The following is a 64945-nucleotide window of genomic DNA, read 5'->3' on the forward strand; positions in this document are numbered from 1 at the left end:
CCACACCACCTCCACACCACAGAGACGCTTTTATCTAGATAGGGAGTGGCTACACTCCATGTTGCACCGCCATGTTTCTTCTACAGTAGCCCATAATAGACAAACCGAAAGAGAGGCTCGAGAGAGGGCCTTTTTGGGTTTTTGCGATTGACCGCGGTCTGTTAAAAATGAAAAAAAAAAAAAAAAACGCTAGCTAACACTCGCTCGTGGCGCCATTTTGTGATGCGACATAGAAACTACATTGGAAGACTTGAACATGCGCCACGTTCAATTTCACTCGCCAATTTCACAGTTCAAGATTCACACCTTTATTGTCAAACTTCAAAGCATGTAGGTGTTACACATTTGGATGATGATGGTTCATTTTAATGTGGCTGGACGGAGGAGACAAAAACAGTGATAAGAAGATGAATATTTATTAGGTGCTCACGTTTTAAGAGCATGGACCATGGGTCTGCTCCATAAATGAGCGAAAGAAGAGAGAGAAGGAAGAAAGGGGTCTTCTCTGGGAGAGAGGGAGAGTGATCACGATGGAGAGAGGGGAGAGATAGGGGAGAGAGAGATAGGGAGGGGAAGGGGAGAGCGAGAAAAAGAGCGCGATCTCTGGGGGCCGGCTGGTGATATGGTCTCTATGGTGACCTCCACCGGCGGATGTCACAAAAGGTGGAAAAGCTAAACGTTGCTTTGTGGCACAAGTTTGATATTTCAACAAAGATACTATGAGACTAAATAAGATGACCCCCCTATATGCTCACATGGAAAGTGAAAAGAAATGGGGGTAAGTGTGGTGACCCATCATTATCAGCAAAAAAATGCATCATTTCACATAAATACGAGGCAGTAATATTCTGGCAAAGGTACTGTGATACGTTACAGAAAATAAATTGGAAATGCAATGCCAGTGCTATAAAGATACTATAATGGTACCACAAACCCCAATTCCAATGAAGTTGGGACGTTGTGTAAAACGTAAATAAAAAACAGAATACAATGATTTGCAAATCCTTTTCAACCTATATTCAATTGAATACACTACAAAGACAAGATGTTTAATGTTCAAACTGATAAACTTTGTTTTTTTTTGCAAATATTCATTAATTTTGAATTTGATGCCTGCAACACATTCCAAAAACGTTGGGACAGGGGCAACAAAAGACTGGGATGGCTGAGGAATGCTTAAAAAAAACACCAGTTTGGAACATTCCACAGGTGAGCGGGATAATTGGAAACAGGTGAGTGTCATGACTGCGTATAAAAGGAGCATCCCCGAAAGAAGAATGTTTCTCAACGTACAACTGCAAGGAATCTAGGGATTTCATCATGTACAGTCCATAATTACATTTAGTCATTTAGCAGACGCTTTTATCCAAAGCGACTTACAAGGGAGAATAACATTCAAGCTACATTGCGACAGAGATTAGTGTAACAACAACATTAGTGTAACAATAAATACTGCAAGGTGGTGCTAAGTAATTGTAGGTTAGGAGAGGAGGTACTCACTGAAGAGCTGGGTCTTCAAGTGCTTCTTAAAGACAGAGAGGGAGGTCCCCGCTCTGGTCATTTTTGGCAGCTCGTTCCACCAACGTGGAACTACAAATGAGAATAGCCTGGATTGCCGTGGCTGTATGGCCGGCAGAGCCAGGCGACGCTCATTTGACGAGCGCAGCATCCGGGGGGCAACATGTGCTCTTACAAGAGCATTTAAGTAGGCGGGAGCATTCCCAGCAATCACTCTGTAGGCCAGCACAAGAGACTTGAACTTGAATATCATCAAAAGATTCAGAGAATCTGGAGAAATCTCTGCATGTAAGCAGCAAGGCCGAAAACCAACACTGAATGCCTGTGTCCTTCGATCCCTCAGGCGGCACTGCATTAAAACCGACATCATTCTGTAGAGGATATTACCACGTGGGCTCAGGAACACTTCGGAAAATCATTGTCAGTTGACACAGTTCGTCGCTACATCTACAAGTGCAAGTTCAAATTCTGCTATGCAAAAGAAAGCCATTCTATATCAGCAACACCCAGAAACGCCGCTGGCTTCTCTGGGCCCGAGCTCATCTGAGATGTACTGACGCAGAGTGGAAAAATGTGCTGTGGTCTGACGAGTCCACATTTCAAAATAGATTTTGGAAATCACGGACGTGCTGTCCTCCGGGCCAAAGAGGAAAAAGGACCGTCCAGATTGTTATCAGCGCAAAGTTCAAAAGCCAGCGTCTGTGATGGTATGGGGGTGTGTTAGTGCCCATGGCATGGGTAACTTGCACATCTGTGACTGCAGCATTAATGCTGAAAGGGACAAACAGGTTTAGGAGAGACATATGCTGCCATCCAAGCAACGTCTTTTTCAGGGACGTCCCTGCTCATTTCAGCAAGACGATGCCAAGCCACATTCTGCATGTGTTACAACAGCGTGGCTTCGTGGTAAAAGAGTGCGGGTACTAGACCGGCCGGCCTGCAGTCCAGACCTGTCTCCTGTTGAAAATGTGTGGCGCATTGTAGAGCGCAAAATAAGGAGACCCTGGACTGTTGAGCAACTGAAGTCGTACATCAAGCAAGAACGGGAAACAATTCCACCTACAAAATTAGTGTCCTCAGTTCCCAAACGCTTATTGAGTGTTGTTAAAGGGGAAGGTGATGTAACACAGTGGTCAACGTGCCCCTGTCCCAGCTTTTTTGGAACGTGTTGCAGGCATCAAATTCAAAATGAGTGAATATTTGCAAAAAACATGAAAGTTTATCAGTTTGAACATTAAATATCTTGTCTTTGTAGTGTATTCAATTGAATATAGGTTGAAAAGGATTTGCAAATCATTGTGTCCTGTTTTTATCTACATTTTACACAATGTCCCAACTTCATTGGAATTGGGTTTTGAAAATATAATGAATATAACACTATGGTACTGCATTATGACTATAGTTATAAATGCATATTGATTACAATGTTTATTATTGATAAAGCAGATTAGAACGCATGAGTTGCATTTCTAATTATCCATGTTGTTGATCACATAAAAGGGATTTATCCCTAATTTTATATTTTTAGTGTTCATGAAAAAAAACTCATGATGCATGATTAATATTCATTAAAAGTTTGTGCTGATTTGATTGTGTGGTCCTCATACTGAAAAGCTCCTTAATGCCTGATTTCCACTGATGTGCATTTGTATTGTTGTTGGAAGAAGAATCTTTATTCGTCACATGACACACCGCACTACAACAACACATGCATATACACACGCACACATGCTTTTTGGATGGTGCCCGGTGAAATGTGGCCTCTGCACTTTTGTCTTTCCTCAGGGGGGGCAGCCAGGAGCAGTGGGCAGCATTCGTCGACGCGCCCCGGGACCAGGTGTCCATCGCTGGTCAGACGATGATGTGTGCATGTTTTTGGTGGGGGTCCTTACTGACGTGAGGTGGAGGAAACCCCATGTGAGCACGGGGAGAACATGCAAACTCCACACAGAAAGGCTCCTATTTGGGAGATAACCCGCCCGGAGCACGGTGCCAACAGCGCCCCAGGCGGGAATGGAACCCGGGACCTTCTTGCTGTGAGGCAGCAGTGCAATGCCACTTGTGTACAAGTGTGCCATTGAAGCTGCCTCAATGTATTACAGTATTAATAGTCTGTCAGGACAGGTGCCTCACAGACACAGACCCGCCAGTGTCCTGCACCAGTGTCCTGCACCAGTGTCCTGCACCAGTGTCCTGCACCAGTGTCCTGCACCAGTGTCCTGCACCAGTGTCCTGCACCAGTGTCCTGCACCAGTGTCCTGCACCAGTGTCCTGCACCAGTGTCCTGCACCAGTGTCCTGCACTGGTGCTTTCAATCAGGAAGCAGCCACTCTCTCTCTCTATATATATAAAATACAAACATATAATTCTGACAAGCAAAAGTTACAAAATGAGGACATAATAATAGTATTCCTGAACAAAATAGTAGTATAGAATAAAAACAGGGCAAAGTATTATATATGTATTGCTTTATGATTAGAATTAATATTGAAAATGTCATGTGAAAACAGAGGCAGGAAACAAACGCAAGTGAAAATACCAAATATACATAAAATATGGATCAAATAAATGAAAAAGCGCATCGGTTCTAACCGACACCGCTGGGCGCGACTTGGACACATCATCGGTGCCGTAACAAAGGGGATAAGACAATATTTACATACAAGCACACGCAAGGCATTCACGTTGTGACAAGATAAGGAATAACGCAAGTCTGCATGAATATACATCTAATATACTGTGTGGAACAGGCAGGAAAAGAAAATGGTTATAAAATATACAAATATACAAATATACTATATATATATATATATATATATATATATATATATATATATATATATATATATATATATGTGTGTGTGTGTGTGTGTGTGTATAGCGCGGTATAACAAGTGCTATGTCCCATCTTGACAGCTGAAGAGTTTTCCTGACGGCGAACAAACAGCCGCCCTCTGCGCCGGCGCGCCCGCCCGTTTTGAACCGGGTGACGCGAGCGCGTCGACGTCGCACGTCGCCGGCGCCGGCGCGGATTGGCTGCGCCGGGCGAAGGGCCGGCGCCACCGCTTCCTGCCCGCGCCACAACTTCCCCGTGCGCGCCGCGAGTCGGGGACAGCGAAACGCACCCACCGGTGAGTGGCGGGTCGCCCTGCGAGGTCGGAAGCCGTGTGCGTGTGCGTGTGACAACCGCTTCTCGGGGGGAGGCGACGCGGCGGCGGCGGCGGCGGGGGCGGCGGCGGGGGGGGGGGGGGGAGACGGTTTGAAAGAGGCGGACTCCGCGCAGGCTCGTCTTGCGGGGCGTCCTCGTGCCGATCCAATCAGAGGGGGCTCGGTTCGTCGCCCCTCGACGTCCGCGGTCACGGCCCGGCCCTCGCGGGACACCGTGCGCTCGAACTTAGCGCCCCGACGGAGTCAGCTCGCCCGGCGGCCGAGCTGCGTCTGTGTTGAGTCGCTCGGGCGGGTTGGACCCGGCGTCGGCGCCTCCCGTGTCCCAACGTGCGGACATCTCGACGTGGACGTGCTTGGTGTGGGCCGTGGACGCCAGGTGACGTTTGACGGCGGAGATTTACTGTTCGACGTGTTTAACGGATGGGGGGGGGCGCTGGGCCCGGGGGGGGGGGCGGGGCCTCGCACCTTCCTGGGGGCGGGGTCAAGACAGTAGTATTTGCCGTTAAACCCCAAAAAGTGAAGTGAAGGGGTATTTATTTCTCAAGTCATGCGTTAAATATATATATATATAAACAACTGGTTGTCTTTTTGCTTCACAAAAGTGTTTGTGGGTTCTTTTTGATGTTGTTTAGTCTGGTCGACTTGGGTGGGGGCCGGAGTACTAATATACACTAGAGTATGCCGTACTAATACTCTGTATATTCTGCATATTTGACGTATTTCATCATTGGATTTTTTTTTTCTGCTATCGTGTAAATTTCGCAATTTTACAGTATTTGTACTTGTTATCTTATAAGTCTGTAGACGCGCAGCAATAATCACCAGGATCAATTCCGAGTACGTGCAAATGTAAATGCGCCTGGTGGAATAAAGTCAGTCTGATTCAGATTCATTGATTCCGATAACATAATATGCATCGGGGAAAAAAACACTAGAAGAAATATAAGCAAAAAAATGTAAATGCGTTGCGGGAAAAAAAAAAAGTCTAGCAGCAGTAATGAATACAGAACACTGGGAAAAAACCAAACCCCATCCTGCGCCGCAGCAGCAGCCAGGGGAATGTTGTGGTGGGGAAGAAATGAGTCAGTCAGGAAAATGGCTCATGCCTGTTTGGCTCTGAAGAAATGTTTCTGGTGCCCCCTTTGTGCTTCCGCTCTGCCAAGACCACTCCCATGCATGTTCTTTTTCACGGGTTGGCTCTATCTTTTGTTGTCGTCTTCTCTGGAGACACTTTTGTTTTCCCGAAGACCTCTGTACCTCGACCCATTGGTTCCCACGCATCTGAAATTCGCTTTGTTATCCGCGCATCACTCTCAGGCGACGCCGGAGTGAGCAGCCCACTCAGCGTTTGACTACTGTTAACAGGCTTCTTACAAGGTCCTCGATGTGTTTGAAGTTGTTGAATTCCGTTCTCAGCAATTCAAGTTCTGGAATACCTTGAAAATAGACCCTTTTGCGCTGAAGTGCTTGAAAAGTCTGAAAAATGTGATGTTACCCCGGGTTTTGTTTTTCAAATAGATACAGAATAAAATGTTGCCAGAATATTTTTATTTATTTATTTATTTATTTTTAAACAACAGATTATATCAGGGAAATGTACATTTAAATCAAGCGTGGTGGCAAATAGACACTTATAGTGTAGGATGATGTTGTTGTTTTGCGTGAAGTCCTTGAAAATCAGACTACTTCAAAAATGACTCCTTGAAGTCCTTGAATTTCAATTTGTAATGTCAGAAACTGAAATCCACCGTGTGTGTGTGTGTGTGTGTGTGTGTGTGTGTGTGTGTGTGTGTGTGTGTGTGTGTAATATTGTTACTGTATTGCTTGGCCGTACTGTATATCTCTACACACACACACACACATATATATATATATATATATATATATATATATATATATATATATATATATATATATATATATATATGTATATGTGTGTGTCTAGGAATTAATCTGCTTCGTGGTGTACGTTAGCAGTCTGCGTCCGGGATAAGGTCTTGAAATGAAACGTAACCTTTGACCCCACCCCCTGTCCCTCCAATGCGACAGGTCTCATGACCCAGCAAGAGCAGCTTGAGTTCCAGGAGAGCCTGGCGGCCGCCCTGGCCTGGGTGCAGGCCGTCCAAGAGAGGCTGCGGGCCAATGACAACACCCAGGGCCCACGGAATGCGCTGGAGGCCAGGCTCAGGGAGACGGAGGTAAGGACTGCCCCGACACACACACACACACACACACACACACACACACACACACACACACACACACACACACACACACACACACACACACACACACACAGTGCTACTCCCCTTTACCACCCTAAACGTCTCAGGACGTCTAACCTATACTGATTCATATACACTCAACCTGTTGAGTGTGAGGTGAATGGAGTGGAATGAGTAAACTAAATGAGGTTGTTAAACCTCAGGGGCAGTCCTTAAAAAAACACAACCGTGAAACACCCAGCAAGTAAGATTTAAGTTACTTTCGTTAAAAAAAAACGTAATATCAGTCGTAATACTATTAACAATACATGAAGCCATATGTTATTATAAAAACATTTCCATTGACAGTAAAAGTTGACTTTTGCCTCCTACCTCTAGGGCTTTTAGGAAACTTCTTCCAAGTTGTTAACTTCTAAGCTATGTAGTCGGCCTTCTTCATTCACTTTAATCTTCTAAGGTGTTAGGTTTTGCTGTTTTGATTGATTGATCGTGAAGCCCAAAAGGCTCAAAAGGAAAAGATGACTGCGTAGGCAAACAGCACGATCCCACAGTTGGATGACAAATGACACCTTGCCCCAGCAGTCGGTTGAGGAGGGGTCAGTTTGGTTCACGCAGCAATCTCTAGCAGTTTTGTTTTGTTTTGTTATGATTTTAAAAGGGGTGATGGCCTGGCCGAGCTCAAACATTGTAATTTCCCCTGCTGTATTTTGAAGGGGAAGTGGTGAAATGAGATGAGAGCGAGCCTTTCTAATATTCTCCTTCCCGGAGTGTTCTCTGAGAAATAGAGATGTGATACTAGGCCTCCATATGTGTGAATAATGCTGTATGTGTGTATTAGAGACTGGAGTTCCCCATTTCATAAAAATAGTAAGTGTTCCAATACAGCAATCATTTGCATTCATTTAGTATGCCGATTTTACTTTTTTTTTTTACGTTATTAGATATACTTTTTTAAAATTAGAGCATGTAAAACATTTTGATCATTCTAACAAAGACTACTTAGGGCCAACACAGGCCATGTAAATACAATTAATCAAAAACACAATAAATACAACTCAAATGTAAGCAAATACAATGTAGATGTAGATTCAGGATAACCTTTGGCGATAATATTTTTATATTGATCAAGTAAAAATTCCATTGAGTTATTTAAGTTTCAACCTTAAATGCTTTGATAGTTTGTATATGGACCCAGAACGACGCAGATTTCTGGGTGTGTAATTGATATTGTGAAATGAAAATAAATATTTAACAAATCACAATATATAAATTATAATATCACAATAATCATAAAATCATTCATCATAATAAGTCATTATAGCGTGTGTGTGTGTGTGTGTGTGTGTGTGTGTGTGTGTGTGTGTGTGTGTGTGTGTGTGTGTGTGTGTGTGTGTGTGTGTGTGTGTGTGTGTGTGTGTGTGTGTGTGTGTGTGTGTGTTTATATGTAGGTATACTAGGTATGTAGGTTTGCTCTTTCCCGTAGAAATAAGCCTTGTTAATACCAACAAACATAAAAAACTTGACTGCCATGCTTACGGCCGTCCAGAAAATCCACGCGTCGGAGCACGAGGGCCGCGTGCTGATGGACAAGGTTCTGGTGGCGGCGGAGGTCCTCCTGCAGGGCAGCGACGAAGAGCAGAGGAGCCAAACTCACGCCGAGCTCAAGGTCCTCAAGGGCCAATGGGAGGAGACCTGCACCTACATCATCCACTGCCACAGGTGCCATTTTATATTCACCTTAAAGGAATTATAACCTCTGTTTGTATACTTAGGTTCGCCCTCTACATTTGTGTAGTATGTCGTTCGAAGGTGTTTTTTGCGAGGTCGGCTGGGCGGGAAAACAAAAACAGGAACTTTCTAAGGAACTAAGAAAGAGTTAAGGAATTCTGGTGTTCTTTACTTGCTATCTTTACCCATGAATAGCTTATCCAGGTGGCATATTAGACAATCTGTTTAATAAATAAGCACAATGATAATCTCAATGTCGGGTTTCTGGTCTTTACTTTACTCTTGACCTTGAAGCAAAGCACCGTGACCTAAAACCAATGCCAACCGAATTTGACGTCTCTGGTCAAAGCGAGATCATGTTCTTTTAAACTCGGTGACAGCTTTAGTCGAATTAATGACAACAACAACACTTTTGTCTTCATCTGTCCAGAGCAACATACATGATAATGTTTGAGTGTAAGGCTGTGGCCACACCAGGAATGGGCTGTGTAATATTTGGTACTGCTGCTAAAGCTATACAGTCGGTTAGCAAGCTAGCTAGCTTGTTTGCAATGAAGAGGAAAAACGCAGATGTTGTGAGATGTAATTACAGCCTCCAGACTAACTGAAGTGCCACAGCCATCGCATTTAAAGAGGGATGATTTGACTACGTTAAAATTATCTCCCTCCAAAGGACAGGTCAACAGAGCCAAAGCCGCTTTTCTATTTATCAACGTTGTGTACTAAGGTTGACAAACAAATAATTGAAGGCAAACACTTCACGCGACCACTTTACTCCTCTGGTGGGAGCGAATCTACCGATTAAGACTATTGTGTTTAATTTGATTTTGTGTGAAACATCATTGTCATAAACACTGGTGTGGCTGGGGTGGTAATGCTGATCTCGGAAAAAATATACCCCCTGCTAGGTAAAGTGCAAATGAATGGCCATTGAAGTCAGAATTGCAAGTCAGAATTTTGGGACAGATCTCTTGCTGCTGTGTTTGCCGAGATAACAGACCTGCCGTCACGGCAACATGCCGGCTCACATTTAGTCGCGAAGCGGGAACTACCGACCCCTGGCTTCCACTGGAATGAAGTATACATTTATAACGTCGCCGCCCCGTGTCGCCCCCCTCCCAGCCGCATTGAGTGGGTGTGGCTGCACTGGAGCGAGTACCTGAAGGCCCACGAGGAGTTTGAGCTGTGGCTGGTCCGGCTGCGCTGCCAGCTGGACGCCGGCGTGGAGCAGCAGCTGGGCGCCCGCGAGAAGCTGTGGCAGGTGGACCACCAGCGCGTGGCGGTGAGCGACGTGCACGGCCAGGCGGCGCTGCTGGAGCGGCTGCTGGACGAGGCCGCCGCCCTGCACAGCCGCACTCAGGACCCCAGCGTGGCGCCGCCCGCCCAGGAGGCGCTGCGGGAAGCCTACAGCCACACCCGGGACCGGGCGGAGGTAAGAGGAGCGCAAATGAGTGCAACGCTGATCCAATGAGGGGATGAAATAAGGGCTCCAGGTTCAGAAAGTAATATTCCCCTCCGGGATTTCTGGGTCAACCGTGTTGATTTACTAATTGGCATAAATTCTGCGGTCCAACTAAAGAGCAAAAACCCGGCAGGACTTTTACTTTCTGAACTGATTCAAACAATGTCTCAAAAAAAAGTGCAATATACAGTATACACCATGTGCAGTCATATTTTCTTCATTGTAGTTTTGTAGACATCAAAACTATGAAATAACACGTACCATTGGGTGGCTCCTTTGAAGAATCTCAAATCTATATTTTGATTTGTTTCACACTTTTTTGGTTACTACATCATTCCATATGTGTTATTTCATAGTTTTGATGTCTTCACTGTTGTTCTACAATGTAGAAAATAGTAAAAAAAACAAAACAACAACAACCCTTGAATTCATAGGTGTGTCCAAACTTTTGACTGATGCTGTGTATCTATATTTTTAGAAATTCAAACAATCAATGTTAATTTGTACAAATATACAGTATATGTGTTGTAATAGGTAATGGTGGATTGAGGGATCTCAAGGTAGGGTTGAATAATGAATCAATTCTATATCACAATTTGCGACGTGTTTTTTCATGATATTGTTGCCTGGCTCATGTAGCAGAGTTTCGGCCCGTTTTGTAAGATGGATGCTCATTGTAGCGCAGAAATCTCCGCCCACCTGATGAACTCTCAATGAGAGAGTATCCAGGCAAACTTTGTTGGTAGATGAAGCGATTTTCCACCGGCGAAGAATCTAACGACTATTTTCGCCTTTCTGGAATCTTTTTTTTATATATATATATATATATATATATATATATACACTTTAGGGCGACCATGAATGTTATGGTTGGACGTGCACGGGATGCGCTGAAGCCTTTCTTTCCATACAGCCGAGCAGGGGAACCTGACACAGAGAGCTACTGATGTCCCAATTTGTTTTGGCAGTGGTTTACAAAAACAGTACTCCAAATAGTTTATGATAGCCCAAAGACCTTTACATGCATGAAACATGTTGTGGTTTTGTGCTCAGACACCACCGTCGTGCTATCCTTTGGTTGACATTGAGAGAGCATTACTGATCGTGGGTGTGTGTGGGTTTCCATATCTGCACTGTGTGCTCGCTGTTGTGCTTGTTACAACTGAATCAGTACGATTTGCATAGCGATTTAATTTATTATTATAATTTTCTCCTTCAGCTGTGTTTTTGAATTAATGCATTGCCTTTGAAAGGGCTTAGGGGTCATTCGGGTCGCAATTTGCATTTTAACCGGAGGTCATTCTGAATTTAAAGCTGTTGTGGAGAGCTTGCGCAACTCCTCTTTCCATTTCCTATTGTGTTTGGATCTGGAATGAATTTGATCGAGCTAATTAGATGAGGCTCTTTTGAAGCGCATACCTTGGCTGTGGGATTCCAGGGTTTCCACTGGTCCTTAAAAAGTCCAAAAATCCAATAATCTGAATTATTATTTTTGGATTGGATTATGAAGTTTAGGGATGCAAACAGCTCGCTTTTCGGCGAATGTCACTTTATTTAAGTTTGTTCTCTGGTATTACTCTAGAAAACTCTGACGTGCCTCTCTGGTTAAAAGCGCTCCAGAGCAGGAAGTGATGCTGCGTTTGCGGGAACTCTGAAAACTGTAATTTGTGTCACATTGGCCAACGTGACACAAATTACTGGAAACAGAATGGGCGAGGCAAATAGTCAGAGAGGGTTAATCGGCGCCTGCCGGCATGAGTGTTTGTTAAGATAGAAAAGGCTCGCGGGCCAAACGCGGAACATCAAATGTAAACAGTCTGACGCCTCCTCAGTCTCTCTCTCTCTCTCTCTTTCTCTCTTTCTCTCCCTCGCTCCCTCTCTCCCCCCTGCTCATGCGTCTCAGGACTCCCGTACACTCCCCTTAGTGAAAGAAACCACACCCCTTGGCCTTAAAGTGGACCTATTATGCTCCTTTTAAGTTGCACTAAGTTAATATATCTATTTTTCAACTTTTGCTGAAAATACACACACGCACACGGAGAAACACGACACATTGTTCAGAGGACCGCGAGACACAGCGGGGTTTAGGGCTGTTTTTCTTTCATTCAATTATGAAAATGTCGCAAAATAAAATAAAATAAATACATCTACATTTTGGTTTGGATCCGCAGTGCGGATCACGCGCCGCAGCCAACAGCACAGTAGGGGATACACAGAAAGAAGAAAAGAGCAGAATATATTTTTATATTACATTTCCCTTGTCTGCAGTTCTGTCAAGGACAGTTGGTATTAAATCGTCTTTCTTTTTAAATATTTGCGGTGGTTTGTAAGCCAACAGAGCACTTCCCATGCTTAGCTCTTAGCTTTGATGCTAGCGGGTCCTGTCCGATCCAGGCATGGGTGGGGTTACTTGGATGGGGTGAGGTTTTCATTGTAATGTGTCCCACCAGAGACCCAAATGTATGTGCACAAGCACTGAAAAAGTGAGTTTTGCATAATAGGTTTCCTTTAAATTGAACTCTTTGAACCCTGCAGAAACTATGTAACATAGTACAATGTGTATTTCGAGATTCAAGAGTTTTATTTATCACATACACACACATACATACTTTCATCCATATATGCAGTGAAAATGTCTTAGCAACGTACCCGGAGATTATGCACAATAGTTTCTAAACCGAACATAATAGCTTACCTAAGGAGCACCTAAGTTTGATAACTGCCTCAACGCTGTGGAGAACCCAAGAAAGATCTGCCTATTCTGAGCTTTCCTATAACACACACAAAATTCAGTGAATGTGGATGCTCTTGAATAAAAACACTTTTGACAGGAGTGTGGAGTGTGAAGCAACCATTACTGAATCGGAAACGTTAACTGCAACTCTTTTTGATTGATTGGTTGATTGGATGGTCTGTTATTGGGGTGACCTTTATTACCTAAAGATACTTTTTTGGAGGGGGGGGTGGGGGTTCTTTTTATAATGCTAATGAAATGAATCAAAGGTTAATGTTGTATTCTACAACGGAATGGTTGCTTAATCTCGCCACCTTTAAAGGTGCATTGCGTACAATATAGTGGCATCTAGCGGTGAGGTTGCAGATTGCAACAAACTCACATTTTCAATTGGAGAATGTTCATAAAGATTAATGATTATTAAAAAAATAAAACTATATATATATATATAAAATTGTGGCAGTTTCTCCTACTACAGCCAAGTGGTAGGAGAAACTGGTTTTAGGCCCCTCCCGCACAAAGACACAGAAGAAGGGGCGTTGTTAACAGTTTATTGTAGAGAGTGGGCCGCTTGGAATTAGCCAGGAGTGTGTGTGGGGATGGGGGTTTCAACCTGTTGCCTGTTAGACCAACCGACGAGCAGCAGGTATGCAGCCACTCTGATCCCAATCTAGATCCAGGTCAGGTGTGGCTGCAACCAAACATACCATCCACACCCCACAATAATCTTTTTGTCATAGCCAGGGGGCCACAGGGGAGGGGTGAAAGGCCTGTGCACGGAGCTGTGGGTTGCCGACACCTGGTCTATCAGGATATAAAGTCTCATTTTATGGGCAAAATAATAATAAAAATAATTATAATAACCACTCAGGTACAAGCATATTATTGTCTTGCAAAACCTGTAATTCTGTTCTGCAGGAAAGTGAACTTTCCTTGCTTCAGTATTCATTTTAACATTTCATTGTTTTATTGTTGCACCCACTAATGACTATGGAGGAAAACTCTGAAGCATCTTTATGAGCTTTCAAGCTCATGGTCTTGGAATTTTGACTGTGGAAAGAATTTCATTTTAAAATTGTGGGGCAACTAATACAGTGGTAGCTCGACTTACGACTATCTACTTACGACTTATCCAAGATAGGAGTAGCGATAGTGGCGAAAATTTGTTTGGACTTGTGACCGACTGCTCCAAGATACCACCGTGGAAATTTGTAGTTGGCGCGTCGACGGCCAGTCAGCAGCCAGTCAGCAGCCAGTCAGCAGCCAGTCAGGCGCCAGTCAGCGGTGACCTACATGGTGTGTGCACGTAGTTCGTGGCTTATTAATATTTTTTTCATATTTTCTGTGTTTGTGTGTTTTCACTCTTCATGATTTTATAATTCATATGGGAAAAATTGCTTCGACATACGACTGTTTTAACATACGACCGTTCTTAAAGAACGAATTAAAGTCGTAAGTCGAGGTACCACTGTATCAGGTTCTAGCACACTTATCCTCCTCCTTCCTACTTGACTTCTATCAACCTTCTGTACCTCTACGCCTGCCTGACTCAATGGACAACGCAATGCTCTCAAGTAGTGATGAAAAGTTTGACACTTTGTGGCGATTCGGCTCTTTACGAGTGACTCAATAAAAAACTTGTTAAATTTTCAGACTATTTGTTCGATTCATTTGGTGTAACGAGTCAGAAGTGTGGGTTCAGAGCTGAGTTGTGAATAACTCACAATTCACGAGTCATTTCAAAGAATCGTTAGCGACTAACTAATCATTTGCGAATATTGCGTCACTTCTCTCAAGTTACTCTATGACTTTCTTCCGCCAGGAACGCCTGTCACTGCTGCAGAAGATTGCCGAGGAGCACCAGGCATATCAGGGTTGCGTACAGAGGTTCCAGTCGTGGCTCCTGTCCAAAACCAAGGAGCTGACCGACCTGCTGGAGCGGAAGGACACGGCCCAGAACCGCCTCAAAGCCTTGCAAGTGAGCGAAAGTCACTCTGAATTCAGACTGGGCTGACAGATGTTTCCATTAGCGCCGCCGATAGGCTTGGCCCTTGAGGGGTGGGAGGAATGAAAGTAAAAAATCTATCTCGGGTCTCAAGTTTTGAAACAGGTCTGGGGCTTTTGTGGTGCAAATTGTTTCCAAAATGTCAAGGGTCCGCATCAGTGGGAATTAGGATGCTGATCACTGGAAGGCTCTAGGCAGGTAGCTGCCGCGCTGGGATCTTTTGACATTAAATCTGTGGGCTCATTAACCTGGGACAATAGTCCCATAATACAATCAGTCCATCATCGCCCCCGTTTCACCTTGTGCCGGCGTCCGTGAAATCACTTTCATTTGGCTTTAAAACTCGTTAACACAACCAGAGACTGTTCTATGTATATATATAAAAAAAAATGACTTGGCACTTTGGTGGAGGTTAAGCGCTGCTGTATGACGACGCTATTAAATTACTTTTTCTTTATGACCACTGATTACAAAGAAGCACTAATTGGTTTCTATGGGACTTCACTTTGATTTTTGATTTTCTTTTCTACTGACTTAACTGCAAAAATAGGGGAATGGCAAAGTCATTTTTCAATAACCCAGCTTTCCTTTTTAAAGCCTTCATGCTTCGTGCCTCATGCTTTTAAAACGTGAAAAGACAAAATGTCCAAATTGCTGAAATTAGAGAGTTGTTAATCTCGACATGCTGGGAAATTGGAATTATTGATTGGTACACTGACTTGTAATATGGAGAATGGGACCTCTTTCATTCCCACCCATCCCCCGAACATCTGTTTTTGCATTATGTAACTTCTGTGTTCAGGTACGAAACCGCAGAAAAAGTGCATTACGCTTCACGGCACTACATCCCTTCCAAAAAAAATTTCTTTTTAATTATAAATTATACATTTGTCGCCAAAATGTCTGGTAATAATGCTCATAAAAAACGTAGCCGCTCCACCTCCCCGACAGTGCGATTGAGTCGGGCCATCTGGTACCTAAACCGGTAGCAGGGGTCCCGTCCCAGCCTGCGCTGGCTCCGGGGAGGCTGTGGACTGGGTGCTCGCTGAAACGGCGAGGTCTGTGTTTGCGAGATACACTGTTATTGAAACGTGACCCATAAGGTTCAAATTTCTCCGGTAAAACAAATGATTTTCTAACACCGGACCGAGTTTTACGATAGTAGTGTGAAACTCCAATTGCACTCAGAAACTGTAGGGAGGCCAAATCCCAAGTTCCAAAAGTTGAATGTGACACACCGCAGCAAAACCCGCATTGTCGCTCATTTCTAAAATCGCCAGGAGCAGCCAAATAAGTTGAAAAAAAACCTTTCTAGAAGGAAAATTTGATTTTTCCAGATTCGGGTTCCTTTGTGTTTTGTTTTATCTCTCAACGTATTTTCAAAACCACGTTTGATTTATAAAAAGTAGAAAAATGTTAAGTTAAATATTCCTGTTAGATTACATGTGGAAACACAGTTCACGTACCGAGACGCTGAGTAGCGCTGAACTACGCCGATCGATCGTTTCCTTTAAAGCGACCGTCCAGGTGAAAATCATTCCTCCATATTCCATTTGACGTGAAGTCACAATGTGAAACCATTTTGATAGAGTTCAACCTTTAAATCATACGACTTTTACACACACATGGACACATCATTGTGGAGGGGGCGTGAACCACCGAAGAAGTCACGCTGACGTAACTTCCATAAATAAGACGAGGCTCCTTAGGTTTCACATGTAACTGTGAAAACTTTCGTCTCTGTGTTGTTATGGATAACGACAAGCGGGTGGCGGAAGATCTAAATCATATCACAGACCTTAATCTGACCAGTGCGATAGATCCAAGTCAGTGTAAGCGGCGTGCACTGGACTTCATTTTCGGCGATGATAGTCAGTACTCTGACAGCGACACTGAATCTGATACCGGCGTTATCCCGGACTTGAAGAACATTTCAAACAGCGGATTTCAACCTGAATGTGACGACGAAACTGAGTCTGTTGAGGTTGGAGATGCAGATTATGAACAAGCAGCAATGGACAAGATTCTCAAGTTTACCTGCAAACGCAGCCAGGGGCGAAAATAAAATGAAAACAGGCCCCAAACAGGCTCTCAGCGTGTAGCTGGGGTAGGGTTAGGGTCAGCCCACATAATAACTCCAACAACTTTGGAGATATTGGATATATTGGAGATAACAAGATATTTGGCATACACACATTTATATATTAAATGACACACCGAGGCTGATATACAGAGACTCATATTATTGATAGACTCTACATTTTGTTGTGTTGTCCACATTTTTAAACTCCTAAATAATTCCACTTTTATAAAACATGTATATTCTTACTGTTAAATAAAAGCCTTTTTAAAAACAAAAGATGTGTGTCGATGACGCTGTTCAACATTCCCTCAAAACACAAGAAGGGTGCAGAGATTGCCCCATTCAGCAGGGTGTCACGTCCCCATTCAGCAGTGTGCAATGTGACAAGTAGATTGGCTGAGATGGTCCTCCACCCATCTGCATTCTGCGAGCTGGCTGAATGAAGCCAAGTGTGAGGTGGCCAGTTTGCCACACCCTTGTCATTAGCAAGTCATAGCTTTAAAAATATTTGCTTGATTTGCACAAGTGACACCTTGTTTGGAATCTCAGATTCTTCACTTTCAAATGATGCAAAAAAAGTCAAAAGCCACCAAATTTACCTGAAGTATGCGGTGGGTCACATATAGTGCGGCTTTAAGGTTTATTGTTTGTTGTTCATTTGTTGATTTATTGCATGTGGCCGATTTTTTTAATATTGGCTTTATTGTACTGTATATTGCTAAATTATTCTTTTTTTTTTTTATGTTTATTGTTTATCTTTTAGGTTTATTTTAATGTTTATTGTTTATCTTTTAGGTTTGTGTATTGCCAATTGGTCTACTGTATTTCTTTGCTAATTTGCATATTGCCAACTTTATTATTATCATTGTTATTATTTCAATATTGCATCGATTCATGATCTTCTTCCCAATGCCCATCCCTACTTTAAAAATATTTTTGGGAGGCAGAGTAACCCCCCCCCCCCCCCCCCCCACACACCCAAATTCTTCCCCCTTTCTCATATTTATTATACTGTTCTTCTTTATTTATTGTTTTATATATTTTATTCATAACTGTCTGCATAACAAAACACTCCTCGTCTCCTCCGAGGCTCTGGACGACAGCGTGGCGGGCGAGGAGCGCACCCTGCAGCACATCGAGGGCGTAGCGGAAGCGGTGCGCAGCAACACATCGCCGGCCGGTGCCGAGCTGGTGGTGGAGGAGGCAGAGGAGTTGCGTCTGGGCTGGCAGCGGCTGCGGCAGGGCCTGTGCGAGGCGGGCGAGGGCCTGCGCGCCAGCCTCGATGCCCGCGGGCAGTACTTGGGCCGCCGCCGCCGCCTGGGGGAGGACATCGGACGCCTGCGGACGCTGCTGCAGGAGTTGGGTCGAGAGCTGGAGGAGGGCCGTGAGGCCGGAGACCGGGCTGACCGCACCGAGGAGCAGCTTCTGGGCCAGTGGAAGACATACACGGTGGGTTGATCTTATGGTTGTTAAGTCAAAATGCTTTGAATTTATTATTCACATACTATGTTATTATGTGTTATGTGTATGGAGTGTTTCTCAGACAGGGTTTAATCTAAATCAGGACTAATCTACTTAATGAAACCATAATTTTGGATTCCAGACATTGCATCATTTTAGATGATTTAGTTCTAGCTCTCGCTCCAGTTTTGACTAGGAAGGGCTAGACTAAGGTCATGAAGGACTAGTCGACTCCTTCTGTCTGGTCTTGATTCTGGTCTCAGTCCAGATAATCCATGTTCTCTATTGTCAAGGTCGACCTGCTGACCTGAGAAAGGCCATTTCAGTTAGTCCAGACTTAAAGTATGATTGAGTGTAAAACTAGGCCGAATATGTATCCACGAAGCCGACCCCTGTCTATTCCGGTCTCTAGTTGTTACTGACTTTGTTTGGAAGTCTTTTTCTCTCTTTTCTCTGTTCCTCCTTCATTCTCTTTCAAATTCCTGTCCCACTTGAACACCTCCAGACGCATCAAGGCTCCCTTCCAGACATAGACATTCACGTCCTCATTCCTCGCATACCTCCTATCTCTGCCTCCACCTGCCTCACATATCTGTTTGAAGGAAATCTCCGTAAGATGACAGTCACTCACCTCGGCAGTAAATAATAAAAATAAACTTGACTCGGCCATAACTTTCTCGCTCCCCTATGATTTACACCAGCAAAGTATAGGTGTAAGCAGCATAAATAGGCGTGGCGAAATGTGGCCTCCCAGGCGCCGGGGCGTGGCGGGGCCCCGACAACAACCTCACCGCGACAGTGGAGAGGGTGGTCGCTCGGGAAGAACGCGGCAGCAAACATGTGGGCGTGTTGAGCTGAAGTGAACGGGGGCTCAGACCCGTCACCTCCCTCAGCCTCCGCCCAAACCAGAGGGGCTGTCGCCACGACAATAAAATAAACAATATTCCACAGACATTCAGGATGTACTTGTTTGTCGTCACACTGCCCAGATGTTACCCGTTTTGTTTTTCCACCCTGCTACGCAATGTCTTCTATCTAGCCATTTGGCGTGGCGAGCAAATGTGGCCAGCATCCCGCGTCTCACTCCTTCACTTCACGCGGTTACATGACCATAGAAACATCTCTTTTGTGTTTTCTGCTTGCGTTTTGTGCTTTTTGTGCAGTTATTTTGCCAAAAAAAAAATATATTCCAACCCGGAGTCCTAAGAAAGTAAGTGCTGAGAAGAAGAAGCGGATGATGTCGATTGAATTAAAGCATGAAATCATAGAAAAACATGAGCGATTCTCTTCGACATTCTCTTTTATTATGTTTTTATACAATATTTGTTATTTATAAATATATTTTTCTTATTTAAAAACATGTAACAGAAAAAATTGTGGTGGTTTTTTGGGGGCTGGAATGGATTAATGGCATTTCAATTAATTTCAATGGGGAAAATTGATTTGCTGTACGAGCAGATTAAATTACGAGCTCTGTCACGGTCAAAGTACCACTGTATGTAGTATATATATCTGTCTATCTCTAGTTGTATCGCTTTCTCTTCATCTATCGCCATCTATTTTTATCTTTCTCATTTTCTTTCTCTATCTCATTAAATAAAAGGTTTTTAAACTCTCAATCACTTTCTTTCTCTTTCTGTATATGTGTTGTATGTTATCTCTTTTTTTCTCTATCTGTCTCTCCTTCTGCCTGAGGCAATGTAACAGTTGGAGTATAAGCAAATAGTTTGTCCAGCCTCAGATTGTTTTTGATGAGATATTATTTAATCATGATTCATCATGTCAGGATGAGAAAACCACCCCACCCATTAAAGGGAATGGGGGTAGAAAAAATTCTTGCATCGCCTGCGTATTAATCGGCAAGTTTAATAATTCACGCGGGTGCATCTTAAACTGTGGGATCTACCCCCGGGATCTACATGGCACACCATGAATCCACAAGTAACACTTCTCTGTGTGTCAGACTTGTATGCAGCCAGGGAGGTAGAATAACCAAATCTTCCCTTTTTTTTATTATTATTTTTTTTTTATTAATGATTTAAGAGAACAGGATTTGGGTGAAAATAAGTACACTCTGGACAAATCCCAACATGACAAAACATCAATTAATGGACATTTCCTGTGAGCAATGGCTATAATAACCACAACAAAAATGCTCATTTTCACCAGCATGTAATTAGAACCGTGAACCGTGAAATTAGAAAATGCCATGATCATGACATTTGTACGTGTAATTTTGGAATAATATCATGTAAGTACTCATACTCAATCTTTTTTTTTTTATTTACTCCCCAAGGGTCATGATTTTGATTTGACATAGCCTTGTTTTGGCCTGAGTTGACCATCACACAGACACATTCATTATTACTTTTCTCTCTTTTGTTTTCTGGGCAGGGCGTGAGGAACACCCTGACAGACGAGGAGCCGCGGGTGGAGCAGCTGAAGGCGCAGCTCAAGGAGCTGTTCCGCTTCTCCGAGGATTCTCGTCACCTCTCTGACGACGTACTTGCCGTTGTCAAGGAGCATCAGAGGTAAAGAGAACAAAGGGATGAGGGAGCCCAGGGAACGTCTGTATGTACACTCACTGGCCACTTTATCAGGTACACCTTGCCGGGTTGGACCCCCTTTTGCCATCAGAACTGCCTTAATTCTTGGTCGCGTAGTTTCAACAAGGTGTTGGAAACATTCCTCAGAGATTTTGCTCCATATTGACATGACAGCATCAAGCAGTTGCTGCAGATTTGTCGGCTGCACATCCATGATGCCAATCTCCCGTTCCACCACATTCCAAAGGTGCTCTATTGGATTGAGATGTGGTGACTGTGGAGGTCATTGGAGAAGAGTGAACTCATTGTCATGTTCCAGAAACCAGTTTGAGATGATTAGAGCTTTGTGACATGGTGCATTATCCTGCTGGAAGTAGCCATCACAAGATGGGTAACCTGTGCTCATTAAGGGATGGACATGGTCAGCAACAATACTCAGCTATGGTGTGGCGTTTAAACCATGCTCAATTGGTAGTAAGGGGCCCAAAGTGTGCCAATAAAATATCATACACACCATTACACCACCACCACCACCAGCCTGAACTGTTGATTCAAGGCAGGATGGATCCATACTTTCATGTTGATGCCAAATTCTGACCCTACCATCTCAATGTCGCAGCTGAAATCGAGACTCATCAGACCAGGCAACGTTTTTCCAATCTTCTATTGTCCATTTTTGGTGAGCCTGTGCAAATTGTAGCCTCAGTTTCCTGTTCTTAGCTGACAGGAGTGGCCCCCGATGTGGTCTTCTGCTGCTGTGGCCCATCTGCTTCAAGGTTCCACATGTTGTGTGTTCAGTGTATTCATCTTACTGCTTCCATTCACAACACAGCCGCCCTGATATTTCCCCTGAAATGCAACGAGGTCTTGAGGTGGGAAGTTGCTTTTACAAATTTCTTGGAACATCGACCCTGCTCCCAATCAGCATGACCCCATGCAGGAACGGTTCCGGACATTGCTGGGAAAGACTGCATGTGTGCATGTGAGACCTACGTCTCAGGCATTACACATTTCTGTTATTAAATCGGTGTTCCAGCGTGAAGTGCCGTGCGGCGAGGCTGTGCTCGGAGTCCGAGTCTGGCCTGAGGCAGGTCCTGCAGGACCCACTGCACTTCTTCACCCAGTGGAGCGATGGCGTCTCCCAGGTCCTGGAAGCCTCCGCCGAGGTCACCGACTTCTCCCACGTTGCCATGCTGGTCCAGAGCATCGAGGTAACTTGTATTTATTTTATATATATATATATATATATATATATATATATATATATATGGGTTTTTTTCTTCTATATATGTTGTTGTATATCATAATTTGATTATTTTTTATATATACACTATCTATATATATACACTTAATTTAATTGAAAATGAGTTTCCAATTAATTCACATTATACAATTTGCTTGAGAATTAGGTGGGGACCCCCCCCCCCCCCCCCCGTGCTTAAATGTATATATTTTTTTTATTATTAATTATTTATTTTGCCCGTTCAAAATATCCTCTTGCATATCGATTTTTGCAAAAAACAGATATACGATATTGCTAAAATATCCAGCCAAATGTCATATTAAATACTTTTTTTTTTTTTTAATCTCTCATCACCTTTTATTTAAACCCTTTATAACACCTTGCCTACACATTTAATTACTAAAAAACGTCATGGCCATTGCGAAACTCTCTTGGGGGCCCCAAAATTTTGCGTCTCGATTACGGACTAAGGAAGTCGGCGTCGCGGCCAAGTTGGCAGCCGGTTGCAAGGTAATTAGGTTAGAAAATTCACCCCCTGCGTACTGAACTCTTTGGAGCATAGAAAATTAAATCCATCCCATGTAATTACTGGTAACAGATAACAAACGGAGGCTTGGGTGCACAGCGAGGAGTGCGCGTGCACGCACGCACACACACACACACACACACTCCAGCCAGTCACTGGAACTAGTGACATGTATGCACAGGGACTATAGGAGCATCCTGTGTCATGTGGACACTATACGGGTCATAGTGAGCATCTAGTTTATTTACCCTGCATTACAGTAAATACAGGCTTCTTTTTTTCCCCAAATAAAATATTATTTTTCGAATCAGCCTGGTTAACCTCTTATCTATGTCTTTTTGTCTGTTTTTTAATACTATTGTTCTTAGTTTTAGAGGGTTTCGATGTGTTTTTGTTGGATTTGAGTCCAAACAACCTCAGTGGCTCTGGGTTTTGAGTCCTGCCATGTCTGTAGCAGTGTGTAGGCCCATTTTGTACGTATATGTTTATAGCATTTTATTTATATGCTTTTTATTATTCTTTGCCTTTGTTCTATGTCTTATATAAAGCATGTTGATTTGCCCTTGTGCAAGAAATGTCTTGTATATTCAAACTTACCCTATCTTAAGTATCCAGCGCTCGGGCGACAATGAGAGATCCTCATATCCGCCGTGTGATTCTCTCTCTTCGGTTATGCGTTCCATATCATGTTGGCTAATTATCTTTTCACCATACTCCTTTCCTTTGTAATTTTAGCTCATTTTTTTGCCGCTAATCCCCACATTTTCACAAACAAATGCTGATAGTTTTGGGGTTTTTTTTCTCTCTTTTCATCATCCCTTGATTTGCTCTGCTTGGTAGAAGACATCGAGCCATACCTCACACACACAGAACACCGGGTAGAAAGACAGATTAGCATAATTAAGGAAAATTAGCATCAACGGAAGGGTGATTACCTAGCAAAGCGATTTAGACATGTCTCTCCTTCCAAAAGAAATTTGATCTGTAACTCTTTTTTTATTTGCCTCTGCTGTTTTTAGTTTATTTTCCATCTCGCCAAATTTTACTTAGAGTAAAATCCCTCTTTCGTCAGAACATGCAAATCGACATACACCAAAAAATGAAAAGGTAAATAGCTATAAGAATTAGCAGCTGAGGCTGCTAATGGGCTAATTTGCTGAATCGTGGGTGCACCCCCCCCTGTATTTCCCTTTGCTCGCTTTCCTGCCCAGAGGCAGCTGAAGCACAGCGTCCAGCTGCAGGAGCGGCTCAGCCTCCTCCAGGCCAAGGACGACCTGCTAGCCCCCGTGTTTGGCTCTGAGCGCGCTGAGAGCCTGAAGGCCGAGCTGGCCACCGACATCCGCAACCGCGAGCTGCTACACGCCCAGCTGGTGCAGAGGAAGAGTCGGCTGCAGGTACTGGAGGGGGCCCTAGAATGGGGACTAGGATTAAAGGATGAAGACTTTTTTTTTTTTTTAACCTGTGTCTTAAGGTCCCAAATATCAGAACGGGCCGATTCAGAAACCATTCTGCTGCCGTGCAACCCTTAAATGATTACAGCTGATATGCTTTTATGTTGAGTTAGAAGCAGATTTCTGATCCATTTGTATTTATTTCCATATGCCGCTTCTATCCATCGGGGGGGGGGCAGGTTTTCAACCTGTTACCGGCTTAGGGACCCGACGGGTTCAAAATCCAATTTTCATGATTGAAAGGGTAGCTAGACTTGAAAATGCAAAACCACCATGACATTCTATAAACTATCTTTGAAAGCGTGCTGCTTCAGCATAATCACACGGTTGGTGGTGCTTGCCTCAAATGTCGGGCCTGCGTTAAGACACACGTAGCCTGCAGGCTGCCAGTGGGTAGACCACTGGCAGCCTTTTTTGACCGATCAAAAAAGATAAATCTTAAATCGTACGTGGTTTATTCACACACCTGGATACATCATTGTGTAGGTGGCATATAACAATGAAAAAGAAAAGCTGAGAGTCACTTCTGTAAACAAGACGAGGAGCCTTAGGTTTCACTTGTCTGTGAAACTTTCATCTCCGTGTTGTTATAGATTACGAGAAGCAGGTGGCGGAAGCTCAAAATCATATCGCGGTCCTTAATCTGACTAGTGCGATAGATCCAAGTCAGTGTAAGCAGCGCGTACTGGACTTCATTTTCCGCCATGATAGTCCCAGACTTGGAGAACATTTCAAACAGCAGATTTCAACCTGAATGGGACGATGAAACAGAATATTTTCAAGAACCACCAGAGGAGACCGATGACAGGGCCGTTATTGTTGTTACAATAGAAGAAGTTGATGACATGATGAAGTCCGTTGAGGTTGGTGATGCAGATTATGAACAACTAGCAATGGACAAGATTCTCAAGTTTACCTGCAAATACAGCCAGGGGCAAAAAGAAAATGAAAAGAGGCCCCAAACAGGCTCTCAGAGTGTAGCTGGGGTAGGATTGGGGTTAGCCCACAAAATAACTGAATTTTAGAGATATTTGTCATATGCACATTTATTTATTGAATGACACATCAAGGTTGACATACAAACAGTAATATTGAGAGACTGTTCATTTTGTTGTGTTGTCATCACTTTTAAACTTCTAAATAATTACACTTTTATAAAACATGTATATTATTACTGTCCAATAAAAGCATTTCTTTTTTAAACAACAATGTTGTCTGTCGATGACGCTGTTAACATTCCCTCAAATCACAAGAACAATGCAGAGATTGCCCCATTCAGCGGGGTGTCAAGTGGCCATGTGGCAAGTAGCCATGTACCTCTGTTGGTCCTCCAATCCCATTTGCATTCTGGGAGCTGGCTGAATAAAGCCAAGTGTGGGGAAAACTTTGAGGGTGATTATCTCAGAAACACAGCTTGCTGTACCCTCGTCATTTACAAGCCATAGCTTTAAACATATTTGCTTCACTCGCACAATTGACACCTTGTTTTTAAGCTCTGATTCCTCCACTTTCAAATGGGGAAAAAAAAAAGTAAAACGGCACCAAATGTACCTAAAATCTGCGGTGGGTCACATTTTATTTTTTATTTTTTTGTTTGTTTGTTTGTTGATTTTTGTCTGTGCCTATCTCACCTTTTGAACGCAGTTTTTGCGCAAAACTCTCTCCCTTCATCTCCTCTCCTTCAGGGTTTGATCTCCAGGACCAAGCACTTCGGCGAGGCCTATGAGTCGATCCGCTCCAGGCTGGCGGCGCTCAGAGACCGACTGGTCACCACCGACATCCTCCAGCCCGACATTCTGGCCAAGAAGAGCCAGTCGGACCAGCTCAGGGTATGTCACTTATTATCCTGTGTTTCATGTCGTTGATCGAAGTGAACCCGTTCAAAGGTTACATTTTGCGCTGTGAGGAAGGGCTTTATGTAATGGCTTTAGTTGTCCAGCAGAGGGACCTGTGCTAAATCCCAATGGGCCTAGAGAACGTCCCGGTTCTTGGCAACGACAAGAATATCTCATGTTAAATTGTAAAATATGAAATATAGGAGGAGTGCAAGGTCGCCATGCTTAGATGGCTCGCACCCCCCAAACAAACAGCACACATTGAGCACAGGGGGATTCCAGGGCTGGGCTTGGCTGGCTCTGTTGGGGTCCTGGTGGCTTGCCTGTGCTGCCGGGTGGTTTCCGTCGTGGTGCGAGCAGACAGCAAGGGGTGGATGTGGGTTGCGGTGCGGGGTGCGGCAGTTGGCCAATCAAGTCCCGTGCATTTACTGGTGGACACATCTCACACACACACACACACGCCAAAGGTGGACTCATCACAGAAACACACACTACCAGCATCTGCCTCAAACACACCCTTGAACACCCTCCTGATTACATCCTTCTCCCTTTCTCTCCTTTACTGTCATAGCTATCACGGGAACAGGCCACGTGCCATAATTGCTGTTCCAATTTTTGTCAACTTCGATAACTTTTGACAATCATGTTTTGTCATGTACATATTGTTGTCTGTCTATTTTTATCAGTCTGACCCGTGGTAATTCTCCCTTCCCCTCTTGGAGAAGATATGATGATTAGCTGTTTATAGATCAAAACATGATAAGATCCTTCTCCAATGAGGGATTGGTGGCGGGTTCTGTGTAACAAAAAGCTGTGCTCTTGTCACAGGTCGTCCACAGGACAGGGTCATTGCAGCAGTTCTTGATGATTAATGTAGAGTGGCATTGCTGGTGGAGAATTTGAACTCCACTTGCAGATTAACTCCGTCTTGGAAGCAATGGCATACAAATTAAGAAAAAAAGTTGTATGCCAAGCCTGCTGACAACACAAGTGGGGGGGGGGGGGGGGGGATAAATAAATAAATCATCCATCAAAGATCTCATCACAGTCATTTACACTGCAAAGTTTGGTTCAAATTAATAATAAATCATTTGAAACAATACAGTACCATTGACGGATGGTAAAGCATTGTATCAATTTATACATTTTATGAGGTGAACACAACAATAAACGCAACATCTTGTGTCTTCCTCAGGTGATCCAGAAGGACTTGGAGGAATGTGAGGCCCATATCACGGCGTTGGAGACCCTGGTCTCTTCTAGCGCCACCAACAGGGCTCAGTTTGAGAGGCTCTACGCCGACTGGAAGCTCCTCTACAAGGCTGTCCGGGTAAGGACAGAAGCAGGGCAATTTGACTGGACGCGGGCATCTTAGCATCAAACCTTTCTGGGCCTCTCTGCCACCATTACATGCCTACCTTAGGTTTCTCTGTCTTTGAGCAGTGGTTCTCAACCTTGTTCATATCAAGGACCCTCAATCGCATTAGGCTATAGATAAGATTGTCTCTGGGACCCCAGTCTGAGAAGTTTAGTACAAATATCCATACCTTGTCCATACTATACTTACAGAGTCATTATTGTTATCTGACATCATTGAAATTAAATAAATCATGTAAATGAAAGGTATAGCTATTAATTATTTTGCCAGGGACCGGCCCTGGGACCCTCCATCACCAGAGACACAGAGCGGGGGGAGGGGGCAGGGGCTGGCTGAAAAAGTCTCAAGGAAACTATTTATTATTTACAGAAAACATCCAATTTTGACTAAATTAAGTCCCATACCAACGGAAAGCAACAGGGAGATCCAGGGCTTTTTTTTTGTTTTGTTCAATTAGGTAATGGAGTAAAACAAAGACATCTCAAATAAAAACACACTGTTTTTATTTATTTTGTTCGGGACGGGAACGGGACGCACAGCGGACTGAAGATCTCTTCTCCATTACGCAAACCACTGTCCCGATCCAAGGCGGAACAGGACATTCCCTTAGTTGGGTTTAAAATTTTCGTTTCATACAAGTAGAAAACGAACAAAAAAAAAAATCAAAAAATAAAAACAGGAAAACCAGCATAGGACCTGGCCCAGCCCACACAGCGCAGTGCTTTCGGGGGGAGAAAGAAACTCCATGGGAGCACCATCGCCTCGACCCTGTACGTCGGGCGTATATTTACTCATTTACTTCATATGTTTATATTAACATTTATTTTTGTATTTATTGCGTTGTTTCTTTTTGTTCAGGATTTATTTCATAGGCATATTTATTTATATTTGTGGTGATGACGGTAATGAGCTCAATACCGCCGTGACGTCACGTGATGCGTCCCTTATCAGAGCCACTTTAAATTACTGCGCTTATCGTTCCTGTGGGCAGTGTGAACTGTAGAGGTGCAAAGGATTACAAAACGAATATATATAAATATATAATCTAAAAATATATTTATGATTCCCCATTAAAATGTTATCCCATTTGTAAGCGTCTGTTTCATCAAAAAAAAAAGACTGCTCAACTTGAAGAATCTCAGTCGACTGACGGATTTCTGCTTGAGGATTCGACTATCAGTGGGCAGCACTACAAAATTTCCATATCCTGATGCCATGGCGAAACCGCTCTCTAAGCCAAGGAAGATAAAGTGCAGCAATGAAACATGCCCACTGTGTTCATGATGTGCTAATGTTTTGCAAAAGTCGTTGTGAAGGTTACACAGCTTATTTTAATTTATGCAATAAATGCATAAATTGGCCCAATTGTCTCTGTGATGTGGGCCATTACGCAGTGGGAGGAGAGCAGGGCTCCAAACTAACTTTTTCCACTAGTAGCACTGGTGCTCCTTCCTGAAAGTTTTAGGAGCACCAGCTCAAAATTTAGGAGCACCACTGAAATTGACATGCAACACGCAGCACATTCATATTTTTTTCATCTTAACTGTATTACTGATAGATGCTTTGTTAAGAAATATACAATTTACAGAAATAACAATGTGCTTTACAACAATGTGTTTTATTTTAAAGGAAAGAGTCACAATTTTGAAGTGGTGCTTTAACAGAGGAAATCATTAAGTTAAATTGTGCTTATTTTTTAAACATGGAGACCGAATAATAAATTAACAAATAGAAACACACACAAGGTATTGGTCAGTAAATTACTGTTATTAACAACCAGGATGAGAACCTCAGCTCTCCATCTATCTATTTCACACACACACACTCTCTCTCTCTGTCTCTCTCTCTCTCTCTCTCTGTCTCTCTCTCTCTCTCTCTCTCTCTCTCTCTCTCTCTCTCTCTCTCTCTCTCTCTCTCTCTCTCTCTCTCTCTCTCTCTCTCTCTCTCTCTCTCTCTCTCTCTCTCTCTCTCTCTCTCTCTCTCTCTCTCTCTCTCTCTCTCTCTCTCTCACACACACACACGCGCTGTCAAACGGTTATTCAATATTCGAATGCTATTTGAATTTTAAAAACAAATGATGTTAGAATCTGAAAATAAGCATTTGGGAAAAAAAGAAATAAGCCGTATGGGTTAGGGCAGAAATGTATTATTTCAAAAAAAATGTTGCGAGCGTCCACATACATCCTCTCAAGTGACTGAGTTTTGTCTGTGCAGCGCTCCGGGTGCTCTATTTTTTTGTATCTGCCAGCTGAGCAGGTGCTGGCAGGGCCGGCTCTTCCTATAGGCGAGACAGGCCGCCGGTGGTGTCCCGAGGGGGGACATGCTTGTCTATAATTTTGTTTCTCATCTCCTCAGACAACTCTCTCCTTTGCTTTCTCTGGTCCATGTTCAGTGTGGTGCACACGATGATACTAAACAGCAGGGTGACTTCTTTTCTCTGTTTAAATAGGCTGAATTACTGATTGAAGACATGTGTGATACCAATTAAAGAAAACAGTTTGAAATATCACTAGAACTTAAGTATTTATAATCTTTTCTAAGGGCTACCAACAAATCTGTCCAGGTCATTTTAGAATAAAATTGATCTCTTTAGCAATAATTTATCTCTCCATCACAGTTTATTTGCTTTACTCTATGACATATCAAAAGCATGCAGGTATACATGAGAAAATTGCTTTGAATTTCATCACTTTTCAGGCGGAATGAAGCATTGTTTCAATGAGATCAAAGGGTACCAACAAATTTGTCCACGTCTGTATGAATGGAAATAACTGCAAATGTTTTAAAAGACTTAAAAAGGTTTATGAAAAGAAAAAGTATTGTCATATAACTAACTGAATGTTTTTTGACGCAAAATGTACACATTTAGAAACTTGGCTGTGGAGAGAAATAACAATATGCACTGATAAGGAAAGGAAGTGAGATTACCTGAATAAAAAAGTATGGAAATGGCACTGTTGATACAACTAATCAGCTACTTATGCACTACTGCTAAGATAGATCTCAGAAAATAAATTAATATCATAGGGAATACTCGTTTTACAGTTGCTTATTGAGTATAGAGGAACATAATCAATTGTAAACTTGGAATGTGGCTCCTCACATGGTCTTCAAAACTCTATCCAGCCCTTCAACCAAAAGGTTTTCCCATCGCTGCCCTGCAATCTCTTGAAGGACCCATTGGGGTTCTCGGACGCCACTTTGAGAACCACAGAATCGAATCGTGGGTATTTTTATCGCTTGTGTTGTCTCAGGTGAAGGTGAACGACAGCGAGGAGAGCATTGGCGAGCACGAGAGCTTCCACGAGAGCCTGCTGAACGTGGAGAAGTGGCTGATGATCATGAGGCAGAAGCTGGAGTCTTTCCACAGCCCGGGGGGGGAGTGGAGCGTGGACGGCCGGCAGCACGAGGCCGAGGTAGGTCTGTAGGGGTGTGTGTGTGTGTGTGTGTGTGTGTGTGCGATGGCAAAAGGTGTGTAAAGTTGACGCAAATTCCATTGACGCGTCAAACATTGTCCAGAAACCATCGAAGGTACTGCTTTGGTACTGTTTACCCGATGGTGAGTGAGAATGTAGAGTGCGTGTCACCTGACGTCCCCCGTTCTCTGTCCCTGTTTCTTCTCTCGCACATAAGAAAAACAGTCTTGTATTTATATATTTTTTATGTTGTGCTGATGAAAAACTTGCATGATGGCACCATTCATGGATTATTACAACATTTGTCATCTGCTACTGTGCCGCTGTGGCGCGACATAAATAATATAAAACTGAAATCATTGTGATTATCTTTTCTGCCATAATCGTGGAGCCCTATTTCAGAATGATTACTGCCATTAGTTACGGCGTTGGAAACCCACCCACAGCTGCAAACGCCGCCCGATCATAAAATTACACTGTAACCAGGCTGGAACTAATGAATTCTGCATTCACAAAACACACCGGAACAGAGAGCCAAAGCACCAAAGGTGATGGGGCGAGATGATTTTGTGGAGCGGGGCGCTCTGTGACATTGTCATCCAATTTGTTATATATGTGCAGGTTGTGGCTCTCGTTTGACATGCGCATCATGCGTGATGTAGACTCCCATCGGTCTGCAGTGGTTGCTTTTGCCCAGAGTACAGTTTTTTGGACAGCACAGAGTAAGGACTTAGAGAGTCCCTTAACTCAGTTGTGTTTAAAAAAATTTGTTTCATACATGTAGGAAGCAAATGAAAATAAATAGATCTAAAATAAATAGACAGGCACGGGAGCATGTGCGCACAGCTATCTGGAGGAGAAGCAAAAAAAAACCTCCACTCTAATTCTCTTGAGTTATGTTTACGTTTTTTCCATATACATTTTCCATACAAGTGAGACACTAAGAAAACAAAATTAATCTAAATCTTTCTCAATGCGATTATATTATATATTGCTATATTATACAAGTACCAAGTTGCATTCCTAGGACCAGGTCGTTAAGCAAATTGGTCGATATGCGAGGGCCTGTGTTATTTCACGGTAAGGGCCATTGTGAACGCTAGTGTAGTGAATACTGACAGAATGCGGGTACGAGACTGAGACTGGACTGAGACTCCGTTTGCCCGGAGCGGCAAAATGCCGAGAACCGTGGCTGGAGGTCCATGTGCCTTGTCTTTTTTTTTTGAGCACCTGCCCCTAAAAGTTTCTGTACTGGACTGTAGAGGGGAAGTGAGAGCTGATCACCAGTGGTTACTGGACAGCTCTGAGCCTCCGCTCCCTCTTCCCCACTCTCCCTCTCTGCTCCAGTTTCAGAAAACGGTAAACTGCACTTACACCATTTCAATTCTCAGATTTTTCCTGGCAGATTTAAAAAAATTAATTTCCAATAAAAATTGGGATTTTTATTATTATTTTTCTCCTTGGCATTTTTCAAGCTAAAAGTGTCTAGAACATGGCAACTGCTGGAGCTACGAACATGGTTGAGGTCTCGTTAGCAGCGGGACATCAGACATCTCGTGGTTCAAGTTTCATTCATATCGATCCACAATCGGAGCAGGAATTGGTGAAAAACCAATGATATTTGAGCGGCATAGCCGAACATTCGTGCATTGCCCACGCGCCAAGTTTCTAAAACTTCCAGTTGGGTTGTCAAGCGAAATGAGTTTGTGGAGCAAGACGCTTTGTGACATCATCATCCTATATATTGCAGTATATATAGGTTGTTGCTACAAACACAAATTGGCACCGTGTGAGCTACTTAGTGTAGACTCTGTAGTGGTTGCAAACTGTGTGTGTGTGTGTGTGTGTGTGTGTGTGTGTGTGTGTGTGTGTGTGTGTGTGTGTGTGTGTGTGTGTGTGTGTGTGTGTGTGTGTGTGTGTGTGTGTGTGTGTGTGTGTGTGTGTGTGAGCGTGTGTATCGCCTTACCTGCTCGAAGTCAGCCAGGCTTTTTAGGTTAGATATGTCATCTGTTTTGCCCTTTTTGTAAACATAAATTATGTTCATAAATTAAACATAAATTATGTTCACATCTAACCTGGTGCCGTGTCCCTCCTTATTTTGCGGCATTTGAGCCAGTCGTAAGAACACAAACTGAAGGAGTCCAAAACATATTCCGTGTTTATGTCCTCACACATGGAGTTTGCTTGCAGCTCCAGAGAAACGGGTCAAACACGGAGTATTTCCTTCCACAGAGACATCGTGAAGACATGTAGAAGATGGCCACCTTGTAACTTTTTGGATAAAAAAGTAATACGCACCTAGTGTATCGCCTTGTATAAGTAATTCTGCGTTTCACTGGGACTCAGAAAATTTGCGTCACTACCTTAGCAGATGCTGCGTTCAATGGAAACTTGGAAAATTGTAACTTGTTTTAGACGTAATGCTGACGTAAAAAGGAGCGACAGCATAAACTGATGCTAGTTTCTTGGGAACTTGAAAAATTGTAATCGGTGTCGATACTGGGCCCCGTGTGTTGCTGCCTGCAGCTTTATTTATTATTATTATTATTATTGTTATTATTGTTGTCTAACTATAAAGGAAGGAATCCCTCTGTCTCATATGTTTGTATCTATGTCTGTCTGTATGTACTTCGATTATCTCGACAACCGTTCATCCAATTTACTTCACACTTGCCGGGTGTATTGCTGGGGACCCAAGGACGTGCAGTGTCAGATTTGGTGCAACACGACATTATAATATTAATAAGCAACACCCGACCACTCAGCCCTCTGCAGCAGCGGGGCGGGGCTTCAGAGCTCTCCGAGTGGCTAACAAAGAGTGGTGGCTGGCAGGGTTGGCAGATCAAGCAGGCTTCATGTTCTTGCTCAAGATAAAGAGGCAAAGAAGGAGCGCCGCTTTCTCAGCAATGTTGTTTATGAAGAGGTACTTTTCGTAAAAACAGAATTGAATCATTGACAGGAGAAAGCTGGACTCGATTAATCTTCCTGAAGTTCTGTTGGTTATAATTTAGAGTCTGTATAAACAGGACTGAATCATTGACAGAAGAAACTTGGACTCGACCGATCCTCCTGAGGTTGTAATATGCCTGTGTTTTCACACCGGTGCTTCTTTTTTCTTGCCAAGTTATCCCTAGATTTTTCATTGATAATTTATGGACGATTTGCACATTCTAGTTAGGGATTCAACCTGAGAGGCTTAATTTCCCATAAGAGCTGATTCCAAACATTGTTTCTTCCTCTAATAAGGGCTGGACCCTCGGGACCATCCCCACTTCTCAATACACAACTTTCTGTAGCGAAATATGTATAAATATGTAAGAAATAATTTGTATCAAGACTATTAAATGGGTAAAAAAAAAATCACAGTTTCCACTCATACAGGGCACTTTATGGGGAATTCTGAAAAATTTAAGAGAAATCCGGCATGAAAAGCGTTCCTGTCTTTATTCACTCGACAAGTTCACACCGGCGGCACGTTGCTCCATATGCAAAACCTCCCAAAATAAATATTCATGGTTCCTATTTTTTCACGCCCCCCCCCCTTGTTTCCATCCACCGGAACAACGTGTCGATGCGGCTTTTTATTATGCAGACCCGGCTGCCTGTCTCATCACTCACCATCTTGAGTCGAGGACAGATTTCTGCGAAGGGAGTATGTTGGAGTATGATATGTGACTCTTGAACTTTTTGTGAACGTTTTTTGCAAAGTCACGTATAGGAAGTTTAGATGGAAAAAAAAGTTTATTCCGCTATTTTGCAACCGGTATTAGAGAACGTGTTAATATTCGGATGAAGCTCTGGGAAGTCCGGAATATCTTGATAGGAGGTGTGAGGGGATTAATGCATGGTGAATACTAATGGCTGCGGTATTTGTTTGCTGGTGATAACAAAAAAAGCACAAAAATCATAATGTCATTCGTCAGAAGAGTATTCATTGCTAATGATTCTGACATGTTTTGATGATATATCTCTATATCTCTGCTATATTAATCTGTTTTGTGCTTCACGGAGACGTAACTGAGTGGGACGATACCAGACTCTGAGCTGCAGCTGGCAGGTAGCTTTCCGTCAGGCATAACAAAAGGTGGAGGTTTGTGTTTTTACAGCAACAGCAGCTGGTGTAATGATGTGACAGTGATCCTACAGCACTGTTCTCCTGATCTGGAATCTTTTTTCATTTACTACAAACCCCCCCTATTCTACCTGTGAGTTTGTTTCATTCATACCGGTCGGTGTTTACATACCAGTGTGGGCCAACGTGCAGGAGGCACAGTGCATGCTCGCCGACCAGATACATGTGTGGAACGGACAAACAGAGCTGCACTGGGACACTGACCACGTCATGGTCCACATTGTTCCTGCATACAAGCAGAAATTAGGCAAAAACGCTTCACTCTATGAACAACTCACGCCTGGCCAAAGACCTGAACAACTTCTACTGTCGCTTTGAAAGGCAATGGGACAGTCCTGACACCATCCCCTGTGACAACTTCCACCAGTCCCAGCCTACCAGCTCCACCTCCCCCACCACAGCAAACGACTGGACCTTTTCACATCTACTCACCTCAGAGCCCCCCCCCACCTCCTCCCCCAACACTTTGGATCCTGGAGAAGGACATCAACAGGCGGTTCATGATGCGGAACCCCCCCGCAAGGCAGCTGGACTCTATCTCTCCATCCATCCTAAACACTGTGCTGACCAACTGTCTCAGGTGTTCGCGGACTGCTTCAAATCCTCCACCATCATCCCAGTCCCTAAAGAGGAACGCAGCCCAACTCACCCCCATCACCCTGTGTGACTCCCCAGTCAACTCTGTGGAGTCCTGCCGCTTCCTGGGAACCATCATCTCTCAGGGCCACAAGTGGGAGCTGAACATCAGCTCCATCATCAAGAAAGCCCAGCAGATGACGTACTTCCTGTGGGAGCTGAGGAAGTTCCACCTGCCAGAAAGGATGATGGTGCACTTCTACACCTCAACCTCGCCTGCAACCGCCAAGGACAAGGGCAGACTGCAGCGTCTCATTCACTCCACTGAGAAGGTGATTGACTGCAATCTGCCATCTCTACAGGACCTGTACACCTCCAGGATCCTGAGGCGTGCAGGTAACATTGTGGCTGACCCCTCCCATCCCAGACACAAACTGTTTGAAACACAGGCGGCTGCGGTCCAACAAGGCCAAAACCTCTTGCCACAAACAGTTTCTTCCGTCTGGAACTGGCCTCATAAACAAGGTCCGTGACACCTACTGAAACAAACCCCCACCCCTCCCCCCATAGAAACTATGCAGACCTGTACGCCTTGTTAATGTAACGCATTGATATGTCAATGCGTTACATTAACTCACATTCTTCATTCTTCTGGACTATTGTCCATGCACATTGCACATACTGTTCTTCATACCCTGGACATTTGCACATTCCTGCACAAACTGTACCGCTCTTTATTAAAAAAACAATTATAAAATAGCCTTATTTTACACATTGTTTTCCTATTGTTCTATTTTACATTCATGTTTCCTATATGCACCGAACACCAAGACAAATTCCTTGTACGTGTAAACTTACTTGGCAATAAAGACGATTCTGATTTCTCATTAAAATGAGGCCAAAATTGGCCATTGCCTATTTAGAGTGATGCCACATCGGATTTATTCTTGGACCAATGCCCTGTGTTCAGATGCTCCAGTGCTCAGGTGCATTTACTTGTTTCAGTTCTATTCAGACCCAAGGGCCATATGCCCCCTGGCGCTTTAATATTCCAGGTGTAGGGAGACACCCCTGCTGCTAATCATGTTTTTATTTTTTTTACACGTTTGGAGGCATTTTACATAATCCTGGTCTTCATTGCAATATGTTGTGTTCAATGTTTCACAGACTGATAAGGAGGAAGAAAATGTTCCTTTCCAAATGTTCTGGTGTTTTGAATGCTCTCCAGGCCCTGCTGATCAAACCTGTGATATCGTAGTGCCTCAAAAAAGGCACTCTGATATCATGGGTCACAGAGTTCGTGTTAGCCTCATAAATCAGTAACATCACCAATGTTTACATCCAGAGAAGCATTTTAATATCTTTCTATTTGTTTTAAATCCGAAGACAACACCATTTTTCAAAGTGGGGTTTGTGGCATGCGGAGTTACTCATTTTGAAACTGTCCACTGTTTCCATGTGGCAGAGGGCGCTGGGCGAGTTCCCCGAGAAGGAGCTGCAGCTGCACCAGATGGAGGCCCATGGCCTGGGCGTGCTCGAGCTGACGTCTGAGGAGGGCCGGGTCCACATCCAGCGGGACATGAAGCGCCTGCGCGAGTCCTGGATGGCGCTACACGAGCTGAGCCTCAACCTCTACAGGTACACTACTGCTCGAGGCTAAATACGCTTGATTCCGAATGTGTCCTCTTCAAGGTTAAATGTTGAAGTGTTAGATAGTATCACATTAAGTATTTAGTATCAAGTAATCCTCTATAAATTGAACGTGGAATACGAACTTTGAATAAGTGTACCACTTAGCGAATATTCAACCGACATTAAGTGATCTAATTGGAAGCTCATTCTAATCTTCACCTCTGATGAGGGGAATTAGAGTGGGAATTCCCTTTAGTCTCTCATTCACTCTATATATTTCTCACCCACAGGTTGCTTAACAGCACTGCAGAAGAACAGGACTCAGAGTCCTGGAGGGGTGGGGTACAGGCGGTGGAAGGACTGGGAGCAGCAGCCTTAATGGCAGAGCTCCCAGCGGGGGAGGCGGAGCTCCAGACCGTGGGTGGCATCCCTGCGCAGCTGTCCCCTGTGGGAGTGGGCAGTGGGGCCTGGGTGTCCCAGAGCTCCACACCGGGGAGAGGAAAGAACCCAGCAGGGGGGGCTGCGGTGGCGGCCGCGCCATCAATCGCTGTTGGGGGCCAGAGTCTGTGGAATCAGCCGGGTCCTGAGGGTGAACACCTTGTCGGCGGCTCATTCGAGGAAGTGGATTCTCCGTTTTGGGGAGCGCGGCTCCTGCAAAGCGTTCCAGGTGGACGGACAGACGGCCTGGAAGGGAGTTTCACGGACGGAAGCCCAGGAAAGATCCCGGCGCCGGGAGGCGCCTCTTCGGGCTACGGGAGAGGGCGGAGTGTCGCGAGCTATCAAGATCACGGTGTGGAGGAGGAAAGGGGTGGAGCGGAGGGTCTTGGCCAGGGAGGCGGCGCTTTCACGCTGTTCAGACGGTCGCAGTCGGCGGTAGCAGCGCAGGGAAGCTCTCCGGGGGCCGTCAGGCTGGGCCAGGGGTCGATCCAGCGCACAGTGGTATGATGGAAACACTAATGCTTCTTCTCTGCTTTATCTGTGGTGTCCATATATTGTGATAACCCATGGGTCCGGTGGCTTTCATTTTAATTGAATTGCTGAAATGTCCAGAAAACTCAAGTTTAGGAATCGGGTCAGTAAAAATGGAGTCCGACCCGGAACAATGGAATCTGAAAGCGAAGAGACTGATTGAAATGAAAGTTGCTGTACGCTTCATCTTAACAGTGGTTATCCATAGAAAAAAATGTTTGTTTAAAAAAAAAAAATCCCTTATTTGCTGCTTTAAGGTGTCATTTGATGTATATGTGTGATGCATGTGGTGCTCCATATGGTGTTTCCTTTGTTCCTTCGTTACTGTGAATTTGATGAACCAGCGTAGCTAGTTGTGATCAGTAAACTGTTGATATTCCACTGAACACATCCTTTGTCTTTTGGATTACCATTTTAAAGCCACATTAAGAGTAGTGAGTTCGAAAAATGACACCAGTCCCAGTCGTTTTCCATCGTTGTAACTTGGTCAGAAAAAAAAGCTTTAAAGCTTTAAAAAGTGTATTCCCAAGCAACCATTCAAACACTTAAGTGCTTTTTTGTGTTTGGTCCTCCAGACTAGTACGGGGCAGCTCCCGAGCGTGGCCGAGTTGGCCTCAAGGAGGAAGGAGTTTGAGGCGTGGCTCTGCAGGGAGAACGAGCTGCTCTCGGGCGTCCTGAGCACCCGGGGAGCTGCTCTGAGCTCCAAGGAACTCAGGATTCGACAGGACACTCTGCGGGTGGATCATTTTGAATTTGTTCTGTCTTAATTAATATTACTCCATTGACGTCATAACGGTTTGTGAGGTCTTATTTTGAAACTAAGCAGTCTTGCTCAGTTAGTATTTAATGCATGGAGGTCGAGATATTTTTATGATTTGCACTTTTTGTTTATTCCATGTTAAATATATTCTACCTTTTCAAATGGAATTCCAAATACAATCGAGATGATTAAAAAATAAATAAAGCGGAATATAGGATATTATTTAGACCTAGACAGAAACATATTTCCTTTAAAAACAGAATATAAATTATAGATTAGAATACAATACATTAAATTGGAATACAATATATTAAACTAGAATATGAATCAGTGTTTTGAATTGTATTTCCAGTAAAAAAAAAACGTTATTTTCATTTTTTGAACACTACCCAGCCCTAGCGATGGGTTTCTTGTATTGTTCTACTGCCAGATAGAAATTTTTGCTGCCCGTTCCCAGTATTGCAGCTGATTTAATAAACTCTGCACAGCAGCACCGATTGATCTCGGGCCTATTAAGCCGGGATCTTTATTGAGCCTTAAGTTTCAGCGGCAAATAGCTCACGTCACGTCTCCTCTGCTCCCAAATCTCTTCCACCGCAGGCGCTGAGGGCCGGGGTGAGCTGGGGCCAGGAGCAGTTCCAGCTGCTGGTCCACGGAGGCCAGAGTTCCGGGTCTGGGGCCGGGAACGAAGAAGGAGGAGGAGGACCGGGTCTGGGCGAGGACTTTGGCCTGGAGGACCTGCGCTACCGCTGGATGCTCTACAAGTCCAAACTGAAGGAAGTGGGCGATCTGAGGGCCAGGCTTGGCATCAAGGTGAGAAGTTATCATCGCACTTTTATACGTAAGTGTATTTTGCTTATGAATTCAAAATATGGTGCTCAAAGAATCCCAACTGGATCCTATACAGGTTCATTTCAAGTTTGATATTAGAGTGTGATGAAAGATAGCACTAAATTGATCACCAGGAGGATTACTCAGGCTCACAACAGCTCAGTTATGCCGCGTTCAGACTACGTGATTCTGGGCTGGTTTTCTGCTCGCTGAGAGGTTTTTGGAAATCAAGCAAATACCCACGGGGTAATGGGGGGGAGGGGAGGAGTCGAGAAGGAGAGACGGGTTGACGGGAGTGCACAAAGCAGCAGGCAGAAACACACATCATACCTATTTTAAATTTCTTCTCTCGGTTTTTTTTTCATACACCGGTACTCCTCACTTAAGACCTACCCGATTGACAACCGTTTAGACTGAAGACCAGCTCTGACCAGTCTGTATTGTACGCTGTGTATAATACCACGGCCTCTCAGCGTCAAGCATCTCATTGCATAACACTTTATGTACTATATATACTTTATATTCTATATACACTATATATACTGTATACACTATATATACTATATACACCACATATACTGTATACACCATGTACACAATATGTACTTTATACACTATATATAGAGTATTAATGATATTTTTTCTGCAGAATAAAGAGAAAGATTCAGAGTTGCTCCATAGGAGTGTTCTAACCAGTCTACTCCTACAACTGACAAAGAGGGCTTTATACCGATGACATGTTGTGTAACATTGATTAGCTTGTCATTTAGAGGAGGATTCCAACTCAATCATCAATAATCACATCAAATAAATCAGGAACTCCTACATTGGTTTAACAGTCAAACCCAGGTCACAGGTACAGTCCGACTATGCCATTTAACACACACACACACACACGGCTCTTTAGGGTAACCCTTATCTCCACACAAGGTTGAGTGAGAATGGAACGCTATCTGTTTTTTCCAATAGGACAATAGGCATTGTTTAGAAACCAGTCTCTTCATTTAAACTCAGAGAGACTAGTTTTATAGACCTCAAGGCAATTGGTTTTAAAAGTTACGTAACATACAAAAGGCTATTTGTCCTATATAAAACGTGTAAAACATCATTCACATTGATCATATGCATTTTTCTCTCACAGCTTTTATTAAATGTTTTATCCTGTCGTGCGCATGGTATCCCATCGTTTCCGGTGTCAATTCTCACGTGTGTTTCGGTGACAAAATGTAGTTTGGAGACCCGATAGATTCGTCAGGGATTCCTCTTGGTGAAAGTTCTTGTCATCCTTCTCTATGTGTGGGCCCCTGTCGGCGATCAGTCATGTAGTGTGCAAACCACAAGACTGAAAGATTCCCGATCACAAGTCAGAAAGTCGTGTCGCGTGAACTTGTACAGCGGTCTGAAGACTCTGAAAGTCGTGTCGCGTGGCCATGGCATAAGTAAGAGGATTTGAGACTATGTACACTGTATGATTCAATTATAAATATAAATACAACATAAATGAATTAAAGTATGATAAAAATATCAAACTCACTTTAGTTTGTCACGTCTCACAATATGAGTAATTTGGGGTGATATCTTATGAGGAGGTATGTGTTTTTACATCAATAACAACTGGTGCGCAGATGTAGTAAAAATATACCTACACTGCTCGAGTGTCCTGGAGTCAGTTGTTATCGAGGGCAACCCATACCATACTCCCCAAGAGAATTCTCATCTGCCATTATTGCGAGTGTTTTTAAATTCCCTCGCAAGCCCCCGTCCGAGGAGCGCTTGCGGGCTGAGCAAATTTCCTCCGTTGGAAAACTCTCGGCCAAACCCAGTAGTTCTTGTCATGGAGGATTTCGACTTGTGTAATCTCTCACATGAACTGCCGAGCTACAAACAGCTGGTGACGTGCGCTACACGCGAATGTGATGCACTGCACCACTTTTACTCCACCATAAAACATGCATATCGCTCCATCCCCCCCGTGCGCCCCTTGGACGCTCACATCACTGCTTAGAACAGGTGGTCCAGACAAACAGACAGGATGAACTGAAGAGGGCCAAACCATCCAGGACTACAGTAAGGAGATGGACTCCAGAAGCAACTGACACTGTATGCTCATATATTACCTTCTGTGAGAAAGTCTGCCTCCCACCAAAACCATCATAGGGTGCAATAACCACAAGCCCTGGTTCTCCAAACAGCTCAGAGAACTCGGGCGCCACGAAGAACAGGCGTACAGGGAGGGTGACATGGATACATCAGGCTGTCAGAACTAGACAGAACCTCAAGAAGGCCAAGGTCAAATCAAAGTTCCTGGGTACCACCAGCGACCTGAAATGGCAGACATACTCATCTAATGTCATCAAGCGAGCTCCCCAGAGGATGTTCTTCCTCAGACTTCTCCGGAAGATGAACATCTTTCCCCGAAATTTCTCACCCAGTCCTCCAGAGCCAGCCATCCAGAGTGTCCTCACCTCCTCCATCACTGTGTGGTACCCCACATCCTCTGCCCACACCAAACACACACTGGAACGCGGCGTGCGAAACAGCCAGGAAACTCACAGGCCAGAAAACTCACGGGCCAGGAAACTCACAGGCCAGGAAACTCACGGGCCAGGAGCAGGCGCCCGTGAGTATTCCGCACGATGCCAGAACCAGAAAGCAGACAGTAGGATAGTGGTGGATCCATCACACCCAGCCAATAGCCTCTTCAGGAAGCCCCGGGTTTTGTTCAACCAGCATCAGAACCACCAGACACTTGAACATTTTTTTCCCCAAAGGCCATCACGCTCCTCAACAGCCCATCCTAGCTCCCTCCTCATCCCCCGACCATCCCTTGACTCTCTCACACATACACACACACACACACACACACACACACACACACACACACACACACACACACACACACACACACACACACACACACACACACACACACACACACACACACACACAGACACACACACAGACACACACACTGTATGGGACAGTACATCCCCCCTGCTATGGGCCCATCCGTCCTGCAGTACTGTGCAATATGTACAAATGTAGCATAATGCAGCATATTTATTATTCTGAACATGCATATATTACAACAGTGCCAAACAGTTTATGTAGCATAACCTGGCGTACTTACTTATTCTTTATTACTCGTAACTTAAATATAACTCTATATTAACTTATTTTTTACTTTTTAACTTAACCTTCTAATTTTCAACTATTTGTCTTCCTCTACCTGTATCACCAAGTCAAATTCCTGTGTACATTGTATATTTGGCGAATAAAACGATTCTGATTCTAATTATTACTATTATCATTTTAGGTCTTATTTTCATGACAATAATTTGCCACCCAAAGATGACGATTTACAAAAAATGTTCTAATGTGTGGCACGTTTTAGAATATAACAAATCCTGTTTTGTTATTAATTCATACACATTTATTTGTGTATTGTAAATCACTGGCTCCACACTCGTAACTTGTTGCACGTTTGCCACATGAAGCACCGTTCAGCTTCAACCACAAGGTGGCGTTGTAATACCAAAGCCACGGCTAGAGGCCCTTTCAAGTGCCTTTGCGTTCACGTCCGTAATGTCATTCAAGCAGGCCACACAATATTTCTAGACTTTTATAAAGGTTACTTTTTTTTGTTAGGATGCCATGTTCCATTTGGACAAAATATCAGACATGCTCAGAAAGCTTAAAATGATCAGCCATGTGACCTAAGTGTGATCGTTGACCAGTGAGCATTGGCATGCCTCCTGTCAGAACTGCGTTTGTGCCGACTTTATATATATTTATCCTCCTCTTTGCGTCATTGCTTTGCAGGCTGCAGGTATCACTAAAGAGGTTCCTGTCCAGGCCCAAAAGGGACAAAAGGTACGGACATACACCCTGACAAACACCTGTCCCAAAGTTGCTTCACCCTTACACAGCTAATGTTGCCACCTTTATAAAGGTATAAACCAAGCTTTTGCACTGCCTGTCGTCCTTCAAGCAGAAAAGAAGCAGGTATTTGTCCGGTATTCTAGAGGCGATCTGGCCCTTTGAGGTCAACAGGAAAACACGGACAATACGGTTTCTCCCAGTGTTGCAGAAAAATGTGGGGAGGGGAGGGGAGCTAGATATAAGAGGCAACCACCCCTCCCAGTAAGGTTCTGCTGTGCTCCGCTGGTTCGGCAGCCAGTGCAGTAGTAAGAGGATTTAGGAATGCCAGAGCCCTCCGACCCCATTGACCCCTCCCTGAACTTAGAATGCACCCACAAATTCTCCATTTTGTTGGGATCTTACTGTTTTTCCACGCTCAAAGACTCCCAAAACGACCAACATTGATATTTAGCTTTGTGAGTTCCGACAATCCTGGGAGTCAACCAGACGTTTGGAGTTTGAGCACATGAATCATGATCGATTTGTTGATGGAGACATTTTTTTGCATCCTTAAAAGTCTTTAAAGGGGTGTCCACGTTGACTTCAGGAAGCGTACTCCTTGAAATTCTCCGAGGCAGAAAGCAACACCCGATTCTGCCTCTTTTCGAAGTACTCGAGTGGAGAGGCACTGAAATCCACAAGTGATATTTGTAGAACATCTCTGGCTTTCACCTAAAGCATATAAGCTTTTTATTTTTTTTGAAAGGAAAACAGCTTTGTTGTTCAGTTTGTGTTACCAAGTAAAACCCGTGGGTTATTTCAGCTCAAAGAGCTTATACCAAAAAATACCATGAGAGACACGATTTCACCATTAAAACTTGCCCTCTGCCAGTCGTCTTTTGACTTGTCACAAACCAAGCATTATGTTGTTCCCTCCCTCTTGCACCCACAGGGATTAACATTTTTCACACATTGTTTTTCACACAAGACCAGTCTGAGCATTCTTTTTGAGCACTCTGGAGGAAATATTTTTTACTTTTGAAACCAGTTGAGTCGATGAAATGGATTTCCGTTTGCTCAACAGTAGACTGGAAATCGCTGCAGTGTTCAAGATTCAAGATTCAAGATTTTTTATTTGTCACATACATATACATACTTTCATACATATATGCAGTGAAATGTAATAACTGTTATCACTACAGCGATTTACATTGTGGTTCTGTTTGTACATAATAGGTATAAAAACCTAAAAATGGAAGCGCCTTAAAACTGCCTCGTTTGCACACCGCGGTTCAAAGAGCGTGCGCTAATTGACCTCCTGCTCTTACTATGAGTACCGAGAGCAGTAAGCAGCCTTTTAAGATCCACTTTGTAGGTCTTCCTTCACGACAACAGCAATTGAGAGTGTGTTAAAAATCTTCTTCTTCTTCGTTTTTTCTTTTTATTATTATGGATCCGTCAAAACAAATGTTATGCGTTGAAATTCACATTTAGGCCAATGTGCACCAGGCGGAGGGTAAACAAGAATCGTTATGGCATGTATGGCAAATTCGTCTTTCACGAGAATCTGAGTGTTGTCTAATTTCCTAGAGTCCCAAAGGGACAACTTTCACACCTATGTACGAAATATATCATTAAACATATAACAATATATCAGTCTGTAACCTTGTGTCCATATCAGATGACCCCAAGGTTGAGAACTTCTGGATTAGGTCAGAGAAATCACATTGTGAGAGTTTCGCCACCACACACCACCCAATTGCCGTTTTTCAAGGCCCTCCGGCACAGAGACACAGACAATGGGGGGGTTGTAAACATTAGTTTACATAGGGTTACTATACCCAAAATACTAAAAACACCGAACTCAAACAGGGTTTCCATACCTGAAACAAACAAATGTCCAAAAAAACATGTAACTGGTCCCCTGGAACACTGCGGTCAACCGGCGTCCTTCCCCCAGAGCGACAATGCGGACTCCCCTCCTCTCTTCTGGAGTGTGGACCTCAAGCTAATGTGTTGGCTGGGGAAGGCGTGGCCGGTCTTGGCTTTCCAGAGGACCTGGTGCCCCGGAACACCGCGGTCGACCGGCTTCCTTCTCCCAAAGCAACGATGCAGACTCCCCTCCTCTTCTGGACCGTGGGACCTTGAGCTGCTGTGTTGGCAGGTGAAGACGTGGCCGGTCTTGGCTGTCGCGGGGGCTACTTGGAGGGGTGGCCTGGCTGCTGGTTGGTCCCAGTGATGGCTGCTGAGCGGAGAAGCTAGCTGCCCGGTCCTCCGCTGGACCCTCTAGGTCCTGCTGCTGCCAGTCGGGAGAGGGTTGGTGCCGGGGCCGCCCGTTGTACCGCTGATGCCTCCAGGGCGTCGTCGGATGGCCCTTCTGTGCCCCTTCCCCGTGCCTGAGAGTCACTGTTCAGATGCCAGTGTGGCAATTTGGCCACCACACGCCATCCAGGTGGTGTTTTCAGGGCCCTCCGGCACAGAGCCACAGACGACAGGGGGTTGTAAACACCAGCTTATTGTAGAGAGAAGGCTAGCTGGAATTAGCCCAGGAGATGGAAGATGGAGATGGAACATGTCGAGACACGGACGCCTATCCTGATTGTGTGTTGGGGATGGGGGTTTTAACCTGTTGCTCGTGAGACCAACCAACGAGCAACAGGTATGCAGCCACTCTGATCCCATTCACCTAGATCCAGGTCAGGTGTGGCTGCTCACCACACCATCCCCACACCACAAACATCAAATGTATGCATTTTTTCTTTATATTCAAGTTGAGGAAATGGAATGAAAGTATAAATTCCCATACCTGATACACCATGCATGTATTATGTACTATGTTATTAAAACAGTATTAGTCAGATGTGTGTGTACTGGTACAGCAACCTCCGCTCTGCTGCAGCGCTGCTAAAGGTTAACCGCGGACGTGGGCAGTGGACACGACTCGCAGCATAACAAGTGGCCAGATGACTGTTTTCCCAGCAAATGATCGCCGAGAATTACTTTGTTTTTCAGCAAGAGCTTTCTCACTGTTGGGGTGTGCTGTATGATTTCATGTTTTTTTTTTTCCCTTTCTTTTTGCTTTGATGGTGATTATTCATTTATACTACATATTTTTTTCCGCACATTGAGCTTTTTGTGTTTGCTGGCCACATTATGTTTCCCAGTACTTCCACGCATCCGTTTTATTGCAAAATGACAAACAACTCCTAAAACATGCTCTTGCCCACACACTCACACACACACACACACACACACACACACACACACACACACACTCTGCTATCCCAGGGTCTAATGAATTACAGTCTATTCATAAAACCCTTAATCACAGATAATGGTTCCCACGGGTTCCATGGGCCCACGTTTGAGGGGGGGGGGATTAGAAGATACAGCGCTGCTCTAATCCCTCGTTTCGGCCGGCAAAAGAAATTAATAAATAATATGGAGGAGGTCTTTGAAATGGAAATCCATAAGATCCTCTGTGTTGGGAGGACTACAGTGTACACTGTAAGTCCCAGAATTCCAATCAAAACAGCAAAGTTGTTTCAGATGTATTTATGTACGTCAGATGTACTTATTTACTTATTCGTTCATCTGTTTATTCATTTATTTATTTATCTATTTGTTTGTTTGTTTATTATTGATTAATTGAGTTCTTAATTTAATTTGATCCATTTAGTTATGTATTATATTCTATATTTCTCTCCAAAGTACAACATTTATAAAAAGTTTTACAAAAATGAGCATATATTACAAATGTATTTACACATTTATTACCTCATCACTTGCCTTTCCATGATTGTCTAATTTGTCATAATGAACATCTGGCTATTAGCCAATATGATGACAAATATGGTCTATACAGTAGAGAACTCTGGAAATTTGAGTCTGGATTCCGGAAATTGGAGTGTAGAAAAGTATGGGAAAAGTGTGGAAATGTAATTCTGGAAAAGTTTGGAATTTTGAGTCTGGAAAAGTCTGGAAATTTGAGTGTGGAAAAGTCCGCAGACAGTCTGGAAATGTAATTCTTGAAAAGTCTGGCAAATTGAATCTGTGTAAGTCTGGAACTTTAAGTCTAGAAGTGTCTTGAGATTTGCGTCTGGAAAATTGACCCTGTAAACCGTATTAAATTGTACTAACTCCACCCCTTGCTTCTCCAGCAGAAGGGCCCCGGCCTGCTTCATCGCGTCTGCCGGGTGGCTCTTCCTCTCTGGCTCCTCTTCCTCGCCCTGCTCCTCCTCGCCTTCCTGCTGCCCTTCATGGACGGGAGCTCCAGCTGCTCGCTCTCCAACAACTTCGCCCGCTCCTTCAACATCATGCTGCGCTACGAGGGCCCCCCGCCCACATAGTAGGAGACCCCCAGCAGAGAGAAGGACGACCTCCCCTCCCCTCTTCGGTCGAGGTCCTCTACGATTTACTTGACCTTGGTACCTGCATTACTGGACTGAAGATCCCACGTCCACCCTCCTTGAGAGACGGGGGGTTCTCCACCCATAAAACATCCGACCGTAGCAGCCGTAGCTTTTCCGAAAAACCAAAGTCGTCCTTTTGAACATTTTTAGACCTAAGAACCAGATTGAATCAAACGGAACCAACCGTAGTTGTAGTCGTCTGGAATGCATCCAAGGTCTCCAAATTGTCCAAACTCCGTTCCCAAACCTTTGACATTTGTTTTTAACAGACCCAATGCGCTCAGTAAGAGAGTTTTGTTTAAGTTTTTAATCTTCATTTTTCGGATTATAGAAGCAAACATGGTCACCGCCTCGCTGCCCGTTTTTGCCCCCATGAATGAACCAGTTCCTTGCTTGAGCTCTGCACTGTGTCCGAAGCTCAGCCGCCAGGGAGAAGTTCATCTTTAGAAGGATTTACCGGGTATCAGTTTCAATCAGCCCCAGGCCCCTACACCTCCGTCCCTCCACCCACCCCCGCCCCTTCTCCATCCTCCGTTAACCTGCAGTTTCAGAATGTGCCAGCAGATGGGAGCCAAAGGGGGAAGTTTGGGCAGGGGAAGTGGTTCTCCAGGTACTTGCTACAGGCCAACAAGGCCAAGATGGGACTCTCTTGAGGCTCGGTGGGGGGGGGGTTCAAGACCACAGCTGGTGACACACACACACACACACACACACACACACACACACACAGACACACAGGTCAACGTTACATGTGGACTTACTGCCTTCATGTTTTCTTTCATCACTCGAATGTGGGAGGGTCGTATTGTACAGCTTTCCTAAAACAGTCATCACATCCCATAATTACAGTCTCACAGCGCGAGTCTGCTGACTCGCAGTGTGTGTGTGTGTGTGTGTGTGTGTGTGTGTGTGTGTGTGTGTCTGTGTGTGTGTGTGTGTGTGTGAGAGAGATACCTCTAGATCCACACGTGCACCTTCTATAATCCTGAAGGTCAAGCCGAAGTGCGCCAGGTGATAGCGGCGGTCAAGGTAAACGGCTGTGTGTGTGTGTGTGTGTGTGTGTGTGTGTGTGTGTGTGTGTGTGTGTGTGTGTGTGTGTGTGTGTGTGTGTGTGTGTGTGTGTGTGTGTGTGTGTGTGTGTGTGTGTGTGTGTGATTAACTGTCGTCGCTCAGACTGTAACTCCTTCAGCGCTGGAGTTAAGTAGCCTCTCTGTCTTTCTGAACCACTTTGACAAAGTAGCCGAGGCGAAACCAAAAAGAAGGGCGACTCTGGGACCAGTGGGTACGCTTGGTTCTGGCCTCGCCCATTTACGTTGTTTTCACGTCTTTCCGTTCATCGCGTAAAAAAAAAATAAATACGTGTTCGTTCTGTCACAAGGGCTCGGAATGTCCTTCAGAAATCCTGATTCGTGTGTTAAATTAGCAGTGAAAGTAGCATCTTTGTGAACGGCACTTGAACATTTGGCCTCGCTGTTCAAGTAGTGTTTGTTTTCTGCTGCAGCACGTTTGGTGTGGGAGGCGTCCGCTTATCTCCAGGTGCTATTTTGTGGTTTAAAAACTGCGCCAACTCTGTTTGTGAGAACAGCAATTAAGGGAGTAGATCACGTGGTGCTCAGTCTGTTTTTGGGGCTGCCAGTTTGTAGAACTGGAACAGCCCCCCGTCTGGGAGAATGCCCTTTTTTGTCCAAGCTCGCAAAACCCATAATGACCTGCAACCAACCCCCCACCCACCCTGCGCGCACACACACACGCACACACACACACACATACACCCACACACCCACACACACCCACCCACCAAAGCTTTTTCTTGGCTCGGTGTGTTTCTCAGACTCTGCGTGTTGCCATGGAAACGTACCAATCGGAGTCATTGTGTAAGGGCCGGCCTTGTAGAGCAAATGGGGTCGGAGTTGTGTTTCTAGCCACTGAGGTAACCGCTCCGCAAATAGTTTGGTGTGTTGCGAGTTCGATGAAAAGTCCAGAGAAACTGTTGCGGTGGGAAAAGGGAGCAAAAGTTCAAAGGAAGTTTTGTTTTGTTTTGTTTTGTTTTTTTGTTTTAGAGATTAATCCCAGCGCTACGGAGCTCATGTATCACTGCCGCTGCATGCCACGCATATGAAGACAGAATTGTAGACGTGCGAGCTAAGATATTATTTATATTAAAGCACGACCTATTTAATCAGCCTGTTATCCATGCCGCGGCCAGAAGTATTTATTTTTGTGTAGTATCCGGCTTTCTGCACCACAGAAGAAGGAGAATGTACTGTACAACCGTAAGGAAACCCCTATTGACTAACTGCTTCACGCGGCGCGGTCTCCACGGTAACATTATATAATGAAATGAAATCCCCTCGTATGAGATATTTATAATAATAATAATAATAATAATAGTAGTATTGTGAGAGTGATTGGATACAACACAAAGAACCTTTCTGAATCGGAAGCCTTCGAGACCGAAGCGGTCTGTTTGGAAGGACGAGGGTGAAATATCTCAGGATAACGCCTCCCGTACGGGTCAATAACTGTCGCTCGTTCCGATCGACGCTTTTTATTTTCAGCCTGAGTAGACTTGGCCCAAACTGTTGTGCGCATACTGCCCATCCCAACTGAGATCGTTGAAGGCTGCAGGCATTGAAGACCGGCGGTTGGGTGGGAGGGGGTTTGTATATAATGGCGCAATCATTTTATTTTATTACGCTCTTCAAAAGGAAGGTATTTAATGGAAATGCTCTAATTGATACAGAAGAGCTTGTATTTAACCACTATTTTATATTCAGTTAATAACTGGAAATAAATATTCTGTATAAAAAAAAAACCCGCTGTGTGTGTGTGTGTCTGGATCTGTTTACCACCGAGATGTTTATTTTTGTACTTACCAGTGACGTCTATGATTAGTAAATATGGTTTTTTCATGAATTAAACCTTTATCATGGTGAATCTATCAGTTGGAAGAGCACTTGAAATGTCATGGTTTTGAAGAAAATGATTTAATTTAATAATTTTTTTTTCCAGAAAATGTAATTTCCAATATAAAGACAAGTGTTGGAATAATTGCGCAAAATATCCCACTGAAATGAGAATAAAGGGTTCAATCTCCCTTTTTTTACGTAGACAGCAAGCTCACAATGAAGTCAGTTTTAAGTCGTAAACTGTGCGCGTCGTCAGGTTTTCGGGGTTTTATACACACTTTTGCATTTGCGGCAATCAGCTGTTTTAGCTACTTCCCTGCTTACGTAAGAGACGGGAAACAGGAGGTTGCGACGCTTCCTACTGACTAGCCCAAAAAAAAAAAAAAGGCTACGCTTTTGATTTACTGCGGAAATTGGAAAAATTTGTTTTAAATAAAATCCGATATGACTGCCAAACGTAACATGTTAAAAAAAAACAACTTTCCTGTTTTGAAAAATGTTTTACAGGCTTAAACGTTGGACTGCATTTAAGCCCAGTAAGAAGCGGCACCAGAGGGGTACGTTTGTTCAGTCGGAAAGCGATCCGTGATTATATGTTTTAATACGTTTAAGTAAATGAAGTCTTGCGTTATAAACAGCCTCCCCGGCCTTTACGTTATGAATAAAATAGAAAGGGACGGGGTTTATTTTTCCCACGGTTATTTTTTTTGATCTCTCCACACCGGACCAGGACATGAAGGCAGAATCTAGTTATTTTGGACTGAACACGTGGCTTGGTGGCCCTCCAGGCCTTCAGCTCGATACTGGGAGAAAGCTGCAGCTGCCCCTCCAGATTTTTTTTTTTTAATTGCCCGCACTCAAACCAAAGTATTACCATAAAGACCCATTTCAGTGCTGCAAGTACATTGGCTTATGTGGTTGTCTGCTAATGTTTTTATAAATATTTATGTATATTACATGGTATACAAAGTATAAATAATATATTTATGAAGGTAAATAACTCACATTCAGAAGTGTGTGTGTGTGTGTGTGTATATAGAGAGAGAGAGAGAGAGAGAGAGAGAGAGAGAGAGACCCCAGTTTGGGAGCCCCTGATTTAAACTACAAGATTGACACTATATCTCTTAATTTCATAACCCCACCAACCCCCTGAGAAGACGACAAGCAATAATATTGATTTTATTTTTTTTCCACTCGGCTTTATGACCAGCGGTCCCATCATTTCAGCTCAATAACTGATTTTCATTGATCGGCGGCTAATTAATAATTGAAGGAGGTACCTCCTTCTCATTTGAAAGAAGATCCCTGGAGTGCAAACACTGGTGAGCTCTGTGGTTCAGCGCTCGGTCACGGGAGGGAAGCGGAGAGAGGGGCTCCTGGAAGTTCAGGCAAACCCTCTTGAAACAGTTGGATTTGTGATTAAAATCTATAATTTAATAGAGCTCTGAGCGAGGGCCCAGTCTTTGATGCGCACGCACGCGCACACACACACACACCCCGTGGCTGTTGAAATGTCCCAGAGCTCCAGTGATACAGATGAGGTATTGCGGAGAAATAACAGACGGGAAATGATTTGTAGCAAGGCCACTTTAGAGTAACCAAAGTGAAAGGGGAAATTGACGGGGGCTTGCGCTGAGGAGGATTGAGTATTGTGCTTGGTCTTTTTTTCGAGCTCTTTTGACCTTATTCCGACCTTTGAGCTTTCAACCCCAACGCAGCTTAAGTGATTTGAGGTTTTTTTGTTTCCAGTCTCACTACCCCCCCCCCCCCCCCCCCCCCCATAAAAAAATCGACTTAACTATTTCACGAGTTATCAGCTGAGCGACTGCTTGCCTAGAATTGTCGCGTTTCGCCGGTCGAGTCTGAAAACCGAATTTGAATGAGGCTTTTTGTGGTGCCAAGAGGACAGATCGGGGGCGGGAAAAGTGCACATTTCGCATGAATCCGCCGTCGCTCGCGCTACAAAAAGAGGGCTGGGCTCTTCACAGAGGGTCAGGAGTCAAAGTGATTCAGTGCTGAAGCCCCGCCAGTGCATTTAGCCTGCGTGCTGGACTCACCATGTTTATGTCTGGGATGGTGCTTGGGCATAACAAATGGCACGGCCAGAACAGTTATGCGTATGTGTCGGGGTAGGTGTGTGTGGCATTAATCAATCTCCTGTGTGTGTGTGTGTGTGTGTGTGTGTGTGTGTGTGTGTGTGTGTGTGTGTGTGTGTGTGTGTGTGTGTGTGTGTGTGTGTGTGTGTGTGTGTGTGTGTGTGTGTGTGTGTGTGTGTGTGTGTGTTTTAACTCTCGGCAGCAGAGTGGCACACTTTGCTGTCTTTCATGGCCGAATTCAATGGAATGAAAAAGCCTCTCGGGACGGAGTGTCAGACTCAAAGCCACCATCTGCGGAACACACAGTGTATTGGCGACAGGTACCTTTACAATAATGTGTGTGTGTGTGTGTGTGTGTGTGTGTCAATGGTGTATACTTAATGTGCTATGGTATGCACCATAGTTTGGCCCATGCTGTGTGTGTGTGTGTGTGTGTGTGTGTGTGTGTGTGTGTGTGTGTGTGTGTGTGTGTGTGTGTGTGTGTGTGTGTGTGTGTGTGTGTGTGTGTGTGTGTGTGTGTGTGGATACTTTCCTTGCAACATGCCAATTCGCATCCACCCCCGCACCTAACCCTCCGTCCTCCCACTCCGCCCCCACACCTTCTCGTGGCCAGGCAGGCTGGCTTCTCCCAGCACCCGAGCTGTGCTTCAATCTGGGGCCGGAGATTCTGCCAAACGCTCAACGCCGTCCATCCGCTCTTCCCCCTCATCAGAAGTGAGGGGTGCACATGATATTAATCAGTTATTCTTGTGCCAAGACATCCCAATGTGTCCATTTGTGCAAGAGAAAATCGGGAGAAGCGATGGAGAAATGTTGTTCTTTGAAACACAAGTTGGAGATGTAATCCCGCTGCTGGGTTTCCTTTCTCACACCGGCCGTAGGGTCAGACGTTCTTATGCTGGGGGATTTAATTCGTAAATCTGCGTTTGGGCGAAGACCCCCCCAATGTTTCTGCTCCGTTTAAGCCGTGACGAGAACAAGGCCGACGGGGATCGCACCCCTCCTCTCCGAACGGAGCGATCTGATTTGCCATCCGAGCAGAAGTTATTGCCCGTTGAATTATTGAAAAGCGGCATCTTTTTTTAGCCGGCGCCTCGGCCTGTCGTCTATAATGACAGCGGTTTGTGCGTGCGTGGATCTGCTGGCTGAGCGGGTCCATGCGCCACGGATGGATTTCCGTCCACCCAGGAGAGAGCCATCAATCACGCACCCCGGGGTCGGCGTTGCCCTCCCAGCATCCCTCTCCCATGAGAGCACAATGCACTGATGGCCAAATCCCTCTAACAGCCGTAATCCTGCGGCTCCGCGGCTCATTTCAATCAATTCTGTTTTGTTTACAGAGACACCAAAGTAACCAACAGGCGCAGCCCTCTGTGACCCTCCCCGTTCAGGCATCCTCTGACGGCCATGTGCAACCGTTTTAATACATTCCCCTTCAGGGAGATTGTAACTTTTTCGTTTTTGTCGCTCCCGACGGTACGTTCTGTTTAATCATGCACCCTGTTCATAGCTGCAGATCCTTTGTTATCCGCTCACAGCTCAGGCTCGAAGGAAATGGCATTATTTGACGGTGGAGCACAGCTGGCTTTTCTTGGGAAGGGAGGATGCAGATAATGCATCGCAACTTTTCAAGGGAAACAAAGTTATGCACGCAATGAGATCACCCCAAACAAGCACTGACGATTCCCCACTTGACCATGTAGCTGAAATGAGGTTATTGATGTTCCTGAATCCTGTTTATGGCCCCTGATGTCATTTGTGATTGAAAGGGTGGCTGGGAAGCAGGGCGGGCTCCCCGGGAAGAAGCTTTATTTACCGTCAGCGCTAGCTAGCTTGCGGACTCCTACCATTGTTTATGCAATTACCGTAACTAGGTACATCCGCTTCTCATTTCACTGCAGCGGAACACAGGGAGGATGGCGCTTCAGTGAGCTAAGTAGTGGGGGAAAAATGAGGCATGCAGCCCTGATTGCATTATGTCGAGTTGAGCTATTGCATTACTCTGACAAGTGGAAATGGGAGCTATAATAACATAAAGATTGACTTTGGAAGGAGGGATGATCTGTTTCATATGTGCGTGTCACATCCTCTGGAATACTTAGAATCATCGGTGTACAGCCGACTGTTATCATAATTCTGTCTCCTTCCTTCCCTACTCACGCAGCGTTTGAAATAGACAGCATAGCCGCGTTTTTGGAGGAGCAAATCAGCACCTAGTCATAGCTTTGCTCATTTGAGGTTTGATGGACCTTGATGGAAGGCAGAAGTGAAACCGCATCCGGAGTGGGAAGGTGGAATTACATGGAGTGTGTTGACAGAGCGATATCTCTTCAGAGGTTATGGGCCTACAAGGGTTTCACTTTATTGCCCCCACTTACAGCAGAGGCTGTAATAAAACCCCACCCATATTTGATATCATGCCCATGAAGAGGTGAATCTTTAACACGTCACGGGGACTGCCATGGAAATCTACGCACTTACAAAACCATTGGTTGCTCACTGATTCTCTGTGATTCTGAGATAAATCATCGCAGACTGAAAAAACTATTTATTTTTGTGGTTCTTCACCTTCCTCATATGGCTCTTTGGGATATCAAAATATTTTTAATACCCGTTTGAGTTATTGGACAGCAAGTGATGGCATACATTAGAGAAATAAATCCACCGGTCTAGGGTGCTGGGATGGCTGATGTTTTGCAATATTGTGCAATATTGCAAATTACCATATAAAGTGCAATTAAGCTAAAGTACAATGCTGGTGTCTAAGCAAGGATTGAAAATATGGCTCTTTGCAGAATCTTGGCCTCAAAGGGTTTTTGTGGAAATAAATGTTGTATATTCTTCTTTGGCATCTGGCTGAAGAAGCATTTTACCTCCAGTTGACACCTAAATTTGTATACAATGTGTGTATAGACTTAGGAGATGACCTGTTCTATCTACAAATGACCATAAAATGAATAATAGTGCTTTACTGATCTCTGAAAACCAACAGAATAAATTCACATCTTAGTGTACAATAGCCATCACTTCACACCTCCACCCTCTCTTCAAATAAACACCGATCAGCTACAACATTAAAACCACTCACAGGTGAAGTGAATAACAGGCAGCAAGTGAACAGTCAGTTCTTGAAGTTGATGTGTTGGAAGCAGGAAAAATGGGCAAGCATAAGGATCTGAGCCACTTTGACAAGGGACAAATTGTGATGGCTGGACGACTGGATCAGAGCATCTCCAAAACGACAGGTCTTGTTCCAGTGGTTCGTACCGACCAAAAGTGGTCCAAGGAAGGACAACAGGTGAACCAGCGACAGGGTCATGGGCGCCCAAGGTTCATTGATGCGTGTGGAGAGTGAAGTCTAGACCGTCTGGTCCAATCCCAGAAGAGCTACTGTAGCACAAATGGCTGAAGAAGTTGATGCTGCTGTGATAGAAAGGTGTCAGAACACACAGTGCATCACAGCTTGTTGTGTATGAGGCTGTGTAGCTGCAGACCAGTCAGAGTGTCCATGCTGACCCCTGTCCACCACTGAAAGCACCTACAATGGACACGTGAGCATCACAACTGGACCGTGGAGCGATGGAAGAAGGTGACCTGCTCTGATGAATCACGCTTTCTTCTACATTACGTTGATGGACGGGGTTAGGGTCCAATCCGATGGACGATCAAGCATCTGTGGGATGTGCTGGAGCAACAAGCCTGATCCATGGGGGCCCCACCTCACAACTTACAGGACTTAAAGGATCTGCTGCTAACGTCTTGGTGCAGATACCACAGGACACCTTCAGAGGTCTTGTGGAGTCCATGCCTCCACGGGTCAGAGCTGTTTTGTCGGCAGGAGGGGGAGCTACACAATATTAGTGCTTATTAGTAGTGGTTTTGATGTTGTGGCTGATCGGCGTACACCAACACTAACTTGATGACTCAGATGGCTGCAGGTCATAGTCAGCAGAAAGCACTCATTGTGTCATGTTGTTACAGTTTCTTCCATGTATTCAGGAGATCTTCGATAGCACGCCAACCCCGCCTGGGGTAAGCTTAGCATTCCCGAGGTGCACTGCTGACCTTAAGCTACTTGCTTGGCCCCCAGTGGCTTCTCTCTGGTCAAGGTAAGATGATCACACACCCACATATCGACCTCCTGGATGAACTCACCTCCTGATTTACTTGGGTTCTAACTTTCTCACTCTGCAGTGTGTTAGCGTCTGGTTACAGGCAATGACAATCACTCACTTTAAAAGCATATCCAGAGATGGGGAGGGTTCGACTGAGCTGCTAACCAAGTATTGACCATCTAGTTTTGCTCTGTCTAAGACAGTGAACTCTGTCCAGAAGTGATGGAAGAATGAGGGCCTATAACAGTTGAAATACAAAATGACATTCATGTAATGTCAAAAAAGGGAATGGTGGGCATAGTGTTGGGGAGGTGCTCGCTACAATTAGCGTCGCTGCTCACTTAAATAAAGAAGCTGAGCTATTCTCAAAATTATAATGTTTTTTCCTGTAACAAGCTGGATTTTCTACCATAACAGTACCAACCGCTACATTTCTGCTTTCCATTTTACATGACCAGGCACCGTTTGCCAGCATGTTCAATAGGTGCAGAATTTGCATGTTGCGAGTGTTCACCTCGCCTAGAATATAAGCAATGACTCTTTTCATAACAATGCTTGTTACAGGATCATGTTGTGTAGTTTGCTGCTTGCAACAAACGTGCCAATTATTTGCCTGGGCTATCGTCATAAAGATTTATTCGAACACTATTTTGAGGATGTATTGCCTTTCATCGTGCTGAATTGAAGAGTCTGCCACAGTGAAAGCCTGGTCTGAAGACGAGCAGTCGGGGCAGTTCGCATCGGACCTAGATTCGAGCCTCTCGAGGAAGCGTGGCTTCCATTGATTAGTAATGGAGCTTTCAAAAGGGCCACGACAAGGCTTGGCAATAATACATCTCCGAGTAGATGCATTCAAAAAGTTCTCATCGACCAGGCCTGTGTCTCAATTACACCTATAACTGTAAAACAGCACTTTGTTAAATCTCCCAGTTGACGAAGATAAATATTCCCAAACGAATTACGAGAGGCCAAAATAACCCCACAATATGACAAGTTGTGATGTATCGATGTGGACATGACCTCCTGCACTCCATGACAAGTCAGCTTTGTCTTTGTCTTTGTTTAAATGTCGATTCGAACCCCTTTTTTTTACGACACCGATCACAGTCCATGAAGCCGGAAGGAAGTACAGTGTGTTGGCCAAGTGTGGCCCGTCTGGCATGAAAAGATTGGCGGGGGGTGGGGGGGGGTGGACAGATGGAGGAGATGGAAGCACACACTTAGCGAAGGTGGCTGCGATATGAAGGGTTGGACACATGACTACATGTTGGAGTTTGGGTGCTTTGGAGACTTCAGGTGCTTGGTTGCCGTGGGCACTTTTGAAGCTCTTACCCCTCGGCCACACCGTCAGCGTCACAAACGCGGCACGGCAACGCTTGGCGACGAGGCTCCGAAACCCCTCACGTTTTTTAGGACTCGGCTTTTCCAAACATGTATCTAATGAAAATATTTACTTACCAAGCTCGGCATGTACCAACCACACACACACACACACACACACACACACACACACACATATATATACTGTATATCTCGCTGATGTGCTGTCCGTTTTCCCCCACAACCAATGAAACCTGATTTATGTAAATAAAAAATTATCATTCCAGCAGGAAAACAGATATCACGCCCAGGAATAGATTAAATAATTGACTTCATACTTCATGGGAAGTAGTTTTGTAAACTATACTGGTCTGGTATACCGTACCTGTCAGCAACACGGAAGCAGGACGGCAGGATGTGAACATGGCCGGAGGTGACCGTTAAGTTCCATCAAAAACAAGAGCGTGCAGACACAGCGGCCCTGCAGAGCATCTGTCTCGCAAAGAAGCCTGAAGGGTTTATTTGAATTACTAATGGCCGACTACCGTCTCGCCCTCCATCCTGTTTTGCGTGAGGGGAACGCATTTGTCGATGGACACTTGCGTGCGGTGTATGTGCACAGGAACACGCTCTCCACCAACTGGGATGACGACAACCCAGATAAAGACGGGGAAGATATGTTGATCTTCATTTGTCCACCATAACAGCGAAGATAAGAGCAGAGCGGTTTGGGTTTTTTTTGTTTTTTTTTTGTACATGAGCAGCTGGCTCCCTGCTCGGCGGCCCACACAGAGCGAGGCAGAGGCAGATGCTTGTGTAACTATCTGCAGGGATCAAAGCCGCCGTTTGCCTCCGCACTGGAACTTTTTTTTTTTTCCCCCACAAATACCAGAAAGGTACGCATGAGAGTGAAAGTACTGCCCAATGCTTATCCTAATCTTCAGGGAGCTAAAAACAGCGTGCGCCGCACAATATCCCGTCATGTGATCTGTTGTGATCTGTTTAAAAGCCATCTGCCGGGGATATTTATTTATTTCTCCCCTAATTCATTTTTTTCTGTTTATCTCCGCCACCGTGCTCCCACACTAATAATCAAGCAGCTTTCTCGTAGTGCATTACCGCTCAGTGAGAATGGAAGCATTTCGGGGGATATTATAACACACAGATTTTAGCATTACTCTATATACTGTATATATACAGTGTATGTGTGTGTGTATATATATATATATATATATATATACACACACACACTTGTTTATACACACACACACACAGTACATATATATATATATACAGTACACACACACATATATATATATATACACACGTATATATTTATATATTTTATGTACTTGTTTATATTATATTAATGCATACTTCTGTCAGAAAGTAAAATGTCAGTTTTTAGGTTTCATTGTATATTGCCAAATTTGTCTATTTTTAGTTAATTCTTAGTTTTATTGTATAATTAGAATTGTTTTCCATTATTTAGTTATTTTAAAGGTTTATTGCATATTCCCATCTTCACCATTATTTTGTAAATATTTTCGGTTTATTGTATATTGCCATTTCTTGACATTTTTTAGTTGTTATAACAAAATTATTGCCTTTTGTTTTGTGATGCGAGCTGCAATTTTAACTTTTGGGACTTTTTCCGCCATTCTTGGGGGAATCCCAAGAATAATTATTATTAGTAGTAATTATGGCATTTTGTCACGATGTTTCTGCCTTTCAGAAAGACGCCTCGGAACACGGCAGGTTCCCTGCTGTAATAAGCATGTAATTACATGCAGTATTTGGCGTGCAAGCCCTATCTGTAAAAACCTTATAATTACTCGCGAGGAATGTGCGGAATGCTGCAGATGACAGGAAGCCTCATTAAGATCTTTCTGGAGCAACAGAGGGAGGGCATTGCACTCGTGGGGTAATCATTTACAGCAAAACACAATTCGTGTTCTGGGACCTGGAATCGAATGCAACTTTTGTCATTCAACGGAAAGCGTAAAAAACAAAAACAATCGGGGGTTGAATGTCGACGTAGAAAAGCTGAGGCTCCGTATTCATCCTCCTCGCTCCGGTGCACTGTATGTGCGCACATCTAACGGCGTGCAGGCGTGTTGTCTGAGCTATATTTTCCCCGGCGCTCGTCAACTCGTCACCCAACACATCTTACGGACAGAGAGGAGCTGCGACCGGAACCTGGAGAAAAGGTGTCATGGGCTCCGGGGTGAGGAACGGGTTTAAAAGGACACAGCCCTGTTAAAAATGAACTCCTTTTCCCAAAGCGTACTTTTGGCCAAGCAGAAGGCAGATGATGATCCGGGGCAGAACGGCCTATATTTAACCAAAATCTGGGCCTGGGCCCGGGCACGCCGGCTTCTTCTTCTCCAAGGGGTGGAAATCTTTCCTGTCCCATTTCGAGTTCTCGGGGACAGAAGGAGGGTGACGGTTCGCAATTTCATTTGGGCTCTGTGGTTTAGCTGGGTGATTGGGAGACCTTTCCAAAAGGTGAGATCGTATTGCGGCATGAATCTCCTTTAACCCCCGGGGGCCACACCAGAAGCCGCACCGTCAGCGTCACGTCAGCAACACCCAAGCGTCGACTTCATCCGGGTCCGTCTGCACTCCGTCGACAACGCGTTCGCGTAAACGGCGTTTGTGGAGACTTTCAACGTCCAATTGGGAAATTTCTCAACTTTCAATGGGTGAGTGAATTGGGTGAAAATTTTCTTTGGTTTTCGACCTTTTTCCTTCTCATTTTATTCACATTTGGAGTGTGTTTGCAAGCGTAGTCGGGTTAGTTTGTGAGCTTGGCGTTGATTGTTTATATTTCACACGGCAGCTTCTGGCTTGAAAACAACACGTTTCATGGCTGGAATGAATAATCATCTTTAAATACATTGTCTCCATCGCCAGGAGGAAGGCGCTGCCGGTTCTGCACCGCGGGTCCCAGGGGGAAGACGGGGACGGCAGCGTTGGGTTCGTCCCGTGAACCAGAGCAGGATGCAGGAGGTTTCCACCACCTTTTATTATATTCCACAACCTATATACTGTATGTGTATTTATCAAGCTGCTTCTGTCATGAAGTGATTTTTCATTCTTTTTGACATCAGTTATTTGTGGTTCCATCATTAAATGAAGAAAAACATGCAATGGATATATTCTTGTACATTTAATAAAACATATTAAAAGCTTAATAATACCTTATAAATAAATCAACAGATTTCTCTGCTAGCATTACTCTAATGCTAAAACGGAGGGCGAGACGGTAGTCGGCCATTAGTAATTCAAATAAACCCTTCAGGCTTCTTTGGGTGACGGATGCTTTGCAGGGCCGCACGCTCTTGTTTTTGATGGAATTAAACGGTCACCTCCGGCCATTTTCACATCCTGCCGTCCCCATCGATTTCTCCCCAAGCTGTTAAGGGGGGTGTTTGGCGATAGCATTGCATTTAGGGGATAATGCGCACACGTCTGCATTTGCACGTCTCATCAGTCTTCCAGTGCAGCCTCGCCACTATTTATAAACCCTTATCAGTCCCACAATGGGGAAATTTGCAATTTCTCTGCATTTACCCGTCCTGGTATCTGACGTATCTAGGAGCAGTGGGCTGCCATGTGGAGGCGTCCGGGTGTAGTTAGGGGGTTAAGTGTCTTGCTCAAGGACACATCAGCACGCGACCAGGATGAGCCGGGGATCGAACTTTCTCCTTACTAGATGACCCGCTCTACCGCCTGAGAAGCGGTTGCCCTGCGGACAGCGGTCATTATTCAGAAATAAAATTGCCGCTACTGACCGATCAGAATCGAGTATTCCTCAGAGGCGTGTGATGACCAGTGATAATTGACGCCGACACAACTAGCATGAGTCAATAATGGAGAGAGATTGAACGTCGCAACCGATCAAAGGAAAGTTTTGAGGTGGAGGATTTCGCTCCCCCAACCTCACCCCGAAAATAGATATCGTAGATGACGTGCCCGCTCAAAGTTAACAGGAGTCGCTCCATAGCAAAGAGGTGGAGCTGCTAACGGGCAGGCATGCAAATGTCATTTTTCGCAAACCATAATGTGAACGCTGCCTCAAGGCGACATTATAGAAAATGGCAATTTGACCCATTTTTGGCGGCATTTAGCAAAATGCGGAAAATGCAGGTCAGTCAGTACAGAAAATCAATTCCCGAGATTTTGAGTCAACCACGGGTCAACGCAAATCTCCTGCTGACGAGTGGAGTCATCTGGATCAGTGCTTGGCTGGAGCAAAAACGCGGCAGGACTTCACCATGGAACCTGGAACCTTCCGACTCTGGTTTTTAGCGACGCTTCGCATTGCGGGGGCGGGGTGGTCCTCCGATGCGATCTTATTTGCGGAAATTTCGCTGAGCGCAGGTTTAACAAGAGCTGGCCACTCCGATCTTTCATGTGTTAAACTCGGGTGATAGTCAACAGTCAATGTACTGTCGCAAGGATTTCCATAGAAAAATACGTCAAATAGCTCCGAAATGCAAAACAAACAAAAACACGAAGGCTGCAGGTGGCCCTGAGATTACAAACGCCCACAGCTATGACACCACGTGCAGAACCAAGCCAGCGAAGCTGCGAGGGAACACGCTTCCAGGTGTTTTCAGAGACGTCAATCACCAGACGGTACATTCCTTCTGGAAGCCCTGCGCTCTCCACCCGGGAAAACCTTGTCCAGCCTCAGGCGCGAGGCCTGATGTGTCCTCCCACACGAATACCCCGTCTTTGACTTTTCCCTTTCTAAGAAGCACCGGGATGGTCCCGTGCCGTCCAGCTGGAGGGTTATTCTGCCTGTCGATCGGCAGTGAGAGAGTGGAGTCCACAGCGGCCGTTCCTCCCGAACAGGAGCGTAGGATTCCTGTTCCGCTGCTGCTAATACAGCAGGTCTGTAGCTTCACCCATGATCGGTAAATTGTGAAAACTAAAAGGTTGGTGTCGCTCCACCTGCTCCGTAAGGCTCTCCCGACGGCAGTTTAGCACATTCCTAAAATTAGTCGCGCGTACAGTCAATATTTGCATCCGCCAGTGTTGCTTATCAACCAGATAATAGCAAATCCCCGACATGAGCTTCTATGTTCTCCTATCAACTTACAAGCCGTGCTTTGGGTTGTACGTTGTCAATGGATTCAATTGTCCCAGAATTACAGTAAGTCCCTGTTTTCCGAGGTTTTTTTTTTTGTTTTGTTTTTTTTTTTGTTCAACGCCTGGCTTTCCCCTCGTCTCTGGTGACTTCCTTTTCTCGAACAGCAGGTGGCATTCTTCTGAGCCGCTGACTTTGTTGGTTGATTTTCTTGGTCATTGAGGTGGTGGTACTGTTGTTTTCATTCTGCTCCCTTTTGTGAACCTTCATCCATATCAACAGTTTACTGACCACAACTAGCTGGCTTATCAATTACTTTTTGCCTGTGGCGGACCCCGCCACAACATTAGGAGACAGTATATACATAACGCAAACGCATTGAATGGCTGTTTCCTATGAAAGAGCCGGATAAATAAAGTACGAGATTATGGGGTTTTTTTTGTTTGTTTGTTTGTTGTTTTTTTTTTCACAAAATAATGTGACGGATTTCCACTTTAAATCCGTCTGCAGCATCCTATACCAGTCCACACCTGCAGCTTGAAGACATCCGGCTCCGTTGCAAAGTCCACGCTGCCTGTGAAGCGAATGAGCTCTGGGGTGGCGTATGAACATCGCTTCGCTAATAATTGATTCCCGTTTCCTGCGGGGACGACAAGGCACAGAAAGCAGACGCCACATTGAGGCCTTAATGACGGCGGCGCAGGAAGGAGGAGAGGCGTGCGTGACCCGCTGTGACTCAGACCGGCCCAGTTATTCAGCAGCAAATTGACTTTGAAAGGCCGTTCCCGGGCTGCACTGACTCCGAGCAGCGATGTACAAATAGAAACGGAAAGAAATGTAATGTATCCGGATCCCTGAACCGCAACAGCCTCAACCCAACCCCGATGAAACCCAATCAGCTCTCTTGTCAACAGCAAATAGACAAGACTAGTTTAGGATCATTATGATGCTAAGGCGTGGACAGTATTTGGACTCCCTATAATCTTCAGTTGTTTCTCTATTGTGTTAAAGAACGTGTGCATGGATGCCCCATCGTTAGGGTACAACTTAATTACAAAGGTGAAATGAATGCTATTTATACCTTTAGTAATGTTATTGTCATTGCATCGGCCTCCTTCCTCCAACGACTGAGCCATAACTGGAAATATAAGCAATGAAACCACATTGTTTAAAAACACTGTATGCCTGTTTCTTGTTAAGTCCCAGTAAAAAAAAAAAAGTTTTACTTCCTGTTTTAATACAGGATTTAAAAAATAATAATAATCTGACGGATTACCACTTTAAATCCGTCCGTTGTATTCTATGCCAAATAGGCAACAACAGAGGTAAGTCAGGAAATACTTCAGGCAAGCGTCGCGGGAAAGGAAAGTGACTCAGATAATGTTTCAAATTTCACTTAAAAAAAAAAAAAAAAGAGTGGACAGGCACTTTCTGTTGCAAGGTCAAAATTGCAAG

At 44.4% G+C, this 64945-nt stretch overlaps 1 protein-coding gene across 6 annotated transcripts; it reads left to right on the plus strand.

Moving 5' to 3' along the window:
* Positions 1-4637: 4637 nt before the first annotated feature.
* Positions 4638-50707, plus strand: syne3 (spectrin repeat containing, nuclear envelope family member 3). 6 transcript variants are annotated; one of them, XR_013844445.1, is made up of 19 exons: positions 4638-4649; positions 6736-6884; positions 8458-8630; positions 9762-10071; positions 14658-14813; positions 18013-18372; positions 20779-20915; positions 21967-22141; positions 23911-24093; positions 25836-25979; positions 27181-27315; positions 30618-30779; positions 36953-37125; positions 37410-38058; positions 38664-38825; positions 39449-39661; positions 43502-43552; positions 47701-49900; positions 49958-50707. XR_013844445.1 is itself a non-coding variant. In XM_080011782.1 (18 exons), the coding sequence occupies exons 2-18, from the start codon at positions 6741-6743 to the stop codon at positions 47887-47889; spliced, it is 3516 nt and encodes a 1171-aa protein (XP_079867908.1). In that variant the 5' UTR covers positions 4638-4649; positions 6736-6740; the 3' UTR covers positions 47890-50707. The 6 variants fall into 6 exon arrangements, 5 of the variants coding, with proteins under 5 accessions (XP_079867908.1, XP_079867909.1, XP_079867910.1 ...); XM_080011782.1 differs by having other exon boundaries at positions 47701-50707; XM_080011783.1 differs by having other exon boundaries at positions 47704-50707.
* Positions 50708-64945: the final 14238 nt, after the last annotated feature.

This window comes from Zeus faber (assembly GCF_960531495.2).
Source record: "Zeus faber genome assembly, chromosome: 13".
NCBI classification, from domain to species: Eukaryota; Metazoa; Chordata; class Actinopteri; order Zeiformes; family Zeidae; genus Zeus; species Zeus faber.

Bases quoted from the DNA above. Each gene is read 5' to 3' on its own strand.
- syne3 (XM_080011782.1), top strand. From the start codon at position 6,741: ATGACCCAGCAAGAGCAGCTTGAGTTCCAGGAGAGCCTGGCGGCCGCC. The intron at 14,814-18,012 runs GTGAGCGAAAGT...GTCTCCTCCGAG, and splicing joins ACCGCCTCAAAGCCTTGCAA to GCTCTGGACGACAGCGTGGC. The intron at 37,126-37,409 runs GTACACTACTGC...TCTCACCCACAG, and splicing joins CTGAGCCTCAACCTCTACAG to GTTGCTTAACAGCACTGCAG.